Below are 72,089 nucleotides of genomic sequence, written 5' to 3'. Positions count from 1 at the left end.
CATCCAACCAAATTGCTTCCGAAGTGCCCCAGGAAACCATAGAGGAACCATGTTCCCCTTGACTCCCTCTGCAATGCCGCTTTGGTTGAGCGCTACCTGCACTGGAAAAAGTAGACCGCACCTGCCTACACTCATGTCTCTGAAGGTTCTCGTGTATCCAGGTCACAGTGAGGCTATTAGTTAGTCAATGTTTCTTTGTAACGTTGAATATTTCACTAAAACCAAAGGCCACTCGGATAAGTACTAAACACCTTCAACACTTGCAGAACAAGTCCAGTTCGATCTGATGATAAATTTTGGTTTATGTATGAAGTCTGATGATCCTGTCCTTTTCTCCTGATTTAGTGGAAAAAAAGCGTAGACGGTGGGGCTAGATGTGACGGCGATACCTAGGCTTCCGACAACGATTGGTCCAATTACGCCGGCTTCCCCTCAAAATTTTGCAGAAAAATCAAGTAGTGCTTATCACTCACAATCAGTATGGCCTCCTCGCATTTCTGGGTTCGTTGTGGGACACAAACAGAAGACACTTTCCACCATCCGTCCATTGAGGTCATCTACCACTTCAACGGGGACTGCTACAAACCTAACCATAGACAAAGAATAGAAGATCGTGTTGAAATACAGCAGATTGAAGTGGAAATTGGAACAATTGTTTATTACCAATAAAATGTTTTTTTAGTTGGGTTTTAACCCGAATTAACCACAATATTTGTAATCTGCCTCTTAATCTTTGAAATGCTTTCATTTGTAATTTTTTTTTTTTAAAACTAAATTTAATCATGCAAGGCCATTATTCTGAAATCTTCAGATGATGAATTACTTTTATGCATCTGTACAAAAATTCAAAACTAAAAGAAAAAGTCTCTTGGTTATAAAATAAAAACTGTTCTGTGCATCATACTCGAAGCTTATTTATCTGTTTTTGGTGACTATTTCAGATTTGTGAAATCTTTCAGGTTAGTTTAGTATGTGAATGCGAAGACTAGACTTTAATTAGAGTCCTTGCGTTAACACTTTTCCGACTGCAACATTCCCCCCACACACAGAGCAGACACACAACTCAGGCTAAATTGCCATCTACTGCATTTGTCATCTGACTGGTCTCCTAGGCAAGTGGTCTCCAAACTGCTCCCCTGGGGCCAAATGTGACCCTTTCCTTGCCTTTATCCGGCCCTTGGGGCACTGTTTCTCCCACTGTTATGAGACTTTATTCCTCTCACTGACACCAACTATGGGGTACTATTTGTCTACTGACACCAATGATGGGGTACTATTCATTCCATTGACACCAATGATGGGGTACTATCCTTTCTACTGGCACCAATGATGATGCACTATACCTCCTACTGAAACCAATGATGAGATACTATTCCTTCCACTGACACAGATGATGGGGCACTATTCTTACTGACAGCAATGAAGGGGCACTATTCTTCCTACTGACACCAAATAATGGGGTACTGTTCCTTCCACTGACACCAATGATGAGATACTATTCCTTCCAATGACACCAATGATGAGATACTATTCCTTCCAATGACACCAATGATGGGATACTATTCTTCCTACTGAAACCAATGATGGGGCACTATTCCTTCCACTGACACCAATGATGGGGCACTATTCTTACTGACACCAATGATGAGGCACTATTCCTCCTACTAAAACCAATGATGGGGTAATATTCCTTCCACTGACACAGATGATGGGGCACTAATCTCACTGAAACCAATGATATGGCACTATTTATTCCACTGACACCAATGATGGGGTACTATTCTTTCTACTGACACCAATGATGGGGTACTATTCGTTCTACTGACACCGATGATTGGGTACTATTCTTTCTACTGACACCAACGATGGGGCACTATTCTTCCTGCGGACAACAAATTATGGGGTACTGTTCCTTCCACTGACACCAATGATGGTGTACTATCCTTCCTACTGAAATTAATGATGGGAAACAATTAATTGACACCAATGATGGAGTTGTGTTCTTCCTACTGACACCAATGATGGGGTTCTATTCTTCCTACTGACACCAATGAAGGGGCACTATTCTTCCTACTGACACCAATGAAGGGGCACTATTCTTCCTACTGACACCAATGATGGGGCACTATTCTTCCTACTGACAACAATGATGGGGTGCTATTCTTCCTACTGATACCAATGATGGGGCACTATTCCTACTGGCACCAATCATGATGCACTTTTCTTCCTACTGACACCAATGATGGGGCACTATTCTTCCTACTGACACCAATGATGGGGTACTATCCTTCCTACTGACACCAATGATGGAGCACTATTCTTCTTACACCAATGATGGGGCACCATTCCTTCCACTGACACCAGCAATGGGGTACTATTCCTCTTGCTGCCCCCCACCTCTCACCAAAGTCTGAAGGACAGTAAACTAGTGTTTTGTTTAAAAAGTTTGAAGATCCCTATACTAGGCCATCATACACACACACACACTGGTCCCTGATAACTTAAACACAGAGACACTTATCTGCATGCCATCAGCGGCCACATGATGCAATTTTATAGTGAATAACTATAAATTTATACCGAGCATACAGGCACTAGAAACACAACGCACCAATCTCTACTATTATGAATTCTTAGCTTAGTACACAGAAGACACTTATTCGTTTTACCATTTATTATTTCTAGGCGGAAAGTACATAGAAATGTGTAAAGAGGTAAACATTACAGAAATACAAGAAAAAAAAAGAACATACAAAAAGTTGGCTATTTGCTATGGAATAAAACGGAATTGAAAACTGAAATTCACTTTACAGTTTTGGGCAACATGGTTTATCCTGCTAGTGGGTGCCCACCAAGAGTCACCATCCACCCTGATTAGAACAGGATCTCTACAAATTACCCAGTTTTAATTTTTTCAGGCTACTTAATTTATGGAGGTATGGCTGTGGGATGGAGTGTGACCCTTAGACCAGGGGGTCTCCAAACTTTCTAAACAGAAGGCCGGTTTACTATCCTTCAGACGTTAGGAGGGCCGGAGAGCCCAGTGGGAGTAGAAATTGTCCCAGCATAAATAGGAGTTAAAAAAAATTATGTAGTGCTTGTAGTCAGTGGAAGGAGGAATAGTGTCCAGCCATTGGTGTCAGTGGGAAGAATAGTGCTCCATCATTGGTATTAGTGGCAGGAATATTGTCCCATCATTGGTGTCAGTGGGAGGAGTAGTGCCGTATCATTGGTGTCAGTGGGAGGAATAGTGCCCCATCACCGGTATCAGTGGGAGGAATAGTGCTCCATCATTGGTATTAGTGGGAGGAATAGTGCCCCATCATTGGTGTCAGTGGGAGGAATAGTGCCCCATTATTGGTGTCAGGGGGAAAAATAGTGCCCCATCATTGGAGTCAGGGGGAGGAATAGTGCCCCATTAATGGTGTCAGGGGGAGGAATAGTGCCCCATCATTTATGTCAGTAGGATGAATAGTGCCCCGTCATTGGCATCAGTGGAAGGAATAGTGCCCGATCATTGGTATCAGTGGGAGGAATAGTGCCCCATCATTACTATCAGTGGGAGGAATAGTGCCCCGTCATTGGTATCAGTGGGAGGAATAGTGCCCCATCATTGGTATCAGTGGAGGGAATAGTGTCCCATCATTGGTATCAGAGGAAGGAATAAGTGCTCCATCATTGGTGTCAGTGTAAGCAAAAATGCCCCACAGTTGATGCCAGTAGAATAAATGGTGCCTTGTTGGTGTCAGTGGGAGGAATAGTACCCCGAGGGCCAGATAGAGGCAAGCAAAGGGCCATATTCAGCTAACGGGCTGCCGTTTGGAGACCACTGCCTTAGACAATCAACTCTGGAGGTGTCACCTCACCTGCCATGAGGAGGGATTTGGCCTCCTGAACTGGCCATAGATTATATGGACTAGCTGGTTCTGATAGCTGGAGAATTTTTACATCAGTGCATAAACCCAATAACAACAAGTCTGCACACCACATGGCTGTTGGAGCAGGCCCCGTATAACCATTTTGTTGGTCTCTAGGTGGTTCTGTACAACCAGGATATACAGTTTCACATCTGCACATATCACACAGTCCATACTATTCGAAGGGATACGCTTCATCTCCATGTGACTAATATTTTGGGGTTTTTTTTAGGGAGAAAAAAAGCATACCGTATATACTCGAGTATAAGCCGACCCGAATATAAGCCGAGGTACCTAATTTTACCACAAAAAACTGGGAAAAACTATTGACTCGAGTATAAGCCGAGGGTGGGAAATGAGGCACCTACTAGTCAATAGAAAAAATAAAATAAAATAAAAATAGTGCCCCATCATTGCTGTCAGTGGGAGGAATAGTGCCCCATCATTGGTATCAGTGGGAGGAATAGTGCCCCATCATTGGTGTCAGTGGGAGGAATAGTGCCCCATCATTGGTGTCAGTGGGAGGAATAGTGCCCCATCATTGGTATCACTGGGAGGAATAGTGCCCCATCGTTGGTGTCAGTGGGAGGAATAATGCCCCATCATTAGTATCAGTGGGAGGAATAGTGCCCCATCATTGGTGTCAGTGGGAGGAATAGTGCCCCATCATTGGTATCACTGAGAGGAATAGTGCCCCATCGTTGGTGTCAGTGGGAGGAATAATGCCCCATCATTAGTATCAGTGGGAGGAATAGTGCCCCATCATTGGTGTCAGTCGGAGGAATAGTGCCCCATCGTTGGTGTCAGTGGGAGGAATAATGCCCCATCATTAGTATCAGTGACACCAATGATGCGGCACTATTCCTCCCACTGACACCAATGACACTTGCTGACCCCTGTTGCAGTATGGTGCTGCTGCAGCCAGCATATGTGGTTGCAGCAGCACCTCTGCACTGCACACTTACCGGCTTTTCCCTCACTCGATTTTCACGGGTCCGCTCGACTCCGCCTCCTCGCCCGTGATTGGCTGCCTGTGTACCTTTCCTGAGCTACAGTTCTGGCGGCCAATCACTGGTGAGGAGGCGGAGCCGAGCGGCAGGAGTGAGGGAGTGGCCGGAGTGACGGAAGGAGCAGCGCTTCCTGGATGGATCATAGTGGGAGCCAGATAAGAGACAGCAGCCCTCTGCCCACCCCTGTACGCGCCCCCCTTGACGGAGCCTCGCGCCCCCCCGGGGGACATCTGCAGACATTGACTCGAGTATAAGCCGAGGGGGCCGTTTTTCAGCACAAAAAATGTGCTGAAAAACTCGGCTTATACTCGAGTATATACGGTATTCCTTTTCATCTTAAGAAAATAACAGTTCAGAGCATCAGTGTGTACATACCTCTTCCCTCTAGTTGGGTTTTGCTGCCAAGAGGTCCACCATTATCTACACACAAGTCTACGGGACCTGTCAGGGGGGCCTTAGCAGCTGGGTGTTAGTTCATTCAATCTCCAGCCCAAATTATTTATTTTATTACGTAGGTTTTGTAGAGTTAAAGTGGAACTTCACTCTCTCAATCATGATCTGTTCTTAATCCTTATGCTGCTAGCATTAATCTATGTATAGGGAAGTATATTATATTTACTTGTTTTAAACTTTTATGTTAACATTTCTTCAGTTACTTCCTGGTTTCAAAGGCTAGGGAAATGATGTCATACATCCCAGGAGTCCTCAGGGGAGGGTTTTTAGCTCAGCCAACGCCTGAGATAAGGGCCGATAGATTCCAGGAAGTAAATGCTACATGAATCATCTGCCCTTACTTAAGATGGCCACTGCCAGAAATGCCAGAGGGCGTTTCTCAAAATAATTTCTCAGAAAAAAAAAGCATGGAGACTTGGATGGATGGGGGAGTTTGCTTTGAATATTAACAATGAATTAAATTGAATTTTTGGATTGTGGTACTCAGATGCAGTGCAGTTCCACAACATAGTTTAACAACATACAGACAGCGCCCTCCTAGGTAGCCAGGGGGAGAAAGACTCTGATTGCTAGTTAGGGCTCAATAGCAGCCTTTGTTTGATAGCTACCAGGGGTCATATTGTGGTCAGAGCTCATAGGCTCTGCAGACCAGCCCTCTGGAATTTCCCCCTGGTCTAGATCTTGGAGAAAGGTCTAGAAGCAGTGGGGCGAATCTGAGGAGTGTTTGGCCTGGACTCTTGAAAGACCCTGGCCAATCCCCAACAGGAAGCTTGGAAAGAGGCTGGGGCAACCTTTAAGAGTTTCTAAGCCTGCTCAGCTGCAGGAAAGTTCGGGTGGAAGATGGGGGAGTGAGGCTGAGGTGTAGGAGCCTGGGAGGAGACCCAGGGATGGGGCCTACCTTCTGGAGAGTTGCTGGACAGAAGAAAAGCTAAGAACTTCATCGGCCCCCTGAGAGAGGACCACCTGGCAGCAGGGAAGGAGCAGCTCAGCTCGAAGGCCTGGTAGCAGCAACCGATGCATTTGCAGCACAGGAGAAGGGCTAAGTGAGTACTCCTACACCCCCCGTGCCAGAAAGGGGATAGAAAACATCTGCGTTGGAAACCTGACTTACTCCATAACCGGGACTGTTAACCCTTTCAGTGACAGCCACTGAAACCCCTGTCCAGTGATACCTCCGAGCAGCCAGGTAGAAGAGCTTCTGGGGTCTAGGGTGGTACTACAGGAGATGCTGGCTAGCTCTCCAGAAGAGACTGCTGTAACCACGTCTACATAGGAAGTTATACTCGGTTTCTCAGTTCCCTTGGACATCCTGTACACCCCTAACTCCATCCAAGCTGAAATTCTCTTAAGAAAACCAAGCTCAAGGACTGGTTACTGACTCTAAATGCAAAGTCTGTGTGGAAATGCATGTTGCCTGGGTGTGCAGAACCATAGGGGGGATTCAAATTCCTCAGCAACTCCTAAGGGGGTAGTGCTACATACAGTAGATAAAAAATATTAAATTTATAAATAACCACCTCGTGTTGTATCAAAAGCATAGTTTTAGTATTGTGGTGAAAGAGACAGAAAAACAGGATATTATTTGCTAACATTTTTTTCTTTTTAAACTTGCACTGATTAAAACTGGGACTAAAAACGTATTTTTACTGGTGAATCTGTCCTTTAAAATACAGAAAAAGTATTATAAATTTGGATTGTTAAAATGATTATTGGAAGGCAATGGCACTAAAGAGAAATATATTTCCATACCTGATGCACCATAAAGTGTCAACCACAAATGTGCACATGGGCTGGTCCTCAGGCTATTAGTGCCGCTTGTCCATATGGGTTATAGATATTTGATCATTGCACAATGTAAGTAAATATTGCTTATGATAATAATCCCTGAAATGCAGTTATTATTTACAGAATACATTTTTTTCATGGTACAATACAGTAAATTATCTTATCTATTGATTTCATGGGAACTCTGAAGGTTAACCCATTTATCATCCATCCAACCATCAATGCACATTAAAATTCTCAGGAAAATACGTATTTGAAGATGGAGTTATATTTTATCTATGTTTTGTTTAGTGTGCAAATAAAGATATACTTAGATATTACTAAATTAAATAACGTGTAGTATATATAGATGTACACCTTCAATACTCAACAAAATCTCCCAGTGGTGATACTACGTCTTAGAACATTGTGTCCAAGATGGTGAGTACCATGAGACTATCAAGTGTACCTTGAATCGGGGAATTCATTATATTTCATGAATTCCCCTATTCAAGTGTACCTCATCTGGAATATGCAGTTCAGTTTTGGGCACCAATTCACAAAAAGAACATTGGGGAACTGGAGAAAGTACAGAGAAGGGCAACCAAACTGATAAGAGGCATGGAGGAGCTCAGCTATGAGGAAAGATTAGAGGAACCGAAATTATTCTCTCTTGAGAAGAGGAGATTAATGGGGGATATGATCTCCATGTATAATACATAAGGGGGGATATGATCACCATGTTTAATACATAAGGGGGATATGATCTCCGTGTATAATACATAAGGGGGGATATGATCTCCATGTATAATACATAAAGGGGATATGATCACCATGTATAATACATAAGGGGGGATATGATCTCCGTGTGTAATACATAAAGAGGGATATGATCACCATGTATAATACATAAGGGGGATATGATCTCCATGTATAATACATAAGGGGGGGATATGATCTCCATGTATAATACATAAGGGGGGATATGAGTTCCATGTATAATACATAAGGGGGGGATGTGATCTCCATGTATAATACATAAGGGGGGATATGATCACCATGTATACTACATAAGGGGGGAAATGATCACTATATATAATACATAAGGGGGATATGATCACCATGTATAATACATAATGGGGGGTATGATCTCCATGTATAGTACATAAGAGGGGATATGATCTCCATGTATAGTACATAAGGGGGATATGATCTCCGTGTATAATACATAAGGGGGGATATGATCTCCATGTATAATACATAAGGGGGGATATGATCTCCATGTATAATACATAAGGGGGGATATGATCTCCATGTATAATATATAAGGGGGGATACGATCTCTATGTATAATACATAAGGGGGGATATGATCTCCATGTATAATACATAAGGGGGATATGATCTCCATGTATAATACATAAGGGGGGGATATGATCACCATGTATAATACATAAGGGGGGATATGATCACCATGTATAATACATAAGGGGGATATGATCTCCGTGTATAATACATAAGTGGGATATGATCTCCATGTATAATACATAAGGGGGGATATGATCACCATGTATAATACATAAGGGGGGATATGATCTCCATGTATAATACATAAGGGGGGATATGATCATCATGTATAATACATAAGGGGGATATGATCTCCATGTATAATACATAAGGGGGGATATGATCTCCATGTATAATACATAATGGGGATATGATCACCATGTATAATACATAAGGGGGGATATGATCTCCATGTATAATACATAAGGGGGGATATGATCTCCATGTATAAATACATAAGGGGGGATATGATCTCCGTGTATAATACATAAGGGGGATATGATCACCATGTATAATACATAAGGGGGATATGATCTCCATGTATAATACATAAGGGGGATATGATCTCCATGTATAATACATAAGGGGGGGATATGATCTCCATGTATAATACATAAGGGGGGATATGAGCTCCATGTATAATACATAAGGGGGGATATGATCTCCATGTATAATACATAAGGGGGATATGATCTCCATGTATAATACATAAGGGGGATATGATCTCCATGTATAATACATAAGGGGGGATATGATCACCATGTATAATACATAAGGGAGGATATGATCACCATGTATAATACATAAGGGGGGATATGATCTCCATGTATAATACATAAGAGGGGATATGATCTCCATGTATAATACATAAGGGGGATATGATCTCCATGTATAATACATAAGGGGGGATATGATCACCATGTATAATACATAAGGGAGGATATGATCACCATGTATAATACATAAGGGGGGATATGATCTCCATGTATAATACATAAGAGGGGATATGATCTCCATGTATAATACATAAGGGGGATATGATCTCCATGTATAATACATAAGGGGGATATGATCTCTATGTATAATACATAAGGGGGATATGATCACCATGTATAATACATAAGGGGGGATATGATCTCCATGTATAATACATAAGGGGGGATATGATCTCCATGTATAATACATAAGGGGGATATGATCTCCATGTATAATACATAAGGGGGGATATGATCTCCATGTATAATACATAAGGGGGGATATGATCACCATGTAAAATACATAAGGGGGGATATGATCTCCATGTATAATACATAAGGGGGGATATGATCTCCATGTATAAATACATAAGGGGGGATATGATTTCCGTGTATAATACATAAGGGGGATATGATCACCATGTATAATACATAAGGGGGATATGATCTCCATGTATAATACATAAGGGGGATATGATCTCCATGTATAATACATAAGGGGGGGATATGATCTCCATGTATAATACATAAGGGGGGATATGAGCTCCATGTATAATACATAAGGGGGGATATGATCTCTATGTATAATACATGAGGGGGGATATGATCTCCATGTATAATACATAAGGGGGGATATGATCACCATGTATAATTCATATTATTTCAAAATTAATATGTATACACACATTTGTAACTCGGGATAATATAGGCAAGCAGGTATAGTTACTATCCAAATTTATGGATATGGGTGGAATTTTGAAAACTGGGTAGTTAAGAAATAGTTAGAAAGGATTGACTTATTGTCTGTTTTAAAATTTTCTATGGCGTGGGGAAGTTTTAGAACCTCTATCAGGATTTTACTGTACACCCAGTCCATACTCAAGCAAAGAGTTGACTTTTGGCCACCACACCTAGGAGAGATGCCCAAGAATATCATTCCCTCAACACTACAGAAGACCTCTTTAAGAGATCCAGTGCTCCACACCTTTTTTGTTTCAGGATAATAAAAGGAAAAGGAAATAAGGGGAACGTACCTGTCAAGAGAACCAGAGAGCACACAGACAGATTGCACGGAACCCAACGTGCTTTTATTGGGGAGGTTTTTAGGGCACAGACAAAAGTTCCTTTAGTCCATAGGTTCACACCAGACACAGCAGCACAGTGCAGTTCTCTGGAAGGCAATATGGAACAACAGGGGTATTGTAACCCACAAGGTTAATCCACACAGGAGGCTCCAAACAGGGAAGGGTTAAGTCCAGGCAGGTTCACGGAGAGCAAGGGGTTAAGTCCAGGCAGGGGATAGATTCAGCCAGGCAGATGCACGGGGACAGCAGAAGATTCCTCCACAGTGCAGGGATTCCAGGCAGCTCAGACAGTCCAGGAGATGAGGAGGAGGACGGGGGATGGTTGGATGAGAGAAGCTGGCCCTCAGCACAGCCTTCTCTCACACACACAGCCAGGAGAACACACCGGGGTTTCCTTGCTCTCTCTTAAGTAGAGAGCTCTGTGCCTTGTCGGTAACCGGATACTTCCTGTTGGGTTACCATGGCAACGGGCCCTGTCTCCCAGGTCTCCAGACCTGCCCAGGGAGCCCATGAATTTGTGCATGAGGGGGAAAGGAGGAGGGGCCTGTTTTTGGATTCCTTCAGCAGGAGGCCAGACTGCAAGCCAGGGGGGTGAGGGGCTGCTGAGGGCTGCCTGTATCAGGGACACGGAGGACTAAAAGTCCCAGCATCGACGAGACAGAAGAGTAAGGGGCTGCTGAGGGGTGGGGGGTGGCAGTGAGCAAACCTGGAGGATGGGGAAGGAAGGACCAGCTCCGTGACAACCCCTCCCCCCTCCATTCTACAAGTGCCGCCAGGGGAACCTCAACAGGTTCCCGTAGAGGCACTTGTGGACTGCATTTACTGGGGGACTTGCTGACGGGACAGCCCATCTGCATTGTGGTGCTGGCTTCCCCCGTCAGTATTGGATGGTGAAATTGTAGGGTTGTAAGGCCAGGCTGCATTGTAAGAGGTGACCATTATCCCCGGAGACCCGATTCAGCCAGGTGAGGGGGTTATGGTCCGTGAGGATGGTGAACTCCCGGCCAGCCAAATAGGGTTGAAGTTTCTTCAACGCCCACACTAGCCAGGCACTCCTTCTCTATGGTGGCATAGGCAACCTCCTGGTCTAATAGTTTCCTGGTAAAGAAGGCCACAGGGTGCTCCTCCCCCTCCTCATTTACCTGGCTGAGGACAGCCCCAGCCCATAAGTGGAGGCGTCTGTCTGCACAAGGAACCTTCACTGGTAGCTGGGCGCTGCTAGGAGGGGGTCATGGGAAAGGGCCTCCTTCAGCCGATCAAATGCGGTCAGGCAGGCCGGGGTCCAGGTAACCATCCAAGGCATGGTCTTCTTGGTGAGATCTGTGAGGGGCTTCGCAATCTTGCTGAAATGAGGAACAAATTTGCGGTAATATTTAGCAGTGCCCAGAAATGCCATAACCTGTTTCTTGGGTTGGGGGGTGGGCTCCCCTGGCTGGGGCTGGGTTCTCTAATGGCTTCTATTTTAGCTGGTTCTGGGCGCAGTTTACCCCCTCCCACCCAGTGTCCTAAATATTGCACCTCTGCCATCCCCACCTGGCACTTGTCTGGTCGAATGGTGAGGTTGGCCCCTGCAATTCGGTCCAGCCCACATGCTGGAGGTGGTCTTCCCATGTTTCACTAAAGATGGCGATGTCATCCAGGTAGGCGCAGGCAAAGTCATGACAGCCCCGCAGCAGCTGGTCCACCGTACGCTGGAAGGTGGCAGGAGCATTCTTCATGCCAAAAGGCATGTTGAGAAACTCGAACAGGCCAAAGGGGGTGATGAAGGCAGAGCGCTCCCCACCCTCTGCAGATAAGGGGATTTGCCAGTAGCCCTTGCTCAAGTCCAGAGTAGTGACATAGCGGGCTCCAGCCAGCCGGCTACCGATTGGGACATCCCAGGCCAATAGAAGGCCTGGGCCAATCTCCTTTCGGTCCGTAGCTTTCCCTGATGCCCAACCATGGGAATATCGTGAGCAAGGTGTAGCAGTTGGGTCCGGAATTGTTGGGGAACTATCAGCTGTTTAACCACGGTCTGGGGCCCCCCTTCGGCGTCGGTTTCCACCTATCGGTACAGCAACCCATTTTCCTGCACTATCCTTTCTCCGGTCCCCGGACCAGTTAGCCCTGCTCGGGCCCAGAAGCTTGTCAGGGTAGGGTCGGTGGCTAAGTCCCCTTGAAACTTGTCCCAGTCCCATGTCACCATAGTATTGTTAGCAGTCAGAGTTGAGTCACTCACCGCGGGCAGCGGAGATCCGTCCACATGCTGGGGTGACTCCTTCCTCTCAGCGATTTCCCGGCAGGCCTGACTTCGTGTGACGGCTCCCACAAAATGGTATTGAAGATCGCCCACATCATTTCCAAGAAGCACATCTGCAGGCAGTCCTCCCATTGCACCCACGTTGCAGCGTTTAGGCCCCAAGCCATAGTCCAGATCGACAGTAGCAAGAGCGATGAAGCGTTTGGTGCCCCCTGCTAGTTGAATCACTATCCCAGGGCCAGGCTGTACAGCGTCAGGGTGCACCACTCGGGGGTCCACAATGGTGAGGAAGGCCCCTGAGTCTCAGAAGCCCACCGCCTTTTGTCCATCCACAGTGACCTCTTGCAAGTGCTTTCCTTGGAGGCTCTGGGTAGGGGCCCCCACCGGCTGTAGGCCAAAGACTCCTGGGGGCTGTCCTTGTCCGCAGGAGCGAGATCCCAGTCTGAAGGGGGTGGTGGCAAGTCCTCAGGAGCTTGGTACAGATCCACAGAATTCACTGGACGGGGCAAGCTAGGCCTAAGAGTCTGTTTTTTGGCGGGGCAGCTGGCCTGGTAGTGACCAATCTGTCCACAGCCAAAGCACCGCCTATCTAAGGCCGGTCTTGGGCTCCGTTGTGATGTGGCTGAACGAGGTGGTAGTAAGGGCTGTAGCGCTGGCACTGTTTGTGGGGCCATCCGGCGATGGGGAGGCGTGTAGGGCACCGGTGTAGGATGGGGCATCCTGGCTGCTTGGGGTGCCTAGGCCGCAGGCTTCTTCCATTGCGGGTTAATGAGGAGAGCCTCATCCGCTAAGGCTGCAGCTTCTTCCAGGGTGGCAGGTTTCCGCTCACGCACCCACTGTCGGAGCTCGGGGGGGCACTTGAAAAGGAATTGTTCCTTCAGGATGGTCTGGATGATCTGCTCAGGGGAGGTTGCCTTCTCCCCTTCCAGCCACCGGTGGCAGGCTACCGACAACTTGTACGCAAACATTTTCAAGGAGGCCTCTGGGAGGCGGGGGTAGTCCGGAACTGGGCCCGATATGACTCCGATGAGACCGCGTAGTAGTCCAGTATGGCCCTTTTTATCTCCTCATAGTTCCGTCTCTTGAGGGGGTCCTCCATCAAGCAACCCTACCACATGGCGAGTCCAGTCTGTGGGTGGGACCTCCAGTAGTTCGCACTGGTATTCAAAGTCCTGGAAGAACCCATCCACATCTCCGGTGTGCTCTTGGTAGGGCTTAAAGTCCTTCCTGGATATTCTCTGGGCCTCCCGTTCCACAGGGACCGCCCTAGGAGCAGCTGCTTGATTCTTTGCAGCTTCCCACTCTTTTTGTCTCTTTTGAGCCTTTTCAATGGCCGCCAGCTTTCTATCTAGGGTGGCATCCTTCCCCAGAATGGCCATCTCTTCCTCGTACCAGATGACCCAAGGGCTCTTGCCACTTGTGCTTTGAAGCTCTAGTCCATCTCCTCTCAGTACCGCTTGGCTCCTGTCTGTGCCCGCATCTTACTTTTGCTGTTGGCTGGCTTCCTCCAGCATCCGGACCAGCTGATCTTTGTTAAGTCCCTTGTAGTTGAGGCCCAAAGTTCTGGCCTTTTCTTGTAAACTGGTTACCATCCAGTGTTAATATTCCGGGACCACCGCTTCCATTGTATGCAGACTCTCATCTGCCATCTCGAGTGCTCTTGTCCCGCCGCTGCCAACCAGTTGTCAAGAGAACCAGAGAGCACACAGAGACAGATTGCACGGAACCCAACATGCTTTTATTGGGGAGGTTTTTGGGGCACAGACAAGTCCATAGGTCCACACCAGACACAGCAGCACAGTACAGTTCTCTGGAAGGCAATATGGAACAACAGGGGTATTGTAATCCACAAGGTTAATCCACACAGGAGGCTCCAGACAGGGAATGGTTAAGTCCAGGTAGGTTCACGGAGAGCAAGGGGTTAAGTCCAGGCAGGGGATAGATACAGCCAGGCAGATGCACGGGGACAGCAGAAGATTCCTCCACAGTGCAGGGATTCCAGGCAGCACAAACAGTCCAGGAGATGAGGAGGAGGACGGGGGATGGTCAGATGAGAGAAGCTGGCCCTCAGCACAGCCTTCTCTCTCACACACGCAGCCAGGAGAACACACCGGGGGTTTCCTTGCTCTCTCTTAAGTAGAGAGCTCTGTGCCTTGTTGGTAACCGGATACTTCCTGTCGGGTTACCATTGCAACGGGCCCTGTCTCCCAGGTCTCTGGACCTGCCCAGGGAGCCCATGAATTTGTGCATGAGGGGGAAAGGAGGAGGGGGCCTGTTTGTGGATTCCTTCAGCAGGAGGCCAGACTGCAAGCCAGGGGGGTGAGGGGCTGCTGAGGGCTGCCTGTGTCAGGGACACGGAAGACTAGAAGTCCCAGCATGGACGGGACAGAAGAGTAAAGGGCTGCTGAGGGGTGGGGGGTGGCAGCGAGCAAACCTGGAGGATTGGGAAGGAAGGACCAGCTCTGTGACAGTACCCAATGGGCACTAACAAAAAAAAAAGAAACAGCAACAAAAACTTGACAGTGACTGTAACTACTTTAATTCATTATACAAAAAATACAATTTACACTACTATCTGTGAATTAAATGGGGAGACCTCCAACCAGCTGTTTCCGGGGTCAAATAAAATCTTATGGCCCGTACACACATTATGAAAATCGTTCCAAATCTTCTGTACCAAAAACGATCAGCCAGTTATCTGATTGTTATTATAGTGCTTTCAACAGCCAATTCCAACTTTTCAGACAACAAAAACTGAGAGTGCAAGATAGAAAACTTTCGTTGTATGTGAACACAACCTCCGATTTTTCTTTGATGTGCACAGCAATCGTACGGAAATAATCGTAAAGGAAAAAAACATGCATGATCAGACGCAAAGAACGACCCTACACTTCCTCTTCTAATATGCTAGTACGATTGCCTTTGTCAATGGAGGATTTTCCTACAAGTCAATACCATTTTGACTACACCATGATATGCACTTTTGTGGAAAATCTGACGATTGGTTGTCTGATTTTGTCATAGTGTTTAATAGGCTTTAATGTGGGTGCTGGAATGAGGGCATTGCCAGAAAGTCTGTTACCCAATAAATCCTATGCAATATAACCCAACAAAGGTTGACACCATTCACCGCTCTAACATAAAATGCTTTAACCTCTTCCCATCCTGCCCATGCCGATAAACGCCTCCCCGCATCCATTGCCTGTACGCTCTCCCTGGGAGCGCGCGGCACCGTGATCCTCTGAACACAGATCACTGTACGGGACCTCTATGTGAGGTCCCGATCATGTGATCACTGATTGGCCAATTAGTGATCACATGAACAGTAGTAAACAAGATGTCACTTCCTGACATCATTGCTTACTACTAGTGAAATCTGTGAATGATCACAGAGGTCACATGGTACAGGGCTATTCACAACAGCTGGGTACCATGTGACAAGCTGTGACCAATCACAGCTCGCACAGTATTTCTCAATGGCTGCAGGAATGCAGCCAGAGAGAAGGAGAAATGTTACAGACTTTATGGGTGTAAAAGCAATCAGTGTAATAAAAGAAAAAAATCTTCATCACCCTCCACAAGTAGTACAGCGTCACAATGGTGACACTGTACTGCTAGGGTGACAGTATGTAAAAAAAACCCAAAACATAATATTATTAAATAACGAAGAAAAATTTTTTTTGAAAAATTTTAATTTTTGGTTATAAACTAATTTTGTTTTTTTTAAAAGATAGATGAATATATTTTGGCCAAGATTTATGAAGAAAGATTCTTTTTTTGCAAAATTTTATAAGAAAAACACTTTTTTTTCCAAAATATTTGGTCTTTTTCATTTATATAGCAAAAAAAAATAAAAATCCTAGTGGTGAATAAATACCACCCCAATAAAGTTGCATCTGTCTAAAAAAAATGCAATAAATTTCATATGGGTACAGTGTTGCATGACCGCGCAATTCTCATTCAAATGCTTCAAAATTTAACTTACCATATATGAAATAATACAAAATATAACTGAAATAGCTCAAGGTTCTCATGGTACTCAGCATGGTCACTGACATAATATGACAGCTACACATCATAGTTGCATTTTGCCAAGACTGAGAGACATTTCCACGCCAACTGATATCACAAGCCACTCCTGGCTGACTATTCTCAGCAGGAAACATTCATTATAGATGTTGGAAACATTTTATGATTAGACAAAACTTGAAGTGTCCATCTGAATTTAACATACTTAGAAGATGACAGAGACAGGAGCCTTAGTCTAGTGAGGTCATACCTTCACAATCAGCTGTCCTTGTAGGTCTACTGTATGTTCTTTTTAACAGTTTGCTTATCTGCAGTCATGAGTGGTTTTTTTTTGGCTGTCCATAACAAAAATGTTCTTTCTCCTCTACAGACTAAAACAATGTTGAATACGCAAATTGTGATGGTTCTCGGTGTGCTTCTGCTCCATGTGGCTTTAGTGACACCAGCCACACAAATGTGCTATGACTCAGATGAGAATGCCTATTCAATCATCACATGTGGAGCTCCTGGAAAGGATGGTTTACCGGGCATAAATGGGACAGATGGAGAAAGAGGGGAAAAAGGAGAATCGGGTATGAAGGAAACTAGTTCAATACCTTCAAAAGCTTAAACACCAAGAGCAGTTTATCAAGAAGTTGAAAATTGTTTCAGCCACTTCCAGGTCCACACATCAGACATGTCCAGGTCTATAGAGCAGCTACACTTAGATTCATAGAGAACCCACCTGCAGGTCCATAGAACAGCCACCCTTAGGTCCACACAGCAGACATGTCCAGATCCATAAAGCAGCTATACTTAGATTCATAAAGAACACGCCTCCAGGTCCATTGAGCAGTCAACTCCAGGTCCATAGAACAGCCAACTCCAGGTCCATAGAACAGCCACCTCCAGGTTCATAGCACAGCCACCTCTAAGTCCATAAAATAGTCATTGATTAGTCCACAGAACAGATACTTCATGGAAAATAGTGATGAAACCACCAGGTCCATCGAACCATCACCTACAGGTCCATTGAGCAGTCATCGCTTGGTCTACAAAACAGCCATCTCTAAGTCTACAGAGCAGTTATATCCAGGACCATAGTGATGAAACCACTAGGTCCATTGAACAGTCACCTACAGTTCCACAGAGCAGTTAGCTCCAAGTCCATAGAGCAGCCACCTCTTGCTCTAAAAAAAAGCCATCTCCAAGTCCACAGACCAGATAATTTCAGCACAATGAAGACTTTACCTCTATGTCAATAAAGCATCTACCTCTAGGTAGAGCAGATTTCTCCAGGTCCATAACACTGCCATCTCCAGGCCCAAAGAGCAGACAATTCTAGGACCTTAGCACTGCCATCTCCAGGCCCACAGAGCAGACAATTCTAGGACCTTAGCACTGCCATCTCCAGGCTCACAGAGCAGACAATTCTAGGACCTTAGCACTGCCATCTCCAGGCCCACAGAGCAGACAATTCTACAACCTTAGCACTGTTATCTCCAGGCCCATAGAGCAGACAATTCTAGGACCTTAGCACTGCCATCTCCAGGCCCATAGAACAGACAATTCTAGGACCATAGCACTGCCATCTCCAGGCCCACAGAGCATACAATTGCAAACAATTCTAGGGCCTTAGCACTGCCATCTCCAAGCCCATAGAGCAGACAATTCTAGGACCTTAGCACTGCCATCTCCAGGCCCACAGAGCAGATAATTCTAAGACCATGGCATTGCTATCTCCAGGAAGGTCCAGAAAGTGGCTACCTCCAGGCCCATAAAACAGGTATCTCTAGGTAAGGATTTGTGGAGCAGTTAAATGGAACAGTTTTACAGAACTTCTCACGCAAAAAGTTTTGGAAATGCAGAAATTTGGATGCAAAGGTACATTTATAAATGCCTCAGATTGATGGAATGACAATAGATAGTTATTGGCTAAATTATGTTTTAGCAATCCTTAAACATATAGTGTCCTTAAATATAGCTATCCATTTGTGTTTTATTGTTTTAAGTATAAGCTCTGACAGTAAATGTATCGATTTGACTACCCAGGACCAACGGGGCCACAGGGTCCTCCAGGACAACAGGGACCTGCAGGGGTTGCTGGATCACCTGGACCAAAAGGTGAAAAAGGGCCACCAGGAGCAAAAGGAGACAGCTCAAATTCAGGTACAAAAAAACTGCAATGAGAGCAACTAATTTCATCTTCATTTAGTCGAAGATATGGTTGCATCTTCAAGTGGTAGTAAACTCTCATTCTTTATTTTTACCTACAGGTAAGCCTATAATAAAGCTTACCTGTAGGTAAAATGAATATCTCCTAAACGTGTACCATTTAGGAGGTATTCTAGTGAGCAGCAACCGGTGATGTCACCAGCGCATGCCCTCTGAAGGAACGGCATACTGTTTCTTCAGAGCCATGTACCACGGCCGTGACGTCATCGCAGCTCGGCCATTCAAGCGGCCACAGCCCGTGAATCCGGAAGCAAGAACCCAAGGAACATTGATCCCTTGCTGAGTTACAGCTTGAGCTTTTCAAACTGATTGCAGAGCTACAGGTCTGACTCATTAGGGCGCAGGGTAGATCACTGCTTCAGAGTGCAAGGGTCCTTCTCTGCAGCATGTTGGCAGAGGGCAGGCTTCTCTACTCAGGCTGTAGCTGCTTTAGCTATAGAACATCTAAGTAATACCTCATCTGGAATATGCAGTTCAGTTTTGGGCACCAATTCACAAAAAGAACGTTGGGGAACTGGAGAAAGTACAGAGAAGGGAAACCAAACTGATAAGAGGCATGGAGGAGATCAGCTATGAGGAAAGATTAGAGGAACTGAATTTATACTCTCTTGAGAAGAGGAGATTAAGGGGGGATATGATCTCCATGTATAATAGATAAGGGGGGGATATGATCTCCATGTATAATACATAAGTGGGGATATGATCTCCATGTATAATACATAAGGAGGGATATGATCACTATGTATAATACATAAGGGGGGATATGATCACCATGTATAATACATAAGGGGGATATGACCTCCATGTATAATACATAAGGGGGATATGATCTCCATGTATAATACATAAGGGGGGATATGACCTCCATGTATAATACATAAGGGGGGATATGATCTGCATGTATAATACATAAGGGGGGATATGATCTCCATGTATAATACATAAGGGGGGATATGACCTCCATGTATAAAACATAAGGGGGGATATGGTCACCATGTATAATACATAAGGGGGGGATATGATCACCATGTATAATACATAAGGGGGATATGATCTCCATGTATAATAGATAAGGGGGGATATGATCTCCATGTATAATACATAAGTAGGATATGATCTCCATGTATAATACATAAGGGGGGGATATGATCACCATGTATAATACATAAGGGGGGATATGACCTCCATGTATAATACATAAGGGAGGATATGATCTCCATGTATAATACATAAGGGGGGGGGGTATGATCTCCATGTGTAATACATAAGGGGGGATATGATCTCCATGTGTAATACATAAGGGGGATATGATCTCCATGTACAATACATAAGGGGGGATATGATCTCCATGTACAATACATAAGTGGGGGGATATGATATCCATGTATAATACATAAGGGGGGATATGATCTCCATGTATAATACATAAGGGGGGGGGATATGATCTCCATGTATAATACATAAGGGGGGATATAGTCTCCATGTATAATACATAAGGGGGGATATGATCTCCATGTATAATACATAAGGGGGGATATGATCACCATGTATAATACATAAGGGGGGATATGATCTCCATGTATAATACATAAGGGGGATATGATCTCCATGTATAATACATAAGGGGGGATATGATCTCCATGTACTGTATAATACATAAGGGGGGATATGATCTCCATGTATAATACATAAAGGGGATATGATCTCCATGTATAATACATAAGGGGGATATGATCACCATGTATAATACATAAGGGGGATATGATCTCCATGTATAATAGATAAGGGGGGGGGGGATATGACCTCCATGTATAATACATAAGGGGGGATATGATCTCCATGTATAATACATAAGGGGGGATATGACCTCCATGTATAATACATAAGGGGGGATATGGTCTCTATGTATAATACATAAGGGGGGGTATGATCACCATGTATAATACATAAGGGGGGTGTGATCTCCATGTGTAATACATAAGGGGGGTAAGATCTCCATGTGTAATACATAAGGGGGGATATGATCTCCATGTATAATACATAAGGGGGGGATATGATCTCCATGTATAATACATAAGGGGGGATATGATCTCCATGTATAATACATAAGGGGGATATGATCTCCATGTATAATAGATAAGGGGGGGATATGCTCTCCATGTATATTACATAAGGGGGATATGATCTCCATGTATAATACATAAGGGTGATATGATCTCCATGTATAATACATAACGGGGGATATGATCTCCATGTATAATACATAAGGGGGGATATGATCTCCATGTATAATACATAAGGGGGGATATGACCTCCATGTATAATACATTAGGGTGGTATGATCTTCATGTGTAATACATAAGGGGGGATATGATCTCCATGTAAAATACATAAGGGGGTATATGATCTCCATGTATAATACATAAGAGGGGATATGAGCACCATGTATAATACATAAGGAAGGATATTACCTCCATGTATAATACATAAGGGGGGGGATATGATCTCCATGTATAATACATAAGGAGGGATATGATCTCCATGTATAATACATAAAGGGGAAAAGATGTCCATGTATAATACATAAGGGGGGATATGATCTCCATGTATAATACATAAGGGGGGATATGATCTCCATGTATAATACATAAGGGGGGATATGATCTCCATGTATAAATACATCAGTGGTTCATATAGTGAACTCGGTGTAAAGCTATTCACCCTGAGGTCATCACAGAGGACAAGGGGGCTCTCTTTACGTCTGGAGGAAACATTTTTTTATCTCCAAACACGGAAAGGTTTCTTCACAGTAAGAGCTGTGAAAATGTGGAATAGACTCCCTCAAGAGTTGGTTCTGGCCAGCTTAGTGGATTGCTTTAGGAAAGTCCTGGATTCTTTCTTGGATACACAAAATATAACTGGATACTAACATTTATAAGTAAAGTTGATCCAGGGAATATCCGATTGCCTCTTGGGAGATAAGGAAGGAATTTTTTCCCTGCAGGAGCAAATTGGATCATGCTTTGCTGTTTTTTTTACCTTCCTCTGGATCAACTGTGGGTGTAGGATTATAACTTTTTTTTTTATGGCTGAACTGGATGGACTTTTGTCTTTTTTCAGCCAGACTAACTATGTAACTGTGTAACATAGCATTCCTTTCGGTTTGATGCAGCTACAATGTAGTTTGCTGCTTTAATCCGAAGGATCTATTGGGCTTTAGCTCTAAACATATGTTCATTTCTTTCTTCTTTTCTTTCCTTAGCAATCGAAGATCTGAAGAGGCAAATTAGTGCTTTGGATCAACAAATGAGACAAATGCAATCAAGCCTGAATGCGAAGATAGAAAAGCAGAGAAATGGTTTGTTGAACAAATGTTTTTCATTTTCCTGTAACCAACACTTATAGAGGTCATGGGGTATGTTGAAGGAGCAGCAGGCCTCTATGGAGACAGTCACAGGGAAAATCTAGCGAATAAGACCATTTATCAATTGCATTTTACAGTAAATGTTTCTTTTTATGCTCTAATTATTGACACCGGTATATTCCACAGTTCTTTAAGCCTTTCGCTGAAAGAGCCGTTTTTTTGCATTTTTTTCACATGTTTAACAAAAACATTTTAGGCCTGAAGATTACACAACACCCCCAAACATATATTTTCTGAAAGCAGAGACCCCATAGAATAAAACAGTGATAGTTACAATTTTTTTATGTCGCACAATATTAATGCAAATGTCTAGGAACTGCAAAATTTCAGTAAAAATCCCACTAAAGTGAATTGTAGGGCAAACAAACGCAACAAATGACCCAAATTTTTGGTAAAATATAAAAATCTATCTATTCTATAGACAACGCTTCAAAAGCCCCTAGAGGTCATCAGTTTAGTGTTTTGGAGGAGGTCTGGTGCTGGAATTATTGCTCTCACTTGTAACATGTGTATCACAATTGATCTTTTCACGTGTAGGCGCCCCTATGTGTGTGTTTACATTAATACGTACGTATATGTGTGGGGGTGGGGGGAGCTCAATTTTTTTTTTTTGGGGTGGGGATGTTATGTGCTTGGGTGTAACTTTGTTTTTTTGCAATTAAAAATTTGTTTTTTTTTTAACTTACATTTTTCTTTGCATCACAAATGTGTTTAGAGGGGAAAGGGGGGGATCAAATATTTATTTTGTGTTGGGGATTGCATTGGGGGAGGTTGTACTGGGAAGAGGGGGGATTTTTGTTTGGGGAGAATGTTACATTTCAAAGGGAATTTATGCTTAGGGGGTAAACGTGCAGATTAGTGGTCAAATTTTTTTTTGGGGGGCGGGGGTTTTGGGAGGGATTTTTTGCTGACACATAATGCTCGTACATCTTGGGTGGAGGGGCGCCTTTTGGCATCTTTGCCCTGGGCACTAGATGACCTTGTCCCGGCACTGGTGGAATGTGCCAATGAGGCTTATAGAGGTCAGGGTATCAGTCAGGGGCGCATTTACCACAAGGCATACAAGACACTTGCCTAGGGTGGCATTTTTTAGGGGGGCAGTACCTCCCCCCAGAAGAAGGGATGAAAGAAGGGACAAGCGCACCATGGGAACCAGGTGGGATCTGAGAGAGGCTGAGGGCTGCTTGATGGTGTCTGTAGAGCCTGGCTTTCGTTCCCGGGGATGTTCGGATGAGTGTTTCTCAATTACCTGGGGGGGGGGGTGCTCTCCCGGGTGGAGGGCAGGGGTCTCTCTCAGCGGGAGGGGAAAGGGGGGTTGTGTTGGTCAGTGTCCAGGTGGGGGCAGACAATTTTTGTGTTGCCTTGGGCAGCACAAAACCTAAATGCACCACTGGTATCAGTAGTGCACAACCATAGTACTGCCCCAATGGTCTTCCATGTGAAGAGACCTATGTGGATGGAGGAATTATCATATACATGTATTCTTGGGACTGAGAAAACTCCCATATCACCTGGAGCCTCCAGGGCCACAAACCCTCGGTGTGCCGAAGCTGATCATACGGTACACAAGGGCTTTCTAATTGAGGTTGTCTGGGACTGAACCCCTTATCTTTCTCTGAAGATATGAACCAGTTTCTAGGATGACTGATGGAACCCTCACACATCCTTCTTCATGGTTTAGGAACAAAGAGAAAATAAAAATAACTTTATTTTTTTGAACCTTCATTTTCCAAGGCATTCTTCACATGTCCACTTCAGTGGACTGCATGCGTTTGACGTCTTATTGAAGAAACAATTTAGATGGTATTTGCTCTACTATCGTTTAGGCCAGGGGTTGCTAAAATTTTCTTCCATCCGAGGTCCAAATCTCTCAAGTAAAAGAAAATAGAATCACTTTACATCAGGTGTCCCCTTAGTCCCAGAGTACCTCTTAGTTCAGGTGCTCCCATCAGAGTACCCCCTATATCAGGTGTCCCAATTAGAGTACTCCCATAAATCAGGTGTCCCCATCAGAGTGCCCCCATACATCAGATGTCGCCATACATGAGGTTCCCCCATCGGTGTGGCCTCATATCAGGTGTACCCATCAGGTGCCCCCTTAAATCAGGTGTTCCCATCAGAGTACCTCTTAGTTCAGTTGCTCATCAGACTACCCCCTATATCAGGTGTCCCCATCAGAGTACCCCCTTATAAACGGTGTCCCCATAAGAGTACTCCCTTAAATCAGGTGTCCCCATTAGAGTGCCACCATAGATCAGATGTCGCCATACATGAGGTTCCCTCATCGGTGTGGCCTCATATCAGGTGTCCCCATTACGGTGACCCCATACATCTGGTGTCCCCATCAGGGTGTCCCCATGCATCAAATTCCCCGATCATAGTGCTCCTATATACTGTATCAGCTGCCAAAACCACAGTGCCCCCTTACATCAGGTGTCCCCACCAGAGTAACCCCTTATATCAGGTGTCCCCATCAGAGTTCCCCCTTAGATCAGGTGTACTCACCAGAGTAACCCCTTATATCAGATGTCTCCATCAGAGTTCCCCCGTACATCAGGTGTCCCCTACAGAGTTCCCGCTTACATCAGGTGTCCCCATCAGAGTATCGACTTATATCAGGTGTCCCCATCAGAGTATCCCCTTTTTTCTGTTGTCTCCATTAGAGTACCCCCTTACATCAGGTGTCCCCACCAGAGTAACCCCTTATATCAGGTGTCTCCATCAGAGTGCCCCCTTACATCAGGTGTCCCCATCAGAGTATCCCCTTATATCAGGTGTGCCCATCAGAGTTCCTCCTTACATCAGGTGTCCCCATCAGAGTACCCTCTTACATCAGGTGTCCCCATCAGAGTACCCCCTTACATCGGGTGTCCTCATCAGAGTGCCCCATACATCAGGTGTCACCAATACATGAGGATCTCCCATTAGTGTGCCCTCATATCAGGTGTCCCCATCAGAGTGCCCCCATACATCAGATTCCATCATGAGAGTCTCTCTATAGATCGGTAGAGTCCATTAGAGCCAGGCAGAAGTAGGAGATGGGAGGAGAAGTATGCTGCAGGGGGCGGAGCACGCGTGACGTCATTGGATCTTAACAACCAATTACTGCAGCTTAGAGAGGATCCAGCAAAGCAGAATGATAGGCTGATGGTCCAGACTAAGCTCTCAGTAAGTCTGGATCAGGACCACGGTCCACCATTTAGTGAAGACTTGGTTTAGACCTTTCTATCACACTCTGCACTTGAGTTCTACATTATTAGTCCTCTTTGGGACATCTCTAACTTGGCTCCTAGGGGCATAGAGAGTTTTTATTTTCTTCCAAACGCTCCTTCATGTTAGCCTAGGCGTCCATGCACATGGAAGCGTTTAAGACAGAATGCTGCTGTCAGGAGGAAAGGCGTCCAACGAGAGCTAGCAAAACGTTGAGTGTGCATGAGGCCTTACTCACATAATGAAACTTATCTGCACAAAATTATGTTTTTTTTTGTTATAAAAATTGCAAATTACAGTCTGATAGTGTGAATAAATTGATTTACAGCCAAAAAAGTTATTGCTGTATTATTTTCAATTAAAACAAATTGTAAGCTGAAATATAACTATAGCATGATGTCCAATTTAGTGGACAGATGGTCATTAGTCATTTCTGCCCTAGATAACATCGATATTAGTCAAATTTAATTACAATATGTTTCTTTAGGTGTTACTTAATGTTACCATATTTTTTATCTCCAAGGGACTCCTCCTATGGAAGTATCGTAAAGATATTACTTAGTGGCTCCGCCTTTCTGGGTTTCTGTCAGCCATCTTGGTTTTAGTAAAATTTGGTTGCGCTTACAATGGCTTTCCAGTGGGTTGTAGAGAAGGGGGTGACACCCCAGCGTCTACTGTAATGAATGATATGCTGCCGCCTTATTGTTTCCACACACCCCAGGTAACAGCATCTCCCCCGTACACATGACCCCTCAGCCATGTATTCCGGGCTTCACTTGCTGGCACGTGGGGCACACACCTGCTTTCATCCCCTTCTTGGTGTAATCCCCGAAAAGCGACATGTATGATGCAGTGGTGTATGTAGGTTTTGTGCTGCCCTAGGCAACACGAAAATTGGGTCTCCCGCCACGGAGAGACCCTGACACCGACCAACACCTCTCTCCCCCACGAAGAGAGCCTGACATTGACCAACAACACCCCAACCCCCCACCCCCACCCCCACCCAAGAAAGCCTTCCACTACCAACGCCCCCCATACACTGGCAACCCCCACCCGGCAAGAGATAAGACACTCACCTTCACAGCTCTGGACATCCCCGTGAACAAGAGTCAGACACCATCAAGCAGCCCGCAGCCTCTCTAAGATCCTACCTGGTCCCCGTGCTGCGTGTGTCTCTTCTTCCATCCCTTCCTTCAGGGGGCTGCACTGCCCACCTGAAAAATGCTGCTGCCCCCCCTGAAAAATGCCACCCTAGGCAAATGCCTTGTTTGCCTTATGGTAAATACACCCCTGAGTATGACGTCACTTCTGGGTCACCCTGTCGCTTTCCCTGGCTAGAATGTATTGAAGTGCGATCTGCATTTAGTGGATCCCAGAGAAGACATTGGGGGTCTTTTACATAGTTAGTCTGGCTGAAAAAGGACAAAAGTCCATCCAGTTCAACCTTTTAGACCCTGCATGTCTCGTTAAAGATTAAATGTGAAAGAAAAAAAAAAAGTCAGCAAAAAAAAAATTTTTCTTTTATTGCAAAAAAAAATAAAGTTGCACAAAAGCACATAATTTTGAGACCCCCCTACCCCCACATATACACAAATTCGAATGTAAGCGCATACAAAAGGGACACCTATGCGTGAAAACGTTGATAATGATACACATGTTACATATTGCCGCGAGCGCCGGAGTGAAAGCAATAATTCTAGCACAAGATCTCCTCCATAACTCCAAACTGATGACCTGTAGGGGCTTTTGACACGTCACCTATAGAAAATATGGGGTACTGAAGTTTGTCACCATTTCACGGGCGCACACAAATTTAAGGTTTGACATGTTAGGTATCTATGTACTCAGTGCAACCTCGTATTTTATATTTTACCAAAACGTTGGGTAATTTATTGCATTTGTTTGCCCTAAAATACAGTTTTTACTGAAATTTTGCATTTCTTAGACCTTTGTGGTAATATATTTTTTTATGGTTGAACTAGATGGACTTTTGTCTTTTTTTCAGCCAGACTAACTATATGTAACTATATCGTGTGGCAACATTGGAACTACCACTATGTTATTCTTTAGGGTGTCTACTTTCAAAAAATATATAATGTTTGGGGGTTTTGTGTAATCTTCAGGCCTAAAATGCGTAAATAGCAAAAGGGCTAAATGGCTGCCCGCTGTAGTTACATAGTTAGTCTGGCTGAAAAAAGACAAAAGTACATCCAGTTCAACCATTAAAAAAAAAAAGTTATAATCCTACACCCACAGTTGATCCAAAGGAAGGCAAAAACCCCCCCAGCAAAGCACGATCCAATTTGCTCCTGCAGGGAAAAAAATTCCTTCCTGATCCCCCGAGAGGCAATCGGATATTCCCTGGATCAACTTTACCTATAAATGTTAGTATCCAGTTATATTCTGTGTATCCAAGAAAGAATCCAGGACTTTTTTGAAGCAATCCACTGAGCTGGCCAGAACCAACTCTTGAGGGAGTCTATTCCACATTCTCACAGCTCTCACTGTGAAGAAACCTTTCCGTGTTTGGAGATTACATTTCTTTTCATCCAGACGTAAAGAGCGCCCCCTTGTCCTCTGTGATGACCTCAGGGTGAATAACTCTACACCGAGTTCACTATATGAACTACTGATGTATTTATACATGGAGAGAATCCAGACCTTTTTTGAAGCCACTGAGCTGGCCAGAACCAGCTCTTGAGGGAGTGTATTCCACATTTTCACAGCTCTCACTGCAGTGACCACTATGCCTGAAAGGGTCACCATACCAGTTGGGGTTAGTTTCTCTTGAGTTCTCTAGTATGATTTATGGATTAAGTCTCACAAATACACATTTTCTTTCCTCGTCCCCTTTAGCTTTTTCATTTTTAAGAGGAGCAGCTAGAAGTGGTGACCTTATCTATGCTTCCAGTGGTGCCAAGACCAATTACAATGATGGCAAAGCCATGTGTTCTAGCGCTGGTGGTCAGCTGGCTTCCCCTCGAAATTCTGCAGAAGATAGAGCGGTGTATACTATTCGTAACCAGATTGGCAACGCGTTTCTAGGTATAACTGACCTCCAGACGGAGGGCACTTACCGATACCTATCTGGCCAGGTTATCACCTACTCCAACTGGGATAAGAAGCAACCTGATAATCACAGAGGAAAAGAAGATTGTTTAGAAATATGCAGCAATGGCAAATGGAATGATGTAATATGTGAAGACAGCTATTATATCATTTGTGAGTTTTAAACCATGTTATATCAGTCTCATTCTCAGTATGCCTTTATTTCCTGGTATTTTTGGTAGATTTTGGCTTTTAAGAGTTTTCACCTAACCTTATTGATGTGACACTCTCTTGTCTCCGTATGATTTAATAAAGACAATTTTACGCATATCTGCAAATAATTCTATATGTAAATGAAAATGTCCCAACTATGTAATATTATCTCCTTGTTTCTATTCAACGTGTTAACTAAGCATGCACAGATTTCCAGGGCAGTGGTGGTCTACTTGCTTGGAATAGGGGACCTCAAGAGCAGCTCTTTACGTAACCAAAGCACCACACATAAGAGCAGGGATGTAGATAAGGGGGTACCACCAGTCCTCCTGTACGGGGCCCAGGCCAACAGGGGAGCCCAGGAAGGTGGGTGAATCAGATGTGGGCAGAAGAGGGGGTGATCAGCACGGAGGGGGAACAATTACTGGAACTGATCCCCTGTATGGCTCTCTCTGCAGCAGCTGAAAGCTGGCTTCTTCTCTTCTACTGTCTGCTGACTTGACAAGGGTAGAATATACGCGTTCCAACCTAACCAAGCCTGCTAGGCCATACCCTCCACCATCCCAGCTATACAAAATACGCAAACCAGTTTTTGGAGACAAAATGGCCATAGCAGCCTTTTATTAACCAATAAATTATTTTAACATAGATAACATAACATTCCAAATTATAAACAGAGGAAAACATGGTGGTCATTTGACGGCCATAATACCAACTTCACTTTTTCGGACAACATTCCTTTAACTTAGGCCCCCAGCCGCAACCAACCGGCTCTGGGACAATCCTACTTATCAACAGCCGCAACACACCAGCTTGGAGATAACCCTACTTATCTGCAGTGACCACCATTCTACCTATTCCGAGTTAACCCCTTGTTAACTTGAAGGTACCAAGGCCCCCATACCACTGGTGGGTCCCGAATCTGTCTCCATACAGAATTATTTCCTCCTCCAAAGAGCAACCACCGCCAAGGCCGCCGTTATAATCCAAAGAACGAAGGGGACGGAGGGTGGTAAGCTTCTTCTTCTTCCAAACGTCCCCCACTGGACTTCCTGAGGACAGACCCTCCTTTTCCTCCCTGGGAGACCCTCCCCAACATCCCCCATCCAATAAGGCAAGCCTTAATCCCCAAAACTTCCTTCCCATAATTTAAACCTCTGTTGTCCCTCTATTCCCTCTAGTCATGTTGACCCTGTGTTTATTTTTTTTTTGCTCCGGGCCTACCTTTCAGCTGCTGCAGAGAGAGTCATACAGCAGATTGGTTCCAGTAGCTGCCCCCACAGCACCCTTTACCCACCCCCTACACCATATGTTTCCTCCATTGCCCAAGCTCCCTGGGGTTCCCCCACCCCCACAGTGCTTCCGACTTCCCTCCTTTTCCTCCCACCAGCAGCAGTAAGCACACAATAGGATCCTTTAGGATGGAGAGTGGGCAGAGGGTTCGGTAAATATGTCACATTTATCAGCCCCTTCCTTTACTGAATGAACACAATGAGTGATTGGTACTGAAGCCTAGTAAACTGTTTTCTTGGGGGGGCGTATAGGACCCCGGTGATTTCTAACAGCAGCAATGGCCATAGCAGCCTTTTATTAACCAATAAATTATTTTAACATAGATAACATAACATTCCAAATTATAAACAGAGGAAAACGTGGTGGTCATTTGAGGGCCATAAATCCAACAGCAATAAGAGACCCTAGACATGCCCCAGGTGTGGTTGGAGACTGGGGATATGCTGTCGAAGACTGTCATTACAGTTCCTTTACACGCGAACATGACCTACAGTCCCCTTTAACATTACTGGCACTGCATTTGATATGCTTCTCATTACGACCAATTGCAAAAGATATATAAAATACATAAAAAAGAGCGACTAGCACTAAAAAAACCAAAAAATTACAAACAAAATGATTCAGCCAGTACACGCAAGTTTAATTAATATTTTTCCTTTGCTGTCCTTGGGTAAGCATCAACGTGTAGAAAACACTAACTAACCAAAGGGCTAAATAGTAACAAAAGGGCAGAGCGTTTCAGCACTTAACAATTTTTACCAGCCACCATTGGGAAGAGGTATCTCCTGCCCGTTGGTGCCTTTAGCTCTGGTCATAAAATCACAACAAGGTGTAGCACCAGACATGGAGCCTACAAACTGGATAGTTACCAGTGATCAACAATGCTACGGGGGAGTTCATTACCCCCTCTGAACATCAGTGTTTGGGACGGGGTCCTTAAATACCATAGCTGACACCAATCCCAGGGGGAGGTCTTTAATTACCCCCACTAACACCAATGCTAGAAATACTTCAAATACTCCCAATGGCATAAATGTTGATGTGGAAGCTCTTTTTTTACTCCCACTAATACCAATACTGTGAGGGTCTTTAACTAACCCCACTGACACCAATGCTAGAGTGGGGATTTCCAAACCCCACTGACACTGAAGATTGAGCACCATTCCACCATTGGTGCAGGGCCATTTATTACTTCCGTTGACCACCAATGAGGTCTTTAATTACTCCCACTAACACCAATGCTGGGGGGGGGGGTCTTCAAATACTCCCACTGGCATAAAAGGTGATGGGGAAGCTCTTTTATTACTCCCACTAATACCAATATGTGAGGGTCTTTAACTAACCCCACTGACACCAATGCTAGAGGGTGGATTTCCAAACCCCACTGACACTGAAGCGTTGGCTCCTTCTAGGCCCCGCTATCCACTGTGCCATGAGTCAGTGGCTTGACGTGCTGTGTTTTCTTCATTGTATGTTTTCAATCTTAAATAATAAACTACTCCTGGGACAATGCACTGGGCTGGTGCGTCCTCCATCACTTGTCTTTTGTAAGGAAAATATGAATAAATCAAAGAGTGCGCTAAATATAAGTAAATACAAAAATTATTAGTTTAAAATAATGATGTCCGTGATAGAAAAAAATATAAAAGTCCATCCACCATAACAAAGTAATTAAACAGTTCTGAAATCTTGTAAAAATCAAACACTGTGCAAAAAAAATCCGCCACCGAATGAAATGGGTACACTCACCAGAGCTCCATGCTGACCAGATTATAAGTCAGCAAAGATAGCGTTTGCTCTGGGAGCGATGATCAGCAGAAGTAATCCAAACTGGGAGCAATATACTGCAAGCAGCCAGTCAGCACAATATGGAATAGCCTTTAACAGCAGGTAGTCATCACGTCTCCATACCATAGATCATGTTCGGGGAATCAAAAAAGGAAATCATGGTTCAGTACGTTTAAAACCAGAATGTTTTATTAAAACATCAGAAATGCACTCACAAACAGGGTGTCTAGCCGACACCAGCAATTACAGTCTCAAGAAAACAGGGACGAGCCTCGCTCACCGCGTTGTCACAGCCGACAGTCTACGAGGAGCGTCCAGACATCACATCCAAAAGAAGCCCAGCCCTACTAATTTCGTCATCCGACGTCTCACGGGGCATCCGACGTCCTCACGGGGCGGAATGGATGATAGACGTCTCGACACAACTATATATCACACACTCAGTCTGCATTGCAGACTAATTGCAGCCAATCAGAAACGGCATTATGGTAACACAATACCGCTCGATCTCTGCAGATACATAAGAGTGATTGCACATAAAATACATCTAAAAAAAATGAATTCAATACAAGCGAGCGATCCCAAAACAGTAAAAAAAATTTCATAGATGTTAAATAGCAATTGCCCACAAATAATATACAGCAATAATGAAATGGTAAACATAATCATAAATAATTAATATGTAATTTATAAACTATAATAATATGCAGCTTAAATAATAAAATACATCCGCCAAGCCATATATAGTAATAAATGCGTGTAATAATGATGTATATATAAAAATCACTATAATATACCGTATTTTTCGCTCCATAAGACGCACTTTTTTCCCCCCAAAAAAGGGGGGAAAATGTCAGTGCGTCTTATGGAGCGAATATAAAGCGGCCGGTCTGGTATTTCTGCCGCCACCATGTCAGAATACCAGGCCGGCCGCTCAGCTGTTCTCTCCTGCAAGGCCTTACCTGTTCCTCGCTCCAGCGCTGCACAGTCTTCCCGCACTGACTTCTGTGACAGCCGGGTGCCCACTGCGCATGTGCTGCGCTTTGTGAATGGTCCAGTGTTTTCTGGGACACATGACAGGTCCCAGGTCACAAAGCGCAGCGCTTCTCACGCATGCGCAGTGGGCACCCGGCTGTCACAGAAGCCGGCGCGGGAAGAAGAGGGAAAGACAACGCCGCGGAAGTGGGAGCGGGTACCTGTCAAATTCAGGTACCCGCTCCCCCTCCCTCCCCAAAGGTCAGCAGTCACTGGTCATCCCCTGCACTGTCTGCAGTCTCTGGTTATTCCCTGCACTGTCTGCAGTCTCTGGTCATCTGTACTGTGTCCCTGGTATTTTCCCTGTACTATGTCCACAGTCTCTGGTCATCTCCTGTACTGTGTCCGCAGTCTCTGATCATCTCCTGTACTGTGTCCGCAGTCTCTGGTCATCTCCTGTACTGTGTCCGCAGTCTCTGGTCATCTCCTGTACTGTGTCCGCAGTCTCTGATCATCTCCTGTACTGTGTCCGCAGTCTCTGGTCATCTCCTGTACTGTGTCCGCAGTCTCTAGTCATCTCCTGTACTGTGTCCGCAGTCTCTGATCATCCCCTGTACTGTGTCCGCAGTCTCTAGTCATCTCCTGTACTGTGTCCGCAGTCTCTGGTCATCACCTGTACTGTGTCCGCAGTCTCTGGTCATCTCCTGTACTGTGTCCGCAGTCTCTGGTCATCTCCTGTACTGTGTCCGCAGTCTCTGACTGTCTCCTCTAGTTTGTCTGCAGTCTCTGACCAACCCTGTACTATGTCCGCAGTCTCAGGTCATCTCCTGTACTGTGTCCGCAGTCTCTGATCATCTCCTGTACTGTGTCCGCAGTCTCTGGTCATCTCCTGTACTGTGTCCGCAGTCTCTGGTCATCTCCTGTACTGTGTCCGCAGTCTCTGATCATCTCCTGTACTGTGTCTGCAGTCTCTGGTCATCTCCTGTACTGTGTCCGCAGTCTCTGGTCATCTCCTGTACTGTGTCCGCAGTCTCTGGTCATCTCCTGTACTGTGTCCGCAGTCTCTGGTCATCTCCTGTACTATGTCCGCAGTCTCTGACTGTCTCCTCTAGTTTGTCTGCAGTCTCTGACCAACCCTGTACTATGTCCGCAGTCTCTGGTCATCTCCTGTACTGTGTCTGCAGTCTCTGGTCATCTCCTGTACTATGTCCGCAGTCTCTGACTGTCTCCTTTAGTTTGTCTGCAGTCTCTGACCATCCCTGTACTGTGTCCGCAGTCTCTGGTCATCTCCTGTACTGTGTCCGCAGTCTCTGGTCATCTCCTGTACTGTGTCCGCAGTCTCTGGTCATCTCCTGTACTATGTCCGCAGTCTCTGGTCATCTCCTGTACTATGTCCGCAGTCTCTGGTCATCTGTACTATGTCTGCAGTCTCTGGTCATCTCCTGTACTATGTCCGCAGTCTCTGACTGTCTCCTCTAGTTTGTCTGCAGTCTCTGGTCATCTCCTGTACTGTGTCCGCAGTCTCTGGTCATCTCCTGTACTATGTCCGCAGTCTCTGACTGTCTCCTCTAGTTTGTCTGCAGTCTCTGACCAACCCTGTACTATGTCCGCAGTCTCTGGTCATCTCCTGTACTGTGTCTGCAGTCTCTGGTCATCTCCTGTACTATGTCCGCAGTCTCTGACTGTCTCCTTTAGTTTGTCTGCAGTCTCTGACCATCCCTGTACTGTGTCCGCAGTCTCTGGTCATCTCCTGTACTGTGTCCGCAGTCTCTGGTCATCTCCTGTACTGTGTCCGCAGTCTCTGGTCATCTCCTGTACTATGTCCGCAGTCTCTGGTCATCTCCTGTACTATGTCCGCAGTCTCTGGTCATCTGTACTATGTCTGCAGTCTCTGGTCATCTCCTGTACTATGTCCGCAGTCTCTGACTGTCTCCTCTAGTTTGTCTGCAGTCTCTGACCATCCCTGTACTGTGTCCGCAGTCTCTGGTCATCTCCTGTACTGTGTCTGCAGTCTCTGGTCATCTCCTGTACTGTGTCCGCAGTCTCTGGTCATCTCCTGTACTATGTCCGCAGTCTCTGGTCATCTGTACTATGTCTGCAGTCTCTGGTCATCTCCTGTACTATGTCCGCAGTCTCTGACTGTCTCCTCTAGTTTGTCTGCAGTCTCTGACCATCCCTGTACTGTGTCCGCAGTCTCTGGTCATCTCCTGTACTGTGTCCGCAGTCTCTGGTCATCTCCTGTACTGTGTCCGCAGTCTCTGGTCATTCCCTGTACTATGTCTGCAGTCCATTGGTTCAGAATATTTTTTTTTCTTGTTTTTCGCCTCTATAACCTAGGTGCGTCTTATGGTCAGGTGCATCTTATGGAGTGAAAAATACGGTACCTATAGTAATAGCATCGAATACATTAAAAGACCAAAAATGGCATAGAATTCATTGAAGGGCCAATAATCTATTGCAGTCTCTGACCATCCCTGTACTGTGTCCGCAGTCTCTGGTCATCTCCTGTACTGTGTCCGGTCATCTCCTGTACTGTGTCCGCAGTCTCTGGTCATCTCCTGTACTGTGTCCGCAGTCTCTGGTCATCTCCTGTACTATGTCCGCAGTCTCTGGTCATCTCCTGTACTATGTCCGCAGTCTCTGGTCATCTGTACTATGTCTGCAGTCTCTGGTCATCTCCTGTACTATGTCCGCAGTCTCTGACTGTCTCCTCTAGTTTGTCTGCAGTCTCTGACCATCCCTGTACTGTGTCCGCAGTCTCTGGTCATCTCCTGTACTGTGTCTGCAGTCTCTGGTCATCTCCTGTACTGTGTCCGCAGTCTCTGGTCATCTCCTGTACTATGTCCGCAGTCTCTGGTCATCTGTACTATGTCTGCAGTCTCTGGTCATCTCCTGTACTATGTCCGCAGTCTCTGACTGTCTCCTCTAGTTTGTCTGCAGTCTCTGACCATCCCTGTACTGTGTCCGCAGTCTCTGGTCATCTCCTGTACTGTGTCCGCAGTCTCTGGTCATCTCCTGTACTGTGTCCGCAGTCTCTGGTCATTCCCTGTACTATGTCTGCAGTCCATTGGTTCAGAATATTTTTTTTTCTTGTTTTTCGCCTCTATAACCTAGGTGCGTCTTATGGTCAGGTGCATCTTATGGAGTGAAAAATACGGTACCTATAGTAATAGCATCGAATACATTAAAAGACCAAAAATGGCATAGAATTCATTGAAGGGCCAATAATCTATTGCAAATCTCAATTTAACATCCCAAACTAGTCGTAATTTAAAAAAGAATGCGATAGTAACAAACAACCAGATATGATAAGGTAATAAAACCTATAGATGGATATATTAAACGGATATTAAAATCCATCTATATATATACCATAATAGTAATGTCAAATACATATGCGATGCGATTAGTCACATAGAGTAAGATATTATAAAGTTAAAACAACCTATAAACGGATATTATAAACGGATATTAAATCCATCTAAAATGGCATAGAATTCATTGAAGGGCCAATAATCTATCGCAAATCTCAATTTAACATCCCAAACTAGTCATAATTTAAAAAGAATGCGATAGTAAAAAACCCCAGATATTATAAGGTAATAAAACCTATAGATGGATATATTAAATGGATATTAAAATCCATCTATATATATATACCATAATAGTAATGTCAAATACATATGCGATGCGATTAGTCAGATATAGTAAGATATTATAAAGTTAAAACAACTTATAAAAGGATATTATAAACGGATATTAAATCCATCTACATATCTAATAGTAATACCGAATGCATAGATGGACCAATAATATATAGCACCCCCCAATTTAGGCTAAACATAGCTATAGCTAAAAACAAATTTAATAAACAGCCAGATAATGGTGATATCGAATACATAGGAGGACCAATTTATAGCAAACCCCAATCTAACATATTAAGCTAGTCATAGATAGAGAAAAAAGTTGAATATAATAAACAGCCAGATATTCTATGGTAGTGAAAAACTATAAACGGATATTGTAAATGGATATTAAATCCATCTACATATCTAATACCAAATTAATTCTAACGAAGAATGTATCATTCAACTATAGTACAGAAAAAAATCAATCAAAAATTAGTCAGAAAACAGTTTAAATTGATGTCAATATTCAAACCGTTCGGTTTTAAAGAGTTTAATTCATATATCCAGAATGTTTCCCTTCTGGAGATCTCATTAATCATATCGGTACCTCTCCAATGTCTTTTGACCTTATCTATTCCATAGAAAGTCAACAGACTAGGATCACTGTTATGTTTAAATTTAAAGTGTCTGGAAACACTATGTTTGTCATAGCCCTTTTTTATATTATTTAAATGTTCACCTATTCTGGTTTTCAATAATCTCCCTGTCCTTCCTACATACTGAAAATGACACGGGCATTATTTATTTAGTTTGTGGTGCTTTTTTTTTTCTCATATTATTTTTGTAAGGAGAACTCTGTAAGGGGGACTTCAGTGCAAGGTGGATTTTGAGGAAGAGTCTAACGTCAGGGGGCTCTGATGGGGATCCTGATGCAAGGGAGGACTCAAGTTTATTTGGATATCCTTTGCTGAACTTCTCTGCTTTTCCAAATCTTATAAAGCCAGTTAAAAAAAATCCAAGTAAAAATTTAAACTTGATTTGTACATTTAGAAATCAGATTTTATTTTGGCTGCGAATATTTGTAAAATATATGATGTGGTCCTCATTCTGAAGGGTTTGAAGACCCCTGTTTTAGACCAACAGTAGAAAAAAGCTGTGAGATATTTTTCATTTTTAAGAGTCCGCTAAAGAGTGCTTTGTCAGGGGGGGTCATATTGATTTCCCATTGCTGATATTCTTTATGGTCTTCATAATCTCTCCATCGCTGTATAGTCCTTGACCTGTTTGCCTTCTGGACCATCGTAGTCCCATCTTCATGATGGTTTCTAGAAGAGTTGCAGATGTTAATATATTTTAATATCCCTCAACCCCAAAAACAATGCTTTTAAAAAAGTTTAAAAAGAAAACTCCAAATCCTTTATTTTGAGCAGGATAGCAGGGGTCCAGTAAGAAGATCCTTACAAAAATAATACACTTTTCTACATGGGGCAGGGGTGAGATTCTACATTTATTACCGAACAGAAGAGCAACTGGGCGATGATCCACCATGTCACCACCTACACAAAATCAATAGATGAAATTAAACTGTTGGAGCTACTTACATCGACCATATACAATAGATTTAGGAAAACACGGTTCTGTTGGCAATACTTTATATTTTCTAAAAATATAAACCCTTCTGGTGATTTACACAAATCAATATTTATAATTGGAGTCATGGCTCAAGGCTTAACCCTCTTTCCAGCCTCCCCTGTGACTGGTGGATTCTGCCTATACTGCCCCCCTCTCAAAATTCCCCTATCTCTCCCTCTCCTCATTGGTTCTGGTTCTACATTGTTTTTGACCATGTTAAGGTGGATGTAGCATCGATCGGCTCTACACTATGAACTGAGTGATCAAACACTGCTGATCGCTCAGTTCTCCCCTCCGCTCTGAGCAGAATGCCTGTGACTGAGAGAGTGACTGTCAGTCTCCGGCTCTCTACTCGCCAGCACTCACTCCCATATGGAAGAAAAATATATTTGAAATATATATTAAAAATATTCTTCCCAAATATATTGACATATATTTGAAATACTACAATTTTGGCCATATTCAATATTTTTCAAAATATAGTTCTAAAAAAAAAAAAAAAAAATATATATATATATATATATATATATATATATATATATACAAATAATGTATGTTGAACTGCGTTTTTATTACAAAATATATGAAAAATATTTTTAAAAATACATTTCAAATATACTGTATGTCTTTAAAAACACAAATCTACATTTTTGGAATGCATTTACAAATATGTGTAAAAATATACGTTAAAAACAATCTGAAGAATATATTTAAAAAAAAAATATGTTTAAAAATATTTTTCATATATTTTGTAATATATAAAAAACGCATTTCAACATACAGTATATATATATTTTTACATATATTTTGAATTGTATTCCTTTATTCGTTCCTTTATTTTTAATGGTGGAATAAAATCTGAAAATACCATAAAAGTGATTGCCACCCACTATGGGTTATCCCCCCACTGCCAGCCAAGGAAATAGCCGCCAGGGCATGGGGGGGTGGGTGTTACAGATGTTTGCACCTAAATCCCTTATTTGCCCTAATATATACCGTCTGATATCAGGGCCGGTGCTACCACTAGCCAAACTAGACAGCCACCTAGGGCTCACTGCTGCTTAGCGTGCAGCCACTGTTTCCCTACTCTCCGCCATGGCTGGCTCAACGGGGGTAAGGAGGTGGGCTACTCCCCCCCCCAGATTTCAGTTGTGCCCCCCGACCGGTCTTTCCATGGACGCTGTGCCTGTTCACTGAGTGCCTTCCCCCATCCCCGCACTCAGGGCTGGGACAAGGGGAGAGCAGCCTTTCACAGTGAAGCCTGCCAAGGTGAAATAACAGAAGACAGGGAAAGGTTCAGGGTGTGCTTTCCTCTCCTGTCAGTGGAGCGATCCTCCATAAAGCAGAAGAAACAGGATCGCTCTTACATCGGCATGTTCAGTGTTTGATTCATTCCTTGGCTCCCTGCTGTCAAGAGATGAGCTGTCATTGGAGGAGATAGGGGCAGGGTAATCAGTCTGTGTATCCAAGAGCGATCCTGTGTCACTTGCTGTATGGAGGATCGCTCCATTGACAGGAGTGAGAGCACAGCCTGCACCTCTACCTGGTTTCCTGCCTGTTAGTTTGGGGGGGCTTACAGGCTGGGGGAACTGTACATAATGAAAGGAGGGGGAAGGGGTTACAATAATTTGTACTGAGATGAGAGATCTGTGCCGGAAGGGGGATGGTGGCTATCTGTGTGAGGTTTTTTTTTTTTGGGGGGGTGGCAATTTGTGCTAAAGGGTGGTTGGGTAAGGTGGGAGGAATATATGCTGGGAAGGGTAATTTGGAGGGGTTTTAGCTAGAGGAGAAATTTGGGGGAATTTGTCCTAGGTGGGAAGATTTGTGCTAGGAGGGGGGATTGGGGAGGATTTGTGTTAGATGGGGGGATTGGGGGGGATTTGTGCTAGGTGGGGGGATTGGGAGGGGTTGTTCTAGGAAGGAGATTTGCGCTAGGAGGGGGGATTTGTGCTAGGAGTGGGATTTGTGCTAGGAGGGGGGATTGGGAGGGGTTGTGCTAGGAGGGGGGTTTGGGTGGGGAGGAAAGATTTGTGCTGGGAAGGATAACTTGGAGGAGATTTAGCTAGAGGAGAAATTTGGGAGAGTTTGTCCTAGGTGGGGGGGTTGCGGGGATTTATCCTAGGAAGAGGGAGTGAGGGGGAATTTGTGCTAGGAGTGGAAGGGAATTTGTGTTAGATGAGGGGATTGGGGGAGATTAGTGCTAGGTGGGGGGGATTGGGTGCAGTTATGTTAGGAGGGGGGATTTGTGCTAGGAGGGGGAATTGGGGCGGATTTGTGTTGGGAGGGGGGATTTTGCTAGGAGGGGGGATTGGGAGGGGTTGTGCTAGGAGGGGGGATTTGTGCTAGGAGGGGGGATTGGGAGGGGTTGTGCTAGGAGGGGGATTTGTGATAGGAGGGGGGATTGGGATGGGTTGTGCTAGGAGGGGGGATTTGTGCTAGGAGGGGGGATTTGAGTTGGGAGGAAGGATTTGTGCTGGGAAGGGTAAGTTGGAGGTGGTTGTGCTAGGAGAAGGGATTTAGGGGGATTTGTGGTAGTAGGGGGGACTTGGGGAGGATTTGTACTAGGAGGGGGGATTGGAGATGGATTGTGTTAGATGGGGGTATTGAAGAGATTTGTACTAGCAGGGGGGATTGGGAGGAGTTGTGCTAGGAGGGGGGATTGGGGAAGGGCGGTTGTGTTAGGAAGGGGGATTTGTGCTAGGAGGGGGGATTGGGAGAGTTGTGTTAGGAAGGGGGATTTGTGCTGGGGGATTGGGAGGGATTGTGTTAGTAAGGGGGATGTGTGCTAGGAGGAATAATTGGGAGGGGTTGTGTTAGGAAGGGGGATATGTGCTAGGAGGAGGGATTGGGGGGGGGTTGTGTTAGAAAGGGGGATTTGTGCTAGGAGGGGGGATTGGGAAGGGTTGTGTTAGGAAGGAGGATATGTGCTAGGAGGAGGGATTGGGGGGGGTTGTGTTAGGGGGATTTGTGCTAGGAGGGGGTATTGGGAGGGGTTGTGTTAGGAAGGGGGATATGTGCTAGGAGGGGGGATTGAGGGGGGTTGTGTTAGAAAGGGGGATATGTGCTAGGAGGGGGGATTGGGGAGGTTGTGTTAGGAAGGGGGATTTGTGCTAGGAGGGGGGATTTGTGAGGTTTTGCTAGGAAGGGGGATTTGTGCTATGAGGGGGGATTTGAGTGGCGAGGAAGGATTTGTGCTAGGAAGGGAGGATTGGACGGGAATTTGTATTAGATGAGGGGATTGGGTGATTTATGCTAGAAAAGAGGATTGGGAGGGGTGCTAGGAGGAGGGCTTGGGAAGGATTTGTAGTGGAGGGGGATGGGGAGAATTTGTGCTAGGAGAGGAGATTGGAAGGGAATTTGTGTTAGATGAGGGGATTGGGGGGGGGGGGGGGGAGTATGCTGGGAAGGAGAATTGGGAGGGGTTGTGCTAGGAGGGGGGATTTGTGATAGGAGGGGGGATTTGGGTGGGGAGGAAGGATTTGTGCTGGGAAGGGTAATTTGGAGGGGGATGTGCTAGGAGGAGTGATTGGGGGGAGAGGATTTATGCTAGGGTGGAAATTTTGAGGGGAAAGAGAATGTGTGCACGCAGGGGGAAGTAGAACTAGAGGTGAGGTTTTTATTTTTTTGGGAGGGGGGTGCAAGTAACCGGTCTTGTCTAGGGTACAACATAGTCTAGCAGCGGCCCGGTCTGATATACAAGGAAAACATCGAACTGCTTTGTGAATGACTTCTACCCTCCATATTGTGTTGATTGCAAATGACCTTTATATATACACCTATATACAGAACACACTGTCTACATACAAGAGATAATGTAATATGTAAAGCGAATAAATACATAAAAAGAACTTTTGGCCCCAAAAAATGAATGTCCCTTGAAGTATTTGTCGGGAGAAGGTATAACAAACAAATGTTTATTCTGAAACATTGCACAGCTGTCACCATTATTGTTGCTCAGAAGTGGAGACATCCCACAAAGCAAACAGTAGGTACTCTAGGTGGCCGTCTGCCATGACCATGAACAGAAGTCTCGCCTCTTCCTCACACTGCACTAGAAAATAGAAGATGAAAAAGTGTACCTGTGCTCCCACATGGAAGAAAAAATATATTTGAAATATATTCTTCCCAAATATATTGACATATATTTAAAACAATTTTGGCCGTATTCAATTCATTTAAAAAAACAAACAAATATATATATATAAATCTGAAGAACATATTTAAAAGATATATATTTTTAAAAACAGTGTTCATATATTTTGTATTTTGTAATGTTTAAAAATACGCATTTCCATTTCATATACATATATATATATATATATATATATATATATATAAATAAAAATGGAAATGCGTATTTTTATATATTACAAAATATATGAACACTGTTTTAAAAAAATATACATTTTTTAAATATATTCTTCAGATTTTTTTTTTAACATATAAAAAAAGTCATTTTAACATATATTTTTACATATATTTGTAAATGCACTCCAAAAATGTAGATTAAACTGATTTTTTTAAAGACATACAGTATATTTGAAAATATATTTTTAAAAATATTTTTCAGATATTTTGTAATATACAAAAAAAATACATTTCAACATACAGTATGTATATATATATATATAAAAATGTATAAATAAATATATACACAGCAGATCACAGATCACCAGAAAGAGCTGAAGGCGTCAGCTCGGTCATGTGATCAGCTGTGTCCAATCACAGCAGATTGCATGTAAATAAGGAAATGTCAGTTATCAGCTGTTCTCTCCTCACGCGCTGACAGCTGGTGAGGAGAGGAGAGCCGGTAATCGGCATTCCTCGGAGGGGACATTTACACTGATGATCAGTGTAGCCCCAGCAGTGCCACCTGTCAGTGTCCATCAATGCCAGCTCTCAGTGCCCATCAGTGCCACATCAATGCCACATAACAGTGCCTACCAGTGCACATCAATGCCACATATCAGTGCCTACCAGTGCACTTCAATGCCACATATCAGTGCCCATCTGAGCTGCCTTTCAGTGCCACCTATCAATGCCAGTCAGTGCCACCTATCAGTGCTGCCAATCAGTGTCAGTTAGTGCTGCTTATCAGTGCCAGTCAGTGCTACCTATCAGTGCCCATCAGTGCTGCCTATCAGTGCCGTCTAGCAGTGCCACCTAACAGTGCCAGTCAGTGCCGCCTATCAGTGCCAGTCAGTGCCATATATGAGTGCTGCCATTCAGTGCCCATCAGTGATGCCTGTCAATGCCCATCAGTGCCACCTACCAGTGCCCATCAGTGCAGACTATCAGTGCCCATCACTGCAGCCTCATTAGCGCACATCAGTGAAGGAGAAAAATCACTTATTTACCAGATTTTATAACAAAAACTAAGATTTCAAAATTTTCTGTTGTTTTTGGTCTGTTTAGCAAAAAATAAAAAAACCCAGAGGTGTTAAATACCACCAAAAGAAAGCTCTATCTGTCTCAAAAAAGGATAAAAATGTCATATTGGTACAGTGTTGCATGACCGCACAATTGTCATTCAAAATGTGACAGTGCTGAAAGCTGAAAACTGGCCTGGGCAGGAAGGGGGTATAAGTGCCCTGTAGGCGAGGAGTTAAAAGATCAAGGAAACAGGGCTGATGCTGCTGTTGCCTCTTCCAGGGACTTTCTACCTTTCCTCAGCCACTGTAGACCAGGTAGAAATGCAGAAGTTCCATCACAGAACAAATTAGAGCCATTGATGTACTCATAACTAGAATGTATACATTTTGAAAGCTATGTTATTTATACTGTAGAGCCCTGCTGTGATCCAGTCATCTACCCACCATATCCAGAGAGGGAAGCTCCTGTAAGCAGGCACCTGTACCCATCCATCTCTTAAAGGGACCTCTGGCCAGCTGGATCATCTTACTTCTCTGAGGGCTCATAGCAACACCACCCTGAGGGAGAATTATCCATGTTCCAGACCAGACCTACAGTTGTGTTCAAAATAATAGCAGTCAGACATCACTAACCTGATCAATCACTGTTTTTGGTAGAAATGATATTTCTACATGGCAAATAATTTACTAACAGGTGTAGTAGAGTAATAGAAATCCAGCATACCCAACAGTCATGACATGCATGCTGCTGATTCTGTGTAATTCAATCACTAATTGAAAAGGGCATGTTCAAAATAATAGCAGTGTGGAGTTCTATCAGTGAAGTCATCCTTTCTTTGAAAAACAGGTGGCAATTATTGCCCTTATTTAAGGAAGGAAGGCAGCAAATGTTGGACATGCTGGTTACAGTGCAATTCTGAGGAAAATGGGTCGTTCCAGACATTGTTCAGAAGAACAGTGTACCTTGATAAAAAAGTTGATTGGAGAGGGGAAAACATATAAAGAAGTGCAGAAAATGATAGGCTGCTCAGCTAAAATGATCGCAAATGCTTTAAAATGGCAACCAAAACCTGAAAGACGTGGAAGAAAGCAAAAAACTACCATTCAAATGGATAGAAGAATAGCCAAAATGGCAAGGACTCAGCCAACAATCAGCTCCAGGAAGATCAAAGAAGGTCTAAAGTTACCGGTGAGTACTGTTACAATTAGAAGACGCCTATGTGAAGCCAAGCTATCTGCAAGAAGCCCCCGCAAAGTCCCACTGTTGAAAAAAAGACATGTGCTGAAGAGGTTACAATTTGCCAAAGAGCACATTGACTGGCCTAAAGAGAAATGGCGCAACATTTTGTGGACTGATGAAAGTAAGATTGTTCTTTTTGGGTCTAGTGGCCGGAGACAGTTTGTCAGACGACCCCCAAACACTGAATTCAAGCCACAGTACACTGTGAAGACAGTGAAGCATGGTTGCGCAAGCATCATGATATGGGGATGTTTCTCATACTACGGTGTTGGGCCTATTTATCGCTTACCAGGGATCATGGATCAGTTTGAATACATCAGAATACTTGAAGAGGTCATGCTGCCTTATGCTGAAGAGGAAATGCCCTTGAAATGGGTGTTCCAACAAGACAACGACCCCAAACACACCAGTAAACGTGCAACATCTTGGTTCCAGACCAACAAGATTGACGTTATGGAGTGGCCAGCCCAATCCCCGGATCTTAATCCAATAGAAAACTTGTGGGGTGACATAAAAAATGCAGTTTCTGAGGCAAAACCAAGAAATAGAGAAGAACTGTGGAATGTAGTCCAATCATCCTGGGCTGGAATACCTGTTCACAGGTGCCAGAAGTTGGTTGACTCCATGCAACACAGATGTACAGCAGTTCTCAGAAACAGTGCTTATACAACTAAATATTAATTAAGTGATTCAAAGGAAAGCAAAATCTTCAAACATTTTTCAGTTTATATAGTGAATGTTTGAGTTTGTAAAGAAGAATACAAACACTGCTGTTTTTGGAACAGTCTAATATTCACTTTTCTTCAATTTTTTTAGAGGACCAACACAAATTTGATCTATTTTTCTTCATGTTTTGATTTGGAATAGAATGTGTAGTGTTCCCAATGCATTTATGTGTATGGAAATAAAAGCTATTAGAAGGATTTTGAGCTTTATTCACTTTTTTCAACACACTGCTATTATTTTGAACACAACTGTATATCTGTGAAGGAGATCCTCATTGATTCATACACTATGTACTTGAATTACGTATCTGGTGAGTGCGTAATTTTTACCACATTATTGGAAGCACCACCACTGGATTGGATTGTCATACTACATTACCTTTATTAGATAGACTGTCACTGCTATTAAGCATTTATACTTTCAGCTAATTCATGATATTGGGGACAGTATTTATCGATATTCATTTTTTAGCGCTGTACTTATTTATTATATGTTTATGACAAGGTTTTTTATTGGTTTCCTTGAGTGTTTCAGCTGCTTACTGAGAGCGCTCACTTTTATTACCTTATCTACAATGCCATACTTACCTGTTCTGGGAAATGGTTTTGCACAGAGCAGCCACAATCCTCCTCTTATCAGGTCCCCCACTGGTGGTCCAGTCCCCCTTTCCCATGCCGAGAATGATTTCAGAAGCTTGCTATGGAGGCACCAAAACAGGCTTGCTTCCGAGCCACTTCTCTGTGTGTCCATTCACACAAAGAGCCATGGCTCGGCTTTGCCCCCACTCTCTCCTCAGTAGGGCCACTTGTGAGTGCTCACTCCCGAGCCCCACTACGTGCATCCGTGAGACACACAGAGCTGCATGCAGAAGCAGAGATGGACTGACTATTCAGGCACTCGGGCTCTGCCCGAGGGCCAGTAGGGGGCCCCATGGGATACCCCTGGTACCTTTCATAGGCTTTTTTGGGTATGCTTTGAGTGTGGGCGAGGACGCAGGGGCCCCATGATCCCCTATTACCCAGGGGTCCCATGAGTTGTCAGTCCACCCTTGTGCAGAAGGTTGTTTTTAACTTTACTACATAAAATGCCCCTGGTATCTTTCATAGGCTTTTTTGGGTGTGGTTTGAGTGTGGGTGAGGACCTAGGGGCCCCATAATCCCCTATTACCCAGGGGCTCCATGAGTTGTCAGTCCGCCCCTGTGCAGAAGGGTTTTTTTTTAACTTTACTGCATGGAATGCCCCTGGTACCTTTCATAGGCTTTTTTTTGGGTGTGGGCAAAGACCCAGGGGTCCCATGATCCCCTATTACCCAGAGGCCCCATGAGTTGTCAGTCCGCCCATGTGCAGGTTTTTTTTAAATTTTACTGCATAGAATGCCCCTGGTACCTTTCATAGGCTTTTTTGGGTGTGGTTTGAGTGTGGGCGAGGACCCAGGGGCCCCATGATCTCCTATTACCCAGGGGCCCCATGAGTTGTCAGTCTACCCCTGTGCAGGTTTTTTTTACTTTACTGCATAGAATGCCCCTGGTACCTTTCATAGGCTTTTTTGGGTGTGGGCAAAGACCCAGGGGCCCCATGATCCCCTATTACCCAGAGGCCCCATGAGTTGTCAGTCCGCCCATGTGCAGGTTTTTTTTAAATTTTACTGCATAGAATGCCCCTGGTACCTTTCATAGGCTTTTTTGGGTGTGGTTTGAGTGTGGGTGAGGACCCAGGGGCCCCATGATCTCCTATTACCCAGGGGCCCCATGAGTTGTCCGTCTACCCCTGTGCAGGTTTTTTTTTACTTTACTGCATAGAATGCCTCTGGTACCTTTCATAGGCTTTTTTTGGTGTGATTTGAGTATGGCGAGGACCCAGGGGCCCCATGATCCCCTATTACTCAGGGGCCCTCTGCCTATACAACCACTTTAGAATAAACAGCAGGCCATTACTGTTTTGGAAAATACCTAAGGCAGGTGTAGGGACTTATGGGCATTTGGGGTGTGGAGAAATGCAATTCTGATAGGTAGGGATGTAATTTAATGGGGGGGGGGGGGAGGTGGTCAGGAATGGAGCCAAAGGGGATGGTGGTCGGGGGTTAGAGAGGAATGTTAAGTATGTGGTGGTGAGGCAGTTGGGCAGGGGTAGAACTACAGATCAGAGGACCCCATAGCGAAGTCCCATCATGCCTCTACCTTTGGGAGTCATGCTTGTAACTGCCAATCCTGCAATGCCTCATGGGACTTGTAGTTTGGCAACAGCTGGAGGGCCACCAGTTTGACACCTCAGAAAGTACCTCAAGGAGCATTCTGTTACTGAAAGGTAGGGTTGCAAACAAATGATTCTCCGTCGTTTTAACAGGTATGTCCATCCATGAGTTTCAGAAATGTAATAAAATGTCAGGAAACGGATGGAGAGACTTACTCAATTATAGACGTAGACTCCATGACTGGACAGGTATTTTATTGATAGAGAAACATCTGATGTTTGGGAAAACCATCCATTTAACCCTGGTCTACCAGTCAGGTTGCATAAAGAGGTTACAGCCGGTTTAACCACCACCACCTTCCCCAAAGATCCAATATAACATTTGTCAACTTCCTCTATATCAGGGGTGTCAAACTGGTGGCCCTCCAGCTGTTGCAAAACTACAAGTCCCATCGTGCCTCTGCCTTTGGAAGTCATGCTTGTAACTGTCAATCTTGCAATGCCTCATGGGACTTGTAGTTTGGCAACAGCTGGAGCAACAGTTTGACACCTGTTGCTCTATATGATTTGTGTATATAATTAAAAAAAAAATAATAATGCAAATACATTTTCCTGGTTTCAATATCAGTTACCAATGTAAGAAGTTCTGATCTATTTTTAAGAAGGCCACCCCTGACCTTTGAGGACATCTAGAACTCTAATTTTGTGCATCAAATCAGGAAAAGCAAAAATGAAAAGAAAATACATTTTTGTTGCTGCACTCACTTTGAAAAATTTAAATATGGAAATTTAGTGTTAGAATGGACCCCCTCTTTGAAGGCCTTCAACCTACAATATTCCTTCATAGAAGAAACCACTTCTCCAGAATTCTACACTAGCCACTCATGTGACCATATGCCTAGGCTGTAGGCCAAGGCTTCACAGCTGAAGGGTAGGATCAGCTGGACTTAGTACTTTGTGTTAGGTGAACCGTTTCATAAAATTTGAACGTGGCTCATAGTTTGGAGTGCAACCTATACAATTGTTTTGTGAAACCCATTTTTGCTACTACACATTGGAGATATGTCCAGCATGTCTCATGTTTTTTTTTTTTTAACATTTGGATGATTTATTTAAATAATCCATTTAAAAATGATAGAAGGTGCAAACGCATTTTGTGCTTTGGTTAGCTACTTGGCAACCAGCCCATTGTAGCTTTACTGCTACAGGGTGGCCGCTCTGTGCAGAATCACGTATATATATACGTGGGTCTGCTCTTCCAGGGAAGGGCATGCCGCGCTCTCATTGGCTCCCTTACATACAGCAGCGGACTGACCATTCGAGCACTGCCCGAGGGCCCATGGTCAGTAGGGGGCCCCATGAGATGCCCCCGATACCTTTAATAGGCTTTTTTGGTGTGGTTTGAGTGTTGGCGAGGACACAGGGGCCCCATGATTTCCTATTACCGGGGGGCCCCATGAGTTGTCAGTCCGTCCCTGCTTACATATCAATCACAGGATCCCAGCCAGGACATGGCAATCGACAGAGCGACTGACAGGAGAAACATCTTTGAATGTAAACAACACAGATCTCTCTCCTGTCAGCGGGGATGTGCCAGTTTTTATCACCCTGCAAAGAAGGGAATAAAAATCAGCACATCCCCTAGTAAAACAGTACACAGCCATACCATTCCATAACACACAGGTAACCCTTTGATCGCCCCAGATGTAAACCGTGTCCTACTGAGTGTCATTAGTGCTTTTTTAAAAATGTATTTATTTCAGGTACTTATATAGTGCCATCAATTTACGCAGCACTTTACATATATATTGTACATTCACACCAGTCCCTAACTCTCAAGGGGCATACAATCTATGGTCCCTAACTCACATTCATACATACACATACTAGGGACAATTTAGACAGGATCCAATTAACCTACCAGCGTGTCTTTGGAGTGTGGGAGGAAACCGGAATACCCAGAGGAAACCCACACATTCACAGGGAGATATGCAAACTCCAGGCAGGTGGTGCCATGGTTGGGATTTGAACCAAAGACCCTAGTACTGCCAGGCGGAAGTGCTAACCGTTTAGCCACTGTGCTGCCCCAAATCACTGTATTAGTGTTACTGGAGATGTCAGTGGCAGTTAGTTCCCACCCACCATCAAGTAGTGTCAGAATGCCCGCTGTAGTATCAGTCCCTCTATAAGTCGCCACCATTACTGTGACGGGAGTGACTTTGGGTGGGGGGCCCATGAAACACAGCTCACTTTGGAGAGGTGGGGAAACCCCTGTCTCAGCTCCCCATATCCCTCTTATGTGTAAGTCCCCCTGTGCTTTTTAGGGGTGCAGGGTGAGATGTCCTGATATTGTGTAGACATGTATTAGGTGGGGTGAGGGTTGGTCATTGTTTAAAGCCATGTGGTTGTGTCCCATTGTGTGTCTTGCTTGGGAGCAAACTGTAATGGGATGTATGTGTTTGTGTATTGGCTTGGTGGGGGGTGTTTCCGGCAGCCCTTCCCCCTGATGGGACTTTCTGCTGATGTGTCTCTTGTTGCTAGATTTGATTTGCCTCGCCCTGTGTCCTTATGCAGGGAGGGGGGGGAATTGTTCCCTTGCATGTTTATATCTTGTGTCTGTGTTAAAATAAAGCAGTCTATTTCCTGGTTTTGTTCAAGAGTGGTGTCCGTGGTTTGTGTTCGGACAGGGAAGTGGGAGTCTAACAGAAATACCCTAGAGCAGTCAGGGTCCAGTTCCGTTACAATTACTAGTATATAAAAAAAAAAAAAATCCAGTATCTACACTATTGTTTGTATGCACTCCAATTAATGTACACTTATTGGGGTTTTATTTATTTATTTTATCAAAGACATAGCAGAATGCCATTTGGTTTAAATTTATGAAGAAATTAAATTTTTTTTTATTCGATAGGTTTTATAGCAAAAAGAAAAAAAAAATATATATTATATTTTTAATTTTCATTCTTTTTTCATTTATAGCACAAAAAAATAAAAAATCCAGTGATGAAAAAATACCAGCAAAAGAAATATCTATTTGTGTGAAAAAAAATTATATGCATTTCATTTGGGTACAGTGTTGCAAGTGGTTAAAAGTGGAGTTTCTCAAATGCTAGTAGCTTGAAGATATTTCAGAACTACTGATCAACTTCTGCCCTCCAGCTCTTTTCCTGGATCTCAACCTTTCCTCCTTCATATTCCAATCACTCCTCATGTTGGAGTTAACGGTTTCATCTGTTTTACCCTTTTTCCTCAGATATGGGAGACTTGAGAGAAAAACCACCAACCATTTCCAGCTGTAGCAAAATTTCATAAATGCAACGCCTGTTTCTCCCTCCCCATGCAACCCTTTAACACCCACCCTCTCTAGGCCATAGCTAGGTTTGTCTAAAAAAAAAATTAAAAATTAAATAAATAAAAAAACAATGAAAAGCTCCTTTTACTTATGTGCCTCATGGTCCGAGACTCCTTTTTCATGGATTGCATCTCTGGGTGCCCATGTTGTTGGCTGGGTGAAGTGAACATTTCCCATTAACTGTCCAGCAGTGGGGTCCTCACAGGCTCCTGAATACTCCGGTGACTTAATGACATCGCAACAAGGAACAGCAACAAAACTGGGGTGGGCCTGGGCTTCAATGCTGGATAACCAATCTCCACTCCCAGAAGTGACGCCACAATGTGTCATATGGTGCCACATTTAGGCAAAAAAAAAAAAGTCAAAAAAAAAAAAATGGTGACAGGACAAGAGCAGGAATTTAACTATGCCTGGAGATGGGCTTTAATTTAGGCACATTGTAATGTGCAGCTTATCATACACTTGGAATTAATTATTCCATCACAAAAAATAAAATGGATAGATACAATTTTTGTAATGTATTCTGAAATATTATAAATCAATCTTTATTTTAATTACAAAGTGCTTTATTACCCCATTCATTCTATTTTTTTCTACTTTATTTCTGATCTTCATAAATTAAAAAAATAACTTCCAAAAAAAAATAGAGACAACAGTCTTCGAATATCTACAAGAAAATAAGCAGGGCCAAAACTGCAGAATTCTACACATTTAAGGCTTTGTTCAGCTAATTTCTATAATAAACAAAAAAGCATTCTACAGTTTCTGGTCAATTAAAAATTATAATGAGCAGTGTGGATCTCCACACAGCTCTATACCTCATTTAAATAACAGGGTCAGCCCAACATGCAAGGGCCCTGTCAGTTCCTCCTATGCCTCATTGATTATATTGGTCAGATCTCTGCAATGGCTTCCCTTGCCTGTACACCTGCTGTCCCCAATATGAGGAGCTCTCACTATCCCGTGTGCCGAGTTCCCGGGCCTGTATACCTGCTTTGCCCATCTTGAGGAGCTCCCACCATCCCTGTGCTGATTTCCTGGGACAGCACCTGGCTGTTCTTATGAGAAGCTCCCACCATAGAGGGCGGAGCCTAGCCACAGGACAGTATGGCTGCCTAATCCAGGAGCTCCGGCAACTACAGAGCGTCGCTAAGCACTGGCCACGAGTGCACTCGCTCAGCACAGACCCCAAAAAGTATCTCCAAACTTCAAAACACACATTGAGCAAGTGGAAGAAAGGGTGGACATAGTGGAGAGAAGCTCCCACCATACCTGTGCTGATCTCCAAAGGCTAAAAGCTGGAAATCAGAGGCTCCCACCAGACCTGCTGGATTTAGATCCTAACATATAGAATGTACCAGTGACAGCTGAAACACACAGAAGGTGGTGGGAACGCCCATAATCCCAGGTGGACAGGAACAGAATCGGGCACTATGGCCAGATCTTACTGTTGGAGTTGGGTTGGCTTGGCTCCCCAGGATCCACCTACAGCTAAAATGTGCCTTTTGGCTGGAATGGTCCATTATGAACAGCAGTGTCAGCCAAAAACTTCACTCCACGGTCCACCAACTGCAGTCAACGACTCCATAGTGCACAGTGCAGATACCAACTCAAGCCAATTTACACTATCAACAATAACGATTCTCCAGCTGTCCTGTGAAACCCTGCGAGGTCTCTTGTTGTATTCCTGTTTTGGGGTTTGTGAGTTTTCAGTGTATATTTTCTGAAAAAAAACCCTTATATATATCTTAAAAAAAGATTCTGCAGTTATATTTTACTCAGGTAAGGAACGGCTGGTTATAAATGGTACTTGTACCATGAAGAAAGCTTCTCACCCCCATTGGTGCTTAGTGAAGGACATTGGCCAGTTATCAAGGACCCTTCTGCCAAGCAAGGACATGGCCTACACCACTGGTTGATGTTGTGGGCCCCAAAGTAAACCTTGCATGCTAACTTAAGACATAGCCTACAGCTGCCATGTTGTTAATAGTCAACCAACCAGCATCATACACTACTAAAGCCTTCAGGTTGCAGGAAGTCACCATGAATGGTCCTCAGGCAGCGGGGTCCTGGTCACAGAACCCAACTTCACAAATGGCTTTTAAAGCAGTCTCCTGTAGATAAGGTATTGGACGATTTCTTTGGGGGGGAAAAAGAATTCCAATTAAGATACAAGCTTCCCCTCAATAAGACATTGTCACAAAGATGGATAGTTCAAGCTTTGTATCTAGCCTGATGGATTCTTCCTAACATAATTAAGAGGTCTAGCTGTAACGACAACTTTATCAGCCTTAGGGGAGAAGACAAAAACACAGATCAACTGGAGAAACCAAAACCATCCACAGAAAACCAAGCTTTAAATAATACTTTTTACTGGACCTTTCCTTTTAAACCTCCAAAGCTCTGTAGGCCTTCTGAGAGCAGGAGAAGCTGTCCTGAGTCACTCAAGTCAAAGCTCATACAGAGCTATGAGACGATCCTCATTTGACAACATCCGTGCTTTGTGATTGGCCCAACACTGTCACATGCACCTCCATACCCTTCAATAACAGGTGTGTTTGTTACTCTGGCAATTGAAGAGAGGAGGAGGAACAGAGAAAAAGCTAAGCATGTGCTGCTGGGGAGGGCAGATTGAAATTGGGTAGTTGCTTTGCCTTGCATACCTCCAGGACTGCAAGGCCATTCAGTCCTTTATGCTGGTGTATCTACCTGGGTTTCCTGATCACATGATAACTGTGACAGTCAGTCGCATGATCAGGAGATCATCCCATCAGGTTCCATGCTCCCTGCTGGATTTTGATGGGAATACCCAGAACCCCAGGTGAATGAAAAGAAGTGAGGCAACACCAGGAGGTGGGTGATAAATGCCCAGAACTCCAAGTTGCATATATACGCACCAGAAACTATGGCACTCCACCTATAAGAGAAGGAACAACCCCAGAGTCATAATGGGATGTTACATGTGTAAGTTGATGGGAGATAAGAGCTGGTTTCCTTGAGAAATACTTCCCACAATCCGAACAGGAATATGAATTCCTCCCTTTGTGGTTCTTTTCATGTCTGGTGAGATGCGATTGATACTGAAAGCATTTCCCGCACATAGAGCAGACATAAGGCTTCACCCCTGAGTGAATTTTTTGATGCCTGACAAAAACAGACTTGTGCAGGAAACATTTTCCACACTCGGGGCAAGAGTATGGTTTTTCTCCTGAGTGGCTCATCTGGTGGATATCAAGACGTGACTTGCTTAGAAAACGTTTCCCGCACTGAGGACAACTATGTGGATAATTGCCCGTGTGGCTTATGTCATGCTGTAAAAGATTTGCCTTTTCACGAAAGTGTTTCCCGCACACGGGGCAGATGTATGGCTTTTCCCCTGTGTGGATCTTCTGGTGTCGTAAAAGATGGGCTTTTTCCTTGAAAGACCTTCCGCACTCGGAACACAAAAATGGCTTTCTCTCCGAGTGAACCTTTACATGTCTGAAAAGGTGTGATGTTTGGGCAAAACATTTCCCGCAGTCAGAGCACAAATATGGCTTCTCCCCCGTGTGGGACCTCTGGTGCACAACGAGCCTCGCTCTTTTTTCAAAAGATCTCCCACACTCATTACACGTGAATGCTTCATCCCCTCTATGAGTTGTCTGATGTGTGACGGGATGGGCGAGTTCAGGGAAAACATATGTAGAGGGACTGGATGACAGATTTGCCCTCCGAATCCCCGGATGGAGATTTGGGGTAATGAGGTCCTCTCCTGGGGAGTCAAATGTGATTTCCACTTCTATTTCACAATCTGGGGAAATGAGAGGGTCCTCATCCATGGTCCTCTTGTTGGGATGTCCACCTAGATGAAACAAACGGATAAAGAATTAGAATGCTAAAAGTGGTGTTTAGGAATTTCCAAGGAACTAAAGAATTTCTCTAATCTTGTGTTAAGTAGGAGGAGCTGCCCCCCAAAAATAGTCTTTCATTTGAATTTAAAGTAGGCCTAAAACTTATCAAACAGCTTTAAAAATCAGGTCCCTCAGAACCCTGGATCAAGGTCAGATGAACTGACCAAGCTATGCGCAAAATAGCATTGTGGGGGTGCTGATGAGAACGTTTTCATTCACCATGACCTTACAGTTCAGGCCTGCTTTAAAAAGTATGGTGCAAGTAGAAAATGACAATGGCACTGATGTAAGGAGGAGAGCCGGAGTCTAACAGAGGCTGATGGAACCTGACTCCCCCCACTGGGCACATACTGTCCCCCTATTACAGAGGAGGGGGGAGAAGAAGAGATTGTTGTAGTGACTGAACAAGGAGGATCTGGGACTTTTCTCTGGATTTAGTGTTTATTCCTCACCTGTGCTGATCTCTGGAGGGATTTCCTCCTCCTTACATGGCTCATAGCCGGAGTCTAATAGAGGCTGATGGCTCCTGACCCCCCCACTGGGCACATACTGTACCCCCATTAATGTCTACTGACAGAGGAGGGGGGAGAAGAAGAGATTATTGCAGTGACTGGACAAAGAGGATCTGGGACTCTTCTCGTCTCTGGATTTAGGGCTCATGTACACGGGGCGTTTGGCAAACTCTTCTGAACAATGGAAACTGACTGCTGGAAAACATAGTTTAAAAAAGGTCAGTTTAGCCGCGTTTGCATACTGCGTTTAAAAGCGTTTTTAAAAGAACATCAGGAGACCTTCCCAAATGCCCAGAATGCACTGAAAAAGTAAAAAATTAGCTATTTCAGACATTTTGAGAGGAATAGAGAGACCAGAAGCAGAGAGATCAATGTGTTGAGATGACCTGTCTTTTCTGGCTGTATTCACTTTGGATCCTGTCATGAGCATAATGGGGCACGTTCTACCATTTTTTCCTTCACGTGAAACCTGGAACTGACTGTGCTGGTGTACCGGGTCCATTTGAATACATCGAAAACACTTTGCATGCATTTCTGATGATGAAAAAAGGCTCGGGACAGCATCTGGACATGGAACAGTTAAAAAACGCTTCTAAACGCAAACGCTTCTAAACGCGGTTAACCGCGTTTACACGCGTTTGAAACTCCGGTAAAATCTACTCCTGAACGCAAATTTGGTGCATTAAAAAAATTACTGTAAACTCCACTGCCTGTAAATGATGATGTTTACATTGACACAAGGGAAAACATTAGGGAGAGTTCAGGGGCTGCTGAAAAAAACCGCAGAAAAGCTCCTAAACGTCGAGTTTATCAGCTGCAGTGTACATGAGTCCTTAGAGTTATTACAGCACAGTGGCTAAATGGACAGCACTTCCGCCTGGCAGTACTACGGTCGCTGGTTCAAATCTCAACCACGGCACCACCTGCCTGGAGTTTACATGCTCTCCCTGTGCCTGCGTGGGTTCCCTCCGGGTACTCCGGTTTCCTCCTACTTTCCAAAGACATTCTGGGAGGTTAATTGGATCCTTTCTAGATTGGTCCTAGTATGTGTATGTATGAATGTGAGTTAGGGACCTTAGATTGTACACCCCTTGAGGGTTAGGGAGTGATGTGAATGTACAATATATATGTAAAGCGCTGCGTAAATTGACGGCGCTATATAAGTACCTTAAATAAATAAATGTAAAAAAAAGCACTGACACTGTACTAATGACACTCGGTAGGAAGGGTTAACATCTGGGGCGATCAAAGGGTTACCTGTGTGTTATGGAATGGTATGGCTGTGTACTGTTTTACTAGGGGATGTGCTGATTTTTATTCCCTGCTTTGCAGGGTGATAAAAACTGGCACATTCCCACTGACAGAAAAGAGATCTACCTGAAATAAATAAAATTCCTCACCTGTGCTGATCTCTGGAGGGATCTCTTCCTCCTTCCATGGATCATCACCCATCACATACGGCTGTCCTCCATCCTCTGTATTTTCCACTTTCAGCGTTTCACACTGGAACAAACAAGGAACATTAAAATACCCTTTGAAACACATTATTATGTATTCATTGGGAGTAAATTACCTCTCTACTATGAACAAGTAGGTGCTACGCCCAGAAATAATCCCCATGGATGTCTTCCCAGCACTGATGCAACTGAATGATGAAGATTGGTGTAGCCGGCACTTGTCTTCCCGAATAATAAACTTTACTGAATGAGTAAAATATATTACGATATATATTATTTCAGCAATAAGGCTTGGACATGGCCAATCAGGAAGACAAATGCTGGCTATACCAATCTTCACCTCCGTACTATAGCCTCTAGCTATGATCCCACCACTTTTGAATTCCACAGAATGGTATATTGATAAAAATAAATACCGCATGGAGGGTGGGGTTTGTGGATAGGGATCCTGGCAGGGTTCACAAAGTACAACTTCCTCTACCACCAAAGCCTCCAAGAGGTTAAAACATAATTTTGTAGTTTACTCTTTACAATCAGCCAAAAACGAACATAGGATGGCCCTTGGATAATGTTCTGTCCCCACATGAAGGCGAATGAAGGTATAACTGACAATAGCTGTGTAACTTCCTACCTTCGTATCCAAGCAGTGGAGCAGACCGGACCGACAGATGCTCAGGTTAGATGGATCCAAACGTATACACGGGAATGAAATCAGCGTGGGTTTATTTGATCCAAATACAGCGACAAACAGTGATACAATACTGTAAGGTAGTAGAGGTATTGATGCTGTCCTGTGATATTTTCCTGAAGCTAACTGCTGGTCAAAAACTGATGCCTTCACAAGCCCAGGGTATTGAATGTCCTGTCACACAGCTATAAAGCACATAAAAATGGCTGCAGGAAGTGACCAGAACCAAGGCTTGCCTAAAACCACGCCCAGCAGAGAAAAAAACTTACTAGCTATAACAGGGGCATGCAGCATGCAAATTCTGGCCAGCAGATGGCAGCAACAGATCAAGACATAGAAACAAACATGGTGAAATAAGAATTGGTGATACAATGCACAGTTAAATAACAAATATGAGGGGAACAGCACACTCCCCGTCTGAAATTCCATAAGGGATTTCACTATGACGAATGTCCATAAATTATAAAACAACCTGTAACAAAGAACATGTTAGAATGCAATAAACATAACAATATAGTAGATTCCGAGTTGGAATAGGGAAGATCCACAAAGTTCAAGTTCAGTAGAGTTCACCCAGCAGGAATGTTCTCGATGGGTAGTATCAAAATGAGTTCGTTAATTGGCCTTGCGAACATTTTAAGCTCACCCTTTCTGAAGATCTTCAACTCCACTTTACGGACCTTGCCATCCTTGCTAGGAAGAACCTTTGTAATTAGTCCCATAGGCCAGTCAATCCGTACGGTATGTTGCTCCTTCATTAACACGAGGTCGCCTTCTTTTAGGTTTGGTTTGTGGTGTTGCCACTTTCTTCTTCCTTGAAGAATATTGAGATACTCCTTTCGCCACCTGTTCCAGAAGTAATCAGCTAGGTATTGTACACGTTTCCAGTGTTTTTGGTAGATATTCGCATGAGTAAATTCTCCACTAGGCATTAGCGTAATCTCAGTTTTTTGGGTAAGTAGGATAGCTGGAGTCAGTACGGCTGGTGTTTCAGGATCCATAGATACTGGCACGAGGGGTCTAGAATTGATGATAGCTGAAACTTCAGCGAGAAGGGTGACTAGAGTCTCACGTGTGAGTCTTGAAGAGTTTACATCCATCAACATAGAATTCAAGATGTTGCGTGAGATCCCGATCATTCTCTCCCAGGAGCCCCCCATGTGGGAACTATGAGGAGGATTGAAAATCCAGGTGCAACCCTTTTCCGCCAAGTGATCTTGAATGGATTTGGTGTCTATGTTCAGTTCTCTACAGGCTCCAATGAAGTTGCTTCCACGGTCAGACCTCAACTGTTTCACTGGCCCTCTGATTGCGAAGAACCGTCTTAAGGCATTAATAAGGCTGGATGTGTCCATGGATTCTATGACCTCTAAGTGAACGGCTCGCACACTCATGCAAGTAAATAGTACAGCCCAACGCTTACTGTTTGCGTGACCGCCACGGGTCCTGCGTGCGGACACCATCCATGGCCCGAAGACGTCTAGGCCAACGTAGGTGAAAGGCGGCTCTGTACATAGTCTGTCCGCAGGCAAATCAGCCATTTGTTGGTGTAGTTGTTTTCCTCTAGCTTTGCGACAGTGAACACAGTCATGCAATACTTGGGCCACACGTCTTTTCATACCTATAATCCAAAGGCCAGCAGACCGTAACTTGCCCTCAGTGATTTGCCTGCCCTGGTGTTCAGTCTTTTTGTGGTAGTGTCGGATCAGCAAGACGGTGATATGGTGTTTGCTGGGAATGATGAGAGGATTTTGTTCTGCAACTCTTAGGTGGGCTTGATTCAAACGACCACCAACTCTGAGCAAGCCAAAACTGTCAATAACTGGATTTAAGTTGGCAAGAGGGCTTTTTATTGGAATCTGCTGTTTGTTGTACAAGCACTTCCATTCTACATTGAATTCCCCTTGTTGGACGTGACGTATTATGAGGGACTCACTATGAGAGATGTTCTCCGCAGAGAAGGGTTTATGGCAGACGTGCCAACCGTGACAATCCTTATCTTCGTGAGTATTGTGATAACATTTCGCAATGTGCACTAACCTTGCGATAGTCCTGACGAGTCTCATCCAACTGGAGAAATGTTCAAAGCGCTGGCTACCGAGGCTGGAGGTTTGCTTTGTTCCAGTGACCAATACACTAACTTCAGCGCGGATTTCTGGATCATTATCCGGATCCTGGATGCTGAAAACTTCCTGTACACATTCGTCCGTCTGTCTTAGCAGAAACTCCGGACCTGTAAGCCAAGTAGAGTTAGTAAAGGAACCTACAGACATAGGTCTAGTGGCATGATCTGCTGGATGAAGTTCGGATGGTACATAGTACCATTGTTCAGGTTTGGAGGACCTCCTGATTCTCTCTATGCGGTTACTGACATACACATAAAATCGTCTCGTCTGATTGTAGATGTAACCTAAAACGACCTTACTGTCCGTGTAATACTGAACTTCATCTATGTTGACACCTAGTTCTTCTTGTATGAAGTCCGCAATCTCCACTGCTAACACAGTCCCACAGAGTTCAAGTCTGGGAATAGTATGATCAGGCTTGGGGGCTAACTTAGCCTTACCAAAGACGAATCCAACGTGATTTTGCTTGTTGGGTTCTGTGACCTTCAGATAGGCGACCGCTGCTATGGCCTCTGTGGAGGCGTCCGAGAACACGTGGAGTTCCTTCTTTATGCTAGAAGTAAGTGAGGTTTTAATATAGCATCTTGGGATGTGGATCTCATCCAAAGCACACAAAGATTGCTTCCAAGCTTCCCATTTTTGCTCTTTATCAGAGGGAAGTGGGGTATCCCAATCCTTGATAGTTTCAGAAAGTTGTCTCAGTAGGGATTTACCTTGTATGGCGATGGGCGCTACAAGTCCCAGCGGATCAAATAGGCTGTTTACCATTGATAGGACACCACGTTTTGTGAATGGCTTGTCTGCACAACTTATTTGAAAACCAAAGGAGTCAGCCGAGAGATCCCATCTGAGGCCCAAGCTCCTCTGCACAGATGGACTGTCCAGTCCCAGGTTAATGTCTTTGAATCCAGGTGCATGATCACCTCGCTCGAAGGCTCTCATTACGGTTAGGCTGTTTGAAGCAATTTTGTGTAGTCTAAGTTTAGCTTGGTACAACATACTTTGAGTTCTTTTGAGCAGATCGATAGCCGCTTCTTCAGTTGGTAGCGTTTTGAGCCCGTCGTCCACGTAGAAGTCTTTTTCCACAAAGTCTTTGGCATGTGTACTGTACTCAGATTCCCCCTCTATTGCAGTTCTCCGAAGCCCGTAAGTCGCTACGGCTGGTGAAGGGCTGTTTCCAAACACATGTACCCTCATACGATACTCCATCATCTCTGCGTTGGTGTCATTGTCCTTGTACCACAGGAACCTGAGGAAATTCCGGTGGTCTTCTCGGACTACAAAACAATGGAACATATGTTCAATGTCAGCAGTGATGGCGACAAGCTCTTTCCTGAATCTCATCAGCACTCCGACTAGGTTATTAGTCAGATTAGGACCTGTGAGAAGAATATCGTTAAGAGATACACCTTGATGTTTGGCGCTTGAATCAAAGACAACCCTAATTTGATTAGGTTTTCGTGGATGATATACTCCGAATGAAGGCAAGTACCAGCACTTGTCGTTCTTCCTTAAGGATGGAGCTGGTTCTGCATGGTTGTTACGGAATATTTTATCCATAAAGGCGACGATGTGTTCTCTCATTTCAGGTTTGCTGTTCATGGTACGCTGAAGAGAGTTAAATCTAGACAGAGCTTGTTCCCGGTTGTTCGGGAGTCTTACCCTGGTAGCTCGGAAGGGTAATGGAGAAACCCAGTGATTGGTTTCGTCTTTAAAGAACTCACTGTCCATTATCTCGACAAATTCTCTGTCCTCTACTGACAAGGCTACTTTATCGTTGTCCTTGGTTGTATGAAAGACTGATCTCCCCAAGTTGTCAGCAAAGAGGGGAGTAATGACGTCAGGTAGTTATACGAGGCCTGGAGACTTCTCTTTCACCTCATAGTGATGAGGACACGGCTTAATGCAAGTTGTGCGTCCATCTGCACGCACGTACGTTTTGAAGGAGTCAATTTTTGGTTGATTTAAGCATACATTTCCTATGATTACCCATCCCAAGTCCAGTCTCTGGGCGTATGGCGCATAGTCAGGACCATTACACTGTTGACGCACCTTGTGTACCCTTAGATTGTCTCTGCCGAGCAGGAGTAGAATCTCGGCGTTGATGTCCATAGGTGGGATAACGTTGGCTAGGTGCCTTAGGTGAGGTTGGTGAAATGCAGCTTCTGGGGTAGGAATCTCATCCCTATGGTTGGGTATTTGATCACATTCGATCAGCGTCGGTAAGGGTATTTCCGTATCCCCACTAACAGGAGAAGCGATGAATCCTTGAGCCCTTCTGCCGCTAGTCTCTATGCGGCCCGAGCAGGTGTTTAAGGTATAGGGTTCGGATGGTCCCTTTATTCCAAAGGCTTCAAAGAATTTAGGACCTGCTAGGGACCAGTTGCTTTGGTCGTCAATGATGGCATACATTTTTACTGCCTTTTCTGGTAGTCCCTCTGGGTAGACCTTGATTAGGCATATTCGGGCACAACATTTCTCACACTGGCCCTCCTCACATACATCCAAGCATGAGCAGGAAACAGCAGTCGCTGCATTAGCGTAATTTTGGGGCTCCCCACCATGACTTGGAGCAGGACTGGTGGTGATGGCAGTGGGTGAATCTCTGGAGAGTGGGATTGGGTGCATAGCTGAGGCATGTCTTTCACTATGACACTCCTCACACTTGATGACAGATTTACAGTCCTTATCCATGTGCTCCAATGAAGCGCAGCATCTGAAACATACCCCGAGCTCAGTGAGGATTTTCTTGCGCTCCTGTATGGTTTTGGATCTAAACCCTCTACATTTGTTCAGAGAGTGTGGTTTTTTATGAATGGGACATTCACGATTGAAGGTCTTATCTCCTGATGAGGTAGTGTACTGTTTACCTGTGGGTACTGCAGGAGATGGTAGGTTAGTCTTTCTAACACTCACGCTGCTCTTGAAGTCTCTGTGTTTATGCGTGATGCTTTCATACCTTGATGATGTTGCTGAAGCTGTAGTGTTGAACTCCAGGAAGTCGAGGCTGGGGTCATTCCTCATCTGGGACTGTTCATCGATAAACCTACAGAAGTGAATAAATGGGGGAAAGGTGACGTCATGCTCTCTTTTGTACCTTGAGACTGATGCCGCCCACTTTTCTTGCAGACTGTATGGTAGCTTCACGACAATTGGGTTCACTCCATGAGCCGTATCCAGGTAGCACAGCTCGGACAGAGGAGGGTCACCCCTGCAAGCTCCAGTTCCATGAGCAGATCACTTAAATCCTGAAGCTTCTGGACATCCTTGAGATTGATCCTTGGAACGTTCTGCAGTCTCTTGAATAGGGCCTTCTCTATTGCTTCTGCACTGCCGAAGGTACGTTCGAGTCTCTGCCAGGCAGCAGCGAGACCTGCTTCTGCTTGTCCCACGTAGACAGTTCTGAGGCTCTGGACACGATTTGTGGAGCCTGGGCCCAGCCATTTGATCAAGAGGTCAAACTCCTGCTCTGCGGTTAGGTTGAGGTTAGCAATGGCGGCCTTGAAGGTTGCCTTCCAAGCTCTGTAGCTCTCTGCACGGTCATCAAATTTTGAGAGACTGGTGTTGATTAGCTCTCTGCTCACCATAAACCTGGCAAACTCAGACATATCTGATTTCTCACTGCTTGTTGCCATGACGACTTGTGATGCCCCTGGGGCGTATGGGCTGCCTGGCGTGAAAGGGTGAGATGCTTCCGGGTAGAATGATGTAGCTGCAGGGTTAAGCTTTCATTTAGCCTCTGTATATTGTGATGACTGCTGCTTGAGCTGTGGAGGTAGGCCAGAAAACGCCTGATAGCGATCTTTCTGTAACAACCGTCCTTGAGAGGGCACATCCAGGTAACGGTTATTAGGTTGCTCGGGTGCTGTGGGTAGCACTGGTACCGCAGGTAGAGCTGACTTGGAGGTTTCAGTGTTGTCGGCTTGGACGGTACTGCAAACTGGGGGTGGCGCAGATACTTGATTCAGTACATAGTCACTGGTGCGATCAACTGGATCACCTATCTCCTGTGGTAGTGAGCAGACTGGATCAAGACCTTGGCTCAATGCTTGCTCAAGTAGTCTTACTTTAGCTAATGCAATTTCCTCCTGCATCTCTGATTCAAAAATCTTTATTCGAGCCTCTGCCCTCTTGGCCTCTGCTTCTGCCTCTGCAAGAGCTTCTTTTTCTGTGAAGGAGCGTCTCGCTTTGGATTGCTCTGCGTTTATGCGGGCCTCTAGTAATCTGTCGCTCAAGGCTGAGCTTCTTGAGCACGATGATCTGTATGACCGAGAGGAATGTTTGGATGAATTTGATCTGTGTGATCTAGTTTCTTGCAAATGCGAGATACGGAGTTCCGGTTTACCTTTAACATCCAGGACCATGACGTCTCTTTGTCTGTCTATTGATTCTGCCTTGCTGAGTTCTGATAGGGCTTCATCGATATTAGAGTCTTTTAGAAAGATTATATACCTTGTGGACAGTCTCTTGTATCTTTCTTGAGCTGTGTCCAGCCGCCCGATGGCAACTTGTAAGCTTGTGGCATCACCTGAGGAGGATTTAAGTCCGGACATGAGGGAGGAAACTCGTTCCCATTGCTCCTCCAGGTTATCACATAGCTCATCTTTCGTGGTGTGATAATTTTCAATGACCTTTACTGTCGGTTTGAGAGAGCATCTTGGTCGTACGACTTGTTCTGCTGGAAGTGTGGATTCTGTTCTCTGCCCTTCATAATGATCAGCATCAGGTTGCATTTGCTTTAGTTCATCACTGGGGAACTGTGCAAAGTCCTTTTCGGCCATTTTGACTTAAGGTGCGCTGTCTCTTTAAGAAAATGAACTTTTGAATTGGACGCTGAAAATCGCCGTACAGCTCAGATAGGGCACCTTGACAAAATTTCTAAGATATTTAGAATGAATTGCGGGGTTTTGCGGCGGCCACGGCAGTGTAAGGAACGTGCATAAACAGTACTTCTGTTATGCGAGCAAAAGTTAATATAGGACTTTAGGAATGGCTTGGCGAGTTGTGGAGGACTTCCAGGCGAGAGTATAGATACTGCGTATGGAACATGCACTGTAGCCGGGCAGATTTGCAGCAAGTGGGCCTGTTGCTAGATAGATTCCTGAGTGTGGTACTGGACTCTGAGGGAATCTGTAGCAGGGTATGGACTTTAAGGCAGTTTTTGACTGTTCTGTCCCCACATGAAGGCGAATGAAGGTATAACTGACAATAGCTGTGTAACTTCCTACCTTCGTATCCAAGCAGTGGAGCAGACCGGACCGACAGATGCTCAGGTTAGATGGATCCAAACGTATACACGGGAATGAAATCAGCGTGGGTTTATTTGATCCAAATACAGCGACAAACAGTGATACAATACTGTAAGGTAGTAGAGGTATTGATGCTGTCCTGTGATATTTTCCTGAAGCTAACTGCTGGTCAAAAACTGATGCCTTCACAAGCCCAGGGTATTGAATGTCCTGTCACACAGCTATAAAGCACATAAAAATGGCTGCAGGAAGTGACCAGAACCAAGGCTTGCCTAAAACCACGCCCAGCAGAGAAAAAACTTACTAGCTATAACAGGGGCATGCAGCATGCAAATTCTGGCCAGCAGATGGCAGCAACAGATCAAGACATAGAAACAAACATGGTGAAATAAGAATTGGTGATACAATGCACAGTTAAATAACAAATATGAGGGGAACAGCACAGATAACATCACACCTTCACTTTTTGAAACATTTAAATATAGGCCCACGTGTGCCAAAGGAGATTGGTTACCCTACAAACAGATATTACATGACCTTCTCTCTGTTCTTCCTGTCCAGCCAGCTTGAATTCTCCCAAATCTATGATTCATTCAGCCATTCACCTTCCTGCCAAGCGATGGATCACCAATCAAGTCATAGGTCTTGTCCACCGCAATCCCCTTTTTTTTAGCTTTCCTTACTCTAACTGACTGCCCTCTCTGCCCTGATTAACCACTTCCCTTCCGGCCCTTGTACATAAAACGGCCGTACGGGAGCAGTGCAGGAGCGAGTTGCCGTCCATAAACGGTGCCCACATTTTCAAGCTGGGCATTGCCACTAAATCCTTTGCAATATAACCCGACAAAGGTTGACACCCTTCACTGCTCTAACATAAAATGCTTTAACCTCTTCCCATCTGGCCCATGCCGATAAACATGGGGCAGCACAGTGGCTAAATGGTTAGCACTTCCGCCTGGCAGTACTAGGGTGATTGGTTCAAATCCCAACCACGACACCACCTGCCTGGAGTTTTCTCCCTGTGCCTGCGTGGGTTTCCTCCGGGTACTCTGGTTTCCTCGCACACTCCAGAGACATACTGGTAGGTGTACTGGCTCCTGTCTAAATTGTCCCTAGTACGTGTATGTATGAATGTGAGTTGGGGACCTTAGATTGTACGCCCCTTGAGGGTTAGGGACTGATGTGAATGTACAATATATATGTAAAGCACTGTGTAAATTGATGGCGCTATAGAAGTACCTGAAATAAATAAAAAAACAGCCTATGCCTGGGAGCGCGCAGCACCGCGATTGGTGCTCACTGTGGAACACTGATTGCTGTACGGGACCTCTGAGTGAGGTCCCGATCATGTGCTCACTGATTGGCCAATCAGTGATCACATGAATAGTAGTAAGCAACATGTCACTTCTGACATCATTGCTTACTACGTGTGAAATCTGTGAATGATCACAGAGGTCGCATGGTACAAGGCTATTCATAACAGCCTTGTACCATGTGGTAAGCTGTGACCAATCACAGCTCTCACAGTATTTACAGTACAGAGAAGGACTGATGTGAAGGAGAAATTATTGCTTTTACAGCCTTTATGGGTGTAAAAGCAATCAGTGTAAAAAAAAAAAAAAAATCTTTAATCACCCCCCACAAGTAGTACAGTGACACTATGGTGACACTGTACTGCTAGGGTGACAGTATGTTAAAAAACAAAAACAAATATTGTAAAAAAAAAAAAAAGTTGAAAAATTATTTTTGGTTATAAACTAATTTGGGTTATTTTTTTTTTACTAAAAAGATAACGGAATACATTTTTGGCCAAAATTTATGAAGAAAGATTATTTATTTGCAAAATGTTATAAGAAAAACACTTTTTTTTCAAATGTTTTGAGCTTTTTCATTTATATAGCAAAAAATATTTAAATCCCAGTGGTGAATAAATACCACCAAAATAAAGCTTTATCTGTCTCAAAAAAATGCTAAAAAATTCATATGGGTACAGTGTTGCATGACCGCACAATTGTTATTCAAAGTGTGACAGCACTGAAAGCTGAAAATTGGCCTGGACAGAAAGGGGGGACAGTGTCCGGACTTGAAGTGGTTAAAATATATAAACATCTGCAACTCTTCTAGAAACCATCATGAAGATGGGACTACGATGGTCCAGGACTTAAAGTGGTTAAAATCAGGATTCTTTCTTAACATGCAGTTTGACCTACCTGAGAGTTCCAGGGAACCTCGCGGCTCTCCTGGTGGTCAAGAGGAGATGAACACTTCCTTGTATCTGAAAGAATTTCCTCCTCACTCTGTTCCCCATCACTCATATACCTCTCTTCTCGGTCTTCAATCCTGTATTCAGTCAGGTTTTCATTCTACATAACCAACAAAGCAATACAATTATTATCCAGCTCCAGGCACATGACTGAACTCAGATTATCCTACCTGATCCTCCTGAGGGATCTCCTGATGTTCCTGTGTGGAGTCCTGGGAATTCAGAGGACGGGGACATCTCTCTGGTGGGTTCCCATTACTGGATCCATCTGTAGGAAACACACACACACTGACTGAATCCATTGTTTCTATGTCTTTATATCAGAGGATGTGTGTATCTAGGTGGATCCTCAGTACAAGAAATAAAAGTCTCCTCTTACCCTGTGATGTGAGGGGCGGCTGGTTCTCCATCATGAAGTCCTTGTAGAGATCCTTGTGTTCTTCTATATACTCCCACTCCTCCATGGAGAAATAGACAGTGACCTCCTGACACCTTATAGGAACCTGACACACACAATGATACAGTCACCATCCAGACACATCCCTTGTCTGTTACTGGATCATGTCCTAGAATTCCTGGCATCGCTCACCTCTCCTGTCAGCAGCTCAACGATCTTCTGGGTGACTTGTAGAATTTTGTCATTGCTTTTCTCAGGTGTCAAAGAGGGAGATGAAGGCTCAGTGATGGGACTCTGGCTGCTGATCTGTTCTCCAGGCACACAGAGAGGGCTGCTAAGTGCCATATAGTCACAAGACTTCTTTATTGGTCCATAATCCTACACAAAGACAAATGATTGAACATAGAAATCCTACTAACTGACTCATCATCTCTGGTAGCGCAATCAGCTGTTCTATTAAGAGATAAGTCATGTGACCTCCCAGAATCCTCCTTACCTCTCCGGTCAGGTCTGTGTTTTATTAATAGAGCTAAGACGGATGTCATGTGACCTCCCAGAACCCTCCTCACCTCTCCGGTCAGATCTGTGTTTTATTAATAGAGATAAGACGGATGTCATGTGACCTCCCAGAATCCTCCTCACTTCTCCGGTCACCTCTGTGTTTTACTAATAGAAATAAAAGTGATGTCATGTGACCTCCCAGAATCCTCCTCAACTCTTCAGTCAGGTCTGTGTTTTATTAATAAAGATAAGGGTGATGTCATGTGACATCCCAGAATCCTCACCTCTCCGGTCAGGTCTGTGTTTATTAATAGAGTTAAGAGTGATGTCATGTGACCTCCCAGAATCCGCCTCACCTCTCCGGTCAGCAGGTAGATGATCTCCAGGGTGAGCTGTAGTATTTTCTCAGTAACATGACTTGGCTCCTTCTCCATCCCCAGTGCTGAGACCAGGAGTAGCCTCAGTTTCTTCTAGAAGACAATGATCTGGATATCACTACAAAGGTAAACATGAACCGGTAAACAAATCATCACAACATATAGAACAAAATGTGATAAGTGATGAATGTGCTGGAAAAGAACAATGAAAGTCCAACATCCAATGAGCATGCATAATGCTAACCTCTATAACATTACAAGTTGTACATTACATGATTCATTTTAAATCTGACCTCTGACCTCCCCTTGCACAGTTGTACCGGCTCCTCTCCTGGACTGAAATGACTTCCCCTGATTTCACTGCAGACTGTGAGCTTCTCACAATGTGCATTAGAAGCCGCAGCAAATCACGCCCTCAGTCTCCGACCCTCTCCTGGCCCACGCCCTCGGTCTCCGACCCACTCCTGGCCCACGCCCTCGGTCTCCGACCCTCTCCTGGCCCACGCCCTCGGTCTCCGACCCTCTCCTGGCCCACGCCCTCGGTCTCCGACCCTCTCCTGGCCCACGCCCTCGGTCTCCGACCCTCTCCTGGCCCACGCCCTCGGTCTCCGACCCTCTCCTGGCCCACGCCCTCGGTCTCCGACCCTCTCCTGGCCCACGCCCTCGGACTTCGACCCTCTCCTGGCCCACGCCCTCGGTCTCCGACCCTCTCCTGGTCCACGCCCTCGGTCTCCGACCCTCTCCTGGTCCACGCCCTCGGTCTCCGACCCTCTCCTGGTCCACGCCCTCGGTCTCCGACCCTCTCCTGGTCCACGCCCTCGGTCTCCGACCCTCTCCTGGTCCACGCCCTCGGTCTCCGACCCTCTCCTGGTCCACGCCCTCGGACTCCGACCCACTCCTGGTCCACGCCCTCGGACTCCGACCCTCTCCTGGTCCACGCCCTCGGTCTCCGACCCTCTCCTGGTCCACGCCCCCGGACTCCGACCCTCTCCTGGTCCACGCCCCCGGACTCCGACCCTCTCCTGGTCCACGCCCTCGGACTCCGACCCTCTGCTGGTCCACGCCCTCGGTCTCCGACCCTCTGCTGGTCCACGCCCTCGGTCTCCGACCCTCTCCTGGTCCACGCCCTCGGTCTCCGACCCTCTGCTGGTCCACGCCCTCGGTCTCCGACCCTCTCCTGGTCCACGCCCTCGGTCTCCGACCCTCTCCTGGTCCACGCCCTCGGTCTCCGACCCTCTCCTGGTCCACGCCCTCGGTCTCCGACCCTCTCCTGGTCCACGCCCTCGGTCTCCGACCCTCTCCTGGTCCACGCCCTCGGTCTCCGACCCTCTCCTGGTCCACGCCCTCGGTCTCCGACCCTCTCCTGGTCCACGCCCTCGGTCTCCGACCCTCTCCTGGTCCACGCCCTCGGTCTCCGACCCTCTCCTGGTCCACGCCCTCGGTCTCCGACCCTCTCCTGGTCCACGCCCTCGGTCTCCGACCCTCTCCTGGTCCACGCCCTCGGTCTCCGACCCTCTCCTGGTCCACGCCCTCGGACTCCGACCCACTCCTGGTCCACGCCCTCGGACTCCGACCCTCTCCTGGTCCACGCCCTCGGACTCCGACCCTCTCCTGGTCCACGCCCTCGGTCTCCGACCCTCTCCTGGTCCACGCCCCCGGACTCCGACCCTCTCCTGGTCCACGCCCTCGGACTCCGACCCTCTGCTGGTCCACGCCCTCGGTCTCCGACCCTCTGCTGGTCCACGCCCTCGGTCTCCGACCCTCTCCTGGTCCACGCCCTCGGTCTCCGACCCTCTGCTGGTCCACGCCCTCGGTCTCCGACCCTCTCCTGGTCCACGCCCTCGGTCTCCGACCCTCTCCTGGTCCACGCCCTCGGTCTCCGACCCTCTCCTGGTCCACGCCCTCGGTCTCCGACCCTCTCCTGGTCCACGCCCTCGGTCTCCGACCCTCTCCTGGTCCACGCCCTCGGTCTCCGACCCTCTCCTGGTCCACGCCCTCGGACTCCGACCCACTCGTCGTACACGCCCTCGGTCTCCGACCCTCTCCTGGTCCACGCCCTCGGTCTCCGACCCTCTCCTGGTCCACGCCCTCGGTCTCCGACCCTCTCCTGGTCCACGCCCTCGGTCTCCGACCCTCTCCTGGTCCACGCCCTCGGTCTCCGACCCTCTCCTGGTCCACGCCCTCGGTCTCCGACCCTCTCCTGGTCCACGCCCTCGGACTCCGACCCACTCCTGGTCCACGCCCTCGGACTCCGACCCACTCCTGGTCCACGCCCTCGGACTCCGTCCCTCTCCTGGTCCACGCCCTCGGTCTCCGACCCTCTCCTGGTCCACGCCCTCGGTCTCCGACCCTCTCCTGGTCCACGCCCTCGGTCTCCGACCCTCTCCTGGTCCACGCCCTCGGTCTCCGACCCTCTCCTGGTCCACGCCCTCGGACTCCGACCCACTCCTGGTCCACGCCCTCGGACTCCGACCCTCTCCTGGTCCACGCCCTCGGTCTCCGACCCTCTCGTCGTACACGCCCTCAGACTCCGACCCTCTCCTGGTACACGCCCTCAGTCTCCGACCCTCTCCTGGTCCACGCCCTCAGTCTCCGACCCTCTCCTGGTCCACGCCCTCAGTCTCCGACCCTCTCCTGGTCCACGCCCTCAGTCTCCGACCCTCTCCTGGTCCACGCCCTCAGTCTCCGACCCTCTCCTGGTCCACGCCCTCAGTCTCTGACCCTCTCCTGTTCTATGACTCCATTCCCTGACCCTCTCTTGTTGCACATCCACAGTCACTGTCAATTGTCTGTTATGTTACATTCACGGAATATTACATGTGGCCCTTTGGTGACTTCAGGGCCACACTAGAGGCCCACTATGTCAGGTAAGTTGACCACCATTGCACAACCCCATCGGCACGCCTCCCCCACCCACAACCAGCAAATTGGCCGAGCTGTGTGCCTGCAGCATGATACTGATCGGGATCCATGAAGGAGGAATTGATGGCCATGGAGGGACATTTAATCACATTGCCATGTACCAGTGCTGTCACAGCCCAGGGCTGCTGTGTAAAAACTATATTATTATGTGACAACAAAGGTACAAAATGTAACAACATAACAAACTAATGAAGACAAATAAACAAGTCTAACAAAATATAATAAAGTAATAATTACAGAAGTCTCTCCCTTGTCTGCCAGTCTTCTACTCCTCACACAGCAATGTGGACCCTAATCAGCCCACAATATACCGAAACCAGCTGCTGCTATATCAACACTTCCGGGAACACTCTTCCTACTTCCGTTTTGTGCGTTCCACGGCCACCCAGCTGTTTCCTGGTTGCCATAGCGACGGCCAGCGATGTGACTGGAGAATGTTCCTAAGGCCAGATAGTGACGGAAAGACTTTTTATAAAGCCACCACTAGAGGGCAACCGTATACCGAATGAAGAGAGAATGAAGTGTCCTCAGCGCAGGAGGAGAATCGGCCATTTTGTCGTAGAGCATTTCTTTTTCTCTCTGAG

General features: G+C 45.2%; 2 protein-coding genes and 1 long non-coding RNA gene across 4 annotated transcripts in view; 1 reads left to right on the top strand and 2 right to left on the bottom strand.

The window, feature by feature from the left end:
• The window catches only part of LOC149466244 (uncharacterized), a 12,725-nt gene extending 974 nt beyond the window's left edge, over positions 1 to 11,751 (bottom strand). The window contains exons 1-2 of the long non-coding RNA XR_016312163.1: positions 10,499 to 11,751; positions 1 to 586 (exon numbers count right to left, since the gene is read on the bottom strand). The exon at positions 1 to 586 is cut by the window's left edge and continues 974 nt beyond it. This is a non-coding gene — a long non-coding RNA (uncharacterized LOC149466244). The remainder of the gene's footprint in view (positions 587 to 10,498) is intronic.
• LOC149466243 (mannose-binding protein-like) lies at positions 7,536 to 29,041 on the top strand. The gene is made up of 5 exons (XM_089672986.1): positions 7,536 to 7,585; positions 17,188 to 17,389; positions 18,849 to 18,965; positions 22,294 to 22,389; positions 28,522 to 29,041. The coding sequence occupies exons 1-5, from the start codon at positions 7,583 to 7,585 to the stop codon at positions 28,896 to 28,898; spliced, it is 795 nt and encodes a 264-aa protein (XP_089529112.1). The 5' UTR covers positions 7,536 to 7,582; the 3' UTR covers positions 28,899 to 29,041.
• A 20,465-nt stretch (positions 29,042 to 49,506) lies between these two features.
• On the bottom strand, positions 49,507 to 71,860 carry LOC149466242 (uncharacterized). 2 transcript variants are annotated; one of them, XM_089672940.1, is made up of 8 exons: positions 71,743 to 71,860; positions 68,563 to 68,701; positions 67,898 to 68,083; positions 67,688 to 67,811; positions 67,479 to 67,576; positions 67,256 to 67,408; positions 56,926 to 57,028; positions 49,507 to 54,964 (listed from the first exon to the last, which is right to left on the bottom strand). In XM_089672940.1, exons 2-8 carry the CDS (start codon positions 68,638 to 68,640, stop codon positions 54,027 to 54,029), a joined length of 1,680 nt encoding a protein of 559 aa, XP_089529066.1. In that variant the 5' UTR covers positions 68,641 to 68,701; positions 71,743 to 71,860; the 3' UTR covers positions 49,507 to 54,026. The 2 variants fall into 2 exon arrangements, with proteins under 2 accessions (XP_089529066.1, XP_089529067.1); XM_089672941.1 differs by having other exon boundaries at positions 68,563 to 68,676; positions 71,743 to 71,847.
• Positions 71,861 to 72,089: the final 229 nt, after the last annotated feature.

This window comes from Staurois parvus, unplaced genomic scaffold, assembly GCF_062004578.1.
Source record: "Staurois parvus isolate SC_StPar_1 unplaced genomic scaffold, SC_StPar_1.0 ptg000132l, whole genome shotgun sequence".
Lineage (NCBI taxonomy): Eukaryota > Metazoa > Chordata > Amphibia > Anura > Ranidae > Staurois > Staurois parvus.
The sequence above is the reverse complement of the archived record's forward strand: the minus strand, read 5'-3'. Positions and strand labels throughout refer to the sequence as shown.

Coding starts and splice junctions, on each gene's coding strand:
- LOC149466242 (XM_089672940.1), bottom strand. CDS start 68,640: ATGGAGAAGGAGCCAAGTCATGTTACTGAGAAAATACTACAGCTCACC. Junction 68,084..68,562: donor TCTACCTGCTGACCGGAGAG/GTGAGGCGGATT, acceptor GTCTTTGTGTAG/GATTATGGACCAATAAAGAA. Junction 67,577..67,687: donor GCCGCCCCTCACATCACAGG/GTAAGAGGAGAC, acceptor TGTTTCCTACAG/ATGGATCCAGTAATGGGAAC.
- LOC149466243 (XM_089672986.1), top strand. Junction 17,390..18,848: donor AGGGGAAAAAGGAGAATCGG/GTATGAAGGAAA, acceptor TTGACTACCCAG/GACCAACGGGGCCACAGGGT. Junction 22,390..28,521: donor GATAGAAAAGCAGAGAAATG/GTTTGTTGAACA, acceptor CGTCCCCTTTAG/CTTTTTCATTTTTAAGAGGA.